This window comes from Cydia fagiglandana, chromosome Z, assembly GCF_963556715.1.
Source record: "Cydia fagiglandana chromosome Z, ilCydFagi1.1, whole genome shotgun sequence".
Classification (NCBI taxonomy): Eukaryota; Metazoa; Arthropoda; class Insecta; order Lepidoptera; family Tortricidae; genus Cydia; species Cydia fagiglandana.
In genome coordinates, this window is record NC_085959.1 from 31,773,820 (window position 1) to 31,834,767 (window position 60,948).

A 60,948-nucleotide genomic window follows, 5' to 3' on the forward strand; every position below is an offset into this window, starting at 1 on the left:
ATGAGTACCTATACAAGTCGTACATGCTAAACATTTGCATGTACTAGTCATTTTAAACAAAGCACATTAATTAGTCACATAGTTAACTGAAATTTTGCCTTCATTGAACAGCGCAAATATTGTGGAGTATAAAGTTCAGTGAAATTAATAAAAGATCACGCACATGCGACATTTGTGTTGTTTTATTTACTCGATGACGACGAGTACACGACCCAAATACCTATTACCTATAATATGTTTTACCTACAGTACTTGTGGTGCTATACAGCTTTACCGCTTACCGCCCTAGGGCGGGATTAAGGACAATATGGCAAAAATTTAAAGGTACTGTAAAACGTTGTACAATACACGGGCAAAAAGGTAATTCGCAACTTGTGTCGATTTAAAACTCTCCCTTCGGTATACTAAATTTACGGTGGGGAACAATAAATACATAAATATATGAGATTGTGACAAAGACAAACAATAATAGCGGTTTCGCTACTACTCCTACTGAAAGATACATAAGACCTTCGAGCAACACCGGGTTCCGACAAAGCATAAGATAAGACTATCCCGTTCGGTCATTGCCCCCCACCCCTCATGCCAGATCCAGTTATATCCTAAGCCCCCTCCAGACTATGCGCGTGAATCGCGGGCGAAGCCGCGAACGCGAGTGTGGAGTCGATTTCGCTGTCTGCGAAAATCGACGCCACACTCGCTTCCGCGGCTTCGCGCCGCGATTCGCGCACGAGTGTGGAGGGGGCTCTAGATTCGTCCCTGAATCGCTGTGAAACTTCGGTAGGAAGTCTCCTTTCTAAAAAATACAAATATAAAAAATGTTAGCGCGTAGGGTTATCGTCCCAAGGTCCCATACATAATTTTAATTTCGCGCCTTTTTCTACTGACGAGACCCACACCCACTTTATTTATTCTGTGGCATTAACCAGTTTGGATCTAAAGGCCCCAGTACACAATGGGCCATCGCCGGCCACTCCAAGGGACGCAGCCTTGCGGTAGAATGAGTTAGCAATATAACTTGCTCCCTCTAACGCATAAATGCGTCCCTTGGAGTGGCCGGCGATGGCCCATTGGGTACTGGGGCCTTTATAGCCATAACACACTACCGCACCGCACCGTTACTTTGGTGCGGTGCGGTGTGGAAGTGTGTCATGGCCCTGATGGCCGGACTGAGCATTCCGTTTCACGTAATACCAGAACACCGTGTTGTAAAGGAAAACTTACATTGATCGAACTCTACTAGTTTTTTCTTTCTTTCACTAGTATTTGAGTAAGTAAAAAGTGGTAAAAAGTGACTAGGATGAGCAATTGAGTATAGTTTTTTAATTCCACATTAATATAGCGCCTAAATCCATAGGGACAAAAAATAGTAACGTAACGTCAGTGACATTACGGACCAAGGCCCCTACGTTTATTGTTCTATTTGACGGCGCAGCAATTAGTATCATTTCTCTCTCCTCGCTCTTTTAAAATGCCATTTGTCAAAAAAGGACGACCATACTGTTGACAAGGTGAACTTCAAATCAAGTGTTGCCTTTTTTGATGCATCCAGGCTGTGTATGTGTGCGTAAAAGCGTGTATGTGTGCTCTTTTAGGGATGTGAAAAGTCGATTTTAATCTTGTTATATATCGATAAACGCTACACAGCGGAACGAAATAGCTATTAATTGAAGCTTCAATATCTTCGTTAAACATATACATAATTGAAATGCTAATGAATAATAAATATATTAGAATATAATAAAATATTTTAAGTATTGCGGAACACATATCTTAGTAGGTATTTATGTATTTTAATTAAATATCTGAACTTTCCCTTGGTTCCCTGCTGGGGCGTGACGATAAAATTGTGATCTGATAACCACAATAAAGAATAACAGCGTTTTTGTTCATTTTAGATATCGTCAAACCTTTGAAGTAAAATTAAAATTGTAAGAAATGTCGATAGTTTATCGATATGACTTTATCGACATGGCTTCAGCAAGGTGGTGTTAAATTGTTAATTGTACACTAAACAAAAGTGGCAACAGTGACAGCTCGCTGAGACACCGTCTTTATATATTATAAGTCTATGTTACGGACATTTCATTTCCGTGTGTCATACGTCGTGTGACAAGTATAACCTAAAACTAAACCACAAAAATAATAATAACTTAGTACTGAATACTTCAACCCTAATGTTTTCGTAACAAAAGTGCAACAACAATGAGTAGTCATATTGATATGAAGAACATATCAATAAAATGTCAGAAATGTCGTCATGTCTTATTAGAAGATACAAGAGAAACTAACAACGACTTCGCTTGCAGCATCACAGAATGTAACAGTTACAACGTGCAAAACTTCATATATCTGATGGAAGATAAGCTACCAAACTGGATCAAGCTTAAAGTTGAAAGTGAACAATGGACCAAAGGAAAACTACATTGTGAGAATTGTGGCTATAAAGTGGGGTCTTTTGATTTTATATCTGGACGCAAATGCGAGTGCAAACAGACAGTTCTACCGCCGGTGCATTTCGTAACCAGTCAGATCGATAGACCGATTGAGAGACCAATCATAAATCCTAACTAAATTTTAATTTTAATAAATAAAGACAATAAAACATGTGTTGCAAGTTTATTTGTTAACCACAAATGATCACTACTCAACTAACATTGAAACAGAGGCAGTATTCTCATTAACTTCAATATCTCTGCATTGCGCTGCTTGAAGTTCCCTTCGGATCTGAAACAAAAACAACTTGGTTATATGTGTAAATAAAGTAAAATTCCAATAGACTATTATTTAGTCTGTATGTAAATTTATATATAAAGTATGTGAAAAAATATTATACTAACAGAATTGTTATAGATAGACAGCACCCTTTATTTGAATGTCACTGATATGTCACTTTGGTGCGCAAGCGGTACTTTGTTACTGACATTCAATATCAAACCCTACTTGCCTGCCTTTCAACTCTGTGAATAGGCTACATTCCTACTAGTCGAATCAGCTTCTTTTTTAGAACTGTCAAAACGATTTGCTAATATGGAATTTATATGAAAACGAATGTAGTGACGTCATAGTCAACTCACCTACTTTTTATATTTAAATCCGATATATTAAATAGAAATAATGCTTAAAAATAACTGCTGCCTATGTTTTTCTAATGATTATCTGGTGCTTTATTCCGTGTACGGTGTGAAATAATGTGTTTTAAGTAGAGGAAACATCCCTATTATAGTTGGATCATATGGTTTTTTACTAATTAAATATATATATTTTTTTTCTATTTAAAATAGGTAAAGTAATTATTTTTAGGTTTCTAAAGCTTATTTAAGTTTTCTATCTTAGCCTGAACAATAAATACAAAATGATTGTCCATGGAAAAGTTGCTTTTATTCCTGTTACTAAGAGTTGGGACTAAGCTAACTCCACAGACTTTGCAATGTGTAGAAAGTATGGAAGTGTTAGCATAAACATCAATCATGAAATATATCATGTCACATCTATGAAAATAAATAGTTTATCATTGACTGCACTTTCCTTTAAGTCATTGTTTCATAGGAATTTGTTTGTCATTTTGTCAAATGTTTATTGTGCACTTCCATCAACAATTAACAATTTAATACCTCAACAAAACATTTGATTTTTATCCCTAATGCATTTTTGTTTTACTTGTGACAGCAAAAATGTTTTTAGAGTCGAACCAAGATAGATTGATAGCACACACAGTGTAAATAGAATCATTATCAAAATGATTGCAGACTTGTCTTGGTCTAACTTGACTATCTGCCCTACATTAATCTTACTTCAGAAGTAATGGTGGGATGGGAGTGCTTGCGTAGAAGTTCTAGGAGGGCATCTCTCTGTTCTGTAGAGATATCAGACTTGTAGCGTTGAACAAATGTCAGCAAAGCCTGATGCCACAGGACAGGTAACATGCGATGATCCGTCTGAAACCTAAAAGGGAGGATTCCTGTTTGAATTAAGTGAAGTCATTTGAAAATATTTATTTGTTTTTTGCTCATTCATGTTGTCTAAACTGTAATATTGGTAGATTATTATCTTGAAACATGTTTAACCATTCTTTAATCAACACCTGGCAATTCATTGTGCATATTTGTTGAGTCCAGCTATGACTATACCAAAAGCAACTACAGAACAAAGTTATGCTGTACATGTACAAGCACACTTTTGACATTGACAAAATCATCATAAATAGAATGTAAGTCATTTTGAAAAAAGTACTAGAACCTAAATATGGTAGGGACCGTGCTCGTTGGAGGGTCTGCTATCTTCTGGCGTGAATTGGAAACATATATAAACATGTACATTGCCAAAGCAAGTGCTTCCATCTACCATTCTCATATTTGCTTGAGCATGGTAATTTCTGCCATGTGTGGGCGGGTTGGAAGCAAATGGGTTAATTCATAGCACATATAACAAGGGTTGGTTTAGGATCAAGTACTCTTGCCCTTTACCTACCTGAGGAAGTGAAACACTACTGAGTCTACGACTCTGTATGGGAGCGCATATTTCTTGTCAAACAAAATGCGCAGAAAGATAGAATTAGCACCAGTGTAATCCATTTCAGCAATTTTCAAGAGTGCAGCACTGGAATGAAGAACGGGCACCGAATTCCTTGCTAGCACAGAACCCACAATGATGGCTTCACGCAATGTGCAGTCACCAGCCTGCAACAGGGTACAAAAATATTTCATATCCCTTCTCAAGTCCTGCACAATAAAGGAAAAGGTGCAAAACTAGGATATTTAATAGTTTACCTCTAGAAGGGGAAGTAAAATGCCCTTCATAAATGCTCCTGGCTTAAAGAGTGATTTTCGAAGAGCTTGGTAAAGATGGAAGTTCAGCCGTTTGTATTCTTGCAAGTCGTCGCGTACACGCGGCAGCAGCACAAGATTGTAAAACCGTTGTGCCATTTTCTCCTTCAGATTAGAGGCGAATATTCTAGTTGCCTGATTAATCAAACAAACACATTTTGTTATTTATTTCTCTCTTAGAGTTAACACATTCATTGCTACCTAGCCAATCAAGACATCCGCGCCAGGCCCCAACAATTTCGTCATATAAAGCAGTAGTACCACAATCCTGACTATCGGGTCGTCCGGCCTGGGAAAGAAATCATAAAATACCCAATAGTCGGGCTTTGGGCACTGAATGTGCTAACTGGCAATTAGTAAATGTCGTAGCCAACACATAAACTCCACCAACACTCAGTTAAAAATTTTGCTGTCAGTATCTTACACACATGACATTGAGTCTAAATAATAATTAAAGAATGACCAACACCCTCCATTTAAGAAAAAGAAATAAACAACAACAACATATAAAACAACAACAACAACATAAAGATTGGAGGAGGCCTTTGCCAGTTTTGCCACCTGGCAAACGGACACACAAAAAAAAATGGAATTAGTGAAATATATGAACAAGAAATGTATTGTCCGAGTAAAAAGGCTAAATAAAAATAATCAAAGAATATATTGTATGACCTGATACATGGCCGCAGCAGACCAAGTAGTAGGCTCAGTTAGATATAGTATTTGTTCCCAATTTTGAAGATGTGGTATCATTTTGAAAGCCTTTGGCAGCTTCCCGGAACGATACTTTTTGAGAACATCTCTTACACCCTCATACATAGTCTTGATTCTGGAAATAAGACATAAACAATGATAAAAAAATCTGTGTTATAATAACTACTCTCTTTGGATATAAACACAATAATTTCCTGCACACTTTTGTCCATTTAGTTCCTTTACTAGCTAAAAACATATAAATTTAATCTAGATAGACATCAGTGGGCGAATCTGACTCGCACTTGACCAGTTTTTTAATTAAAAAACACACCTTGGATCTATATTTTGAAGTTTTAATGTCTCTGCATCAGAAAATTGAGTTTGTAGTTCAGTATGCTTGTCTGTAATCTTGTCCTTGATGATATCAGCCAATGTCCGAGTTCTTTCTGGCTTGTCTGACATAAACCTTCGTAGTGCCTCCTCATCTTTTTCATCAATAACAATATTATCGTAATATGTGTCTGGTTCTAAATCATCATGATCTGATTCTGTATCGTCATCTGAGTCTGCATCTATAAATAATGAAAAATTTGTATATTCAATTTCATTATTGCAATATTTTAACTAATTAAGTAACACTTGCAAGGAACTTTCATTTTAACAAAATAGGAATACAAAACATGTAAGCATAGTAAACAATAAAACTTGCATTGTAGATAAGAGGTTGGTTCCATGAGTAATACTGAAACAAGCTATTATATCGACGTTGAAGTACCAGGAACTCCTAACTATGCTTACTAAATTAATGAAAATGTGTATTTATACTAAAAATGTTAGTTAGAAGTTCATGGTACTTTGCCGTCAATATGCTTTGCTAGATTGAACTGATAGACCAATGGCAAATTTATCAAAGTTACAAAAGTAAAATAAGTCGATACTTAAAAATATCTGCAGTGACGTCTTGACAGAAGCAATAACATGAGATGAACCTTCATAAGATCTTAAATTGTAGCTGCCGAAGAAAGATATTAATACCTTTAAGTTTTGTTGGGAGCTGTACTTTATTACCAATGGAGGGCCCACTTTCACCTATATCTAGTTCAGCCTGCTGCCTTCTAGCTACTTCTAAGATTTTCTTCGAAAGCTCAGGGTTAACAAACTGCAAAACATATATAAAAATGAATAACAAATTCAGAATTAATAGACTTTTCTCATGTATATCGCCACTTACATCTTCATCATCATCGTGTCTGTTTCTTTCCTTATTTCTGTTCTTGATTTTAACAGAGGTAACTGCCTCAATTTGGTCGGCAAGAGCTATATTCTTACCCACTTGAGAGGGCTTTAACTTTTTCACTTTTCCCATTGTAAATCCACTTGTTCTATTTTATTTCCTAGGCAGATTAAAATACACTTAATATTGTTATAGAAAAAGACTACTTGAAATAGATTTCCTTAAGTAAAATGATCGTAAGGGACATACCATGTGGTTTTATCTCTATATTTATTAAAAAGGATTATGACTGATGACGTTTCTTTCCTGTATGTTGCCTTATTGTATTTGTACGTCCGAATCAAGGCCCCTACGTTTATTGTTCTATTTGACGCCGCAGCAACTAGTATCATTTCTCTCTCCTCGCTCTTATAAAATGCCATTTGTCAAAAAAGGACAACTATACTGTTGACAAGATGGACTTCAAATCCAAGTGGCCCCTTTTTAGGCGACCCAGGTTGTGCATGTGTGCGTAAAAACGTATATGTGTGCTCTTTTAGGGATGTGAAAAGTCGATTTTAATCATGTTATATATCGATAAACGCTACACAGCGGAACGAAATAGCGATTAATTGAAGCTTCAATATCTTCGTTAAACATAAACATAATTGAAATGCTAATGGATAATGAATATATTAGAATGTAATAAAATAATTCAATTATTGCGGACCACCTATTCTAGTAGGTATTTATGTATTTTAATTAAATATCTGAACTTTCCCTTGGTTCTCTCCTGGGGCGTGACTATAAAATTGTGATCTGTTAACCACAATAAAGAAAAAAAGCGTTTTTGTTCATTTTAGGTATAGTTAAACCTTTGAAGTAAAATTAAAATTGCAAGAAATGTCGGTAGTTTATCGATATGACTTTATCGACATGGCTACAGCAAAGTGGGTCGCTTTGTTAATCTTGTAGCTAACACACTATCGCACCGCACCAAGGTCATTGTGGGACGCACCCATAAGTAAGAGGGAGAAAGAGATATCGCTTTCTCCCTTTTACTTATGGGTGCGTCCCACAATGACCTTGGTGCGGTGCGGTAGTGTGTTAGCTACTTTACACTAAACAAAAAGTGGTCCCACTGACAGCTCGCTTGGAAGGCATCTGTATATATTCTTATATCTATGGTCCGAATACCCGATAATGTAAAAGCTCTATTTGCGACTGGCAACAAAGAGTAAAGTAAGTATATAGACTGGCAATCATTTAACAAAATAGGGCTCTACTCGTCTTGCGACAAGCCCACAAACTACTAAAACTCGCTCCACACTCCACACTCGTGCGCGAACCCGCGAATCGCGTGTCGATTCACGCACGAGTATAGAGTGGCCTTAATAAGTTACTGCGTCAAGCCATTTCAGCGGCAAATTTAAAAAATGTTGGCGCAAAGGGTTGGACTCCCTACTACAAACATATTACCTACTAGTTCTACTTAGGCGGTATCCAGATTAGTCAATCTTTCGCCAATCTGATTCAATTTCCCGATCGAATCAGGAGGTGCGGACGCAAATACCAATTTGGCTCGCCGAATTCAACCGCCGATAATTACCTATATTACCGATAAAATGAGGTGCGGACGCAAGAATACCAATTTGTGAGGCCAGTATTTTCGTTCTGGGGCATTATTTCCATTTAGAGTGCTCTAATATCACCATAAATCTAAAATTGAGGATTGACGCCAATTTAATTTCTGATCAAATCGACTGATTTGATCAGTCGCGTCTGGAAACCACAAACCGTTGTGGAAGTGGATTTGTAGAGCCGCTACAGGAGGTCTTTGGAGGGTTTTATTAATCACTGGAAGGCACTTTAGTTTGTAAACATCTATTTTATTTATTTTATTGTATTCACAAAAACATGACTTGTCGTTACGGATGATTGAAGTAGAGTGATTGACAAGTTCTCAAGTTTGAATTCGAACATACTTCAAACTTGAGCTTTCTATATTCAAAGAGAATGTCTCAAGCCAGTGTCGATTGCTATATACAGCCTCTACAAATCAACACACCCCCTCAATCGACTCTGCTTGAAGCATTAATTTACAGCGGTAAACTTTAGTCAAGACAATATTCCAATAAAAAATTTCAAATACAATAACCAGAAAAACATAACACACCCTGTATATTTCCCATATATTACATCATCCTGTATATTTCCCATATATTACATCATCCTGTATACCCCATTCAACAAATACATTACAGTAAATTCTCATTCAACAAGATAAGTACTCTAGTATTCCTCCACTCGATACTTCACCACTAATCATCTATAATAAACGTTTTATTCTCCCACTTTTTGATTCTATTGCCTCCTCGTAGGTTAACATTGATGCTTCAGTATCATAATCCATTAAATAATCTTTATATCTATCGGGTAGTCGACGTTCTCTGGCAGGTTGAACTCTTCTATTTTCATTATTATTACTATCATTATTTCGATTACGATTACTTTCAACTTGATTTTCAACTAGTTCAGTATCAACAGGTTCTTCATTCCCATCATAGTATTCTTCATTACTTTCTTCTTCTTCTACTTCTTGGTTTGTTGCACTTTCAGCCTGGTGAGTGAACAAATAAAACACACAACTAATACTAAAGCAATAATTGATTCAGGTGCGTCCTCATGGGTCCAGTAAATTAAATATAAATTATCTTTCTAAGTGTTTCAGGAAAACGATTCAGCTTTCGTACAAAAATATTTGCAGTAACAAGCATAGATACCGAGTTGTTGACAAAATAACGATAGCAACCAAACTGACGTTGAAGTAACCGTACGTATTTTTAAATCATGGAGAACCTGGACAGTTTAAATAAATTGAAATCAACCTCAACATATTCGACCTGGCGAAAACTGGCAAAATTATTTCTGGATGCCAAAGGAGTTGGAGAAGACAGTGCAGATAAAGGTAAAGCCGCAAAGGCAAAATATTTTATTTTAAAATCAATTGATGAGAATATGTATTCACAAAAACATGACTTGTCGTTACGGATGATTGAAGTAGAGTGATTGACAAGTTCTCAAGTTTGAATTCGAACATACTTCAAACTTGAGCTTTCTATATTCAAAGAGAATGTCTCAAGCCAGTGTCGATTGCTATATACAGCCTCTACAAATCAACACACCCCCTCAATCGACTCTGCTTGAAGCATTAATTTACAGCGGTAAACTTTAGTCAAGACAATATTCCAATAAAAAATTTCAAATACAATAACCAGAAAAACATAACACACCCTGTATATTTCCCATATATTACATCATCCTGTATACCCCATTCAACAAATACATTACAGTAAATTCTCATTCAACAAGATAAGTACTCTAGTATTCCTCCACTCGATACTTCACCACTAATCATCTATAATAAACGTTTTATTCTCCCACTCGACTCATCAACATTAATCACATATCTATAATCAAAGCTCTATTCTGCCACTCGACTCTTCAACACTAATTGTATATATAATAAATCCTCTATCCTTCCACTCAACTCTTCACCACAAAACATATATACAGGGTGATTCAGGAGACGTGAGCAGGACTAAGACTGCGCCTTTTGTAAATTATAAGCAACTGTTTCGTATCAGTATTAGTGAGATTAACGTTAATTTTCTACTCGTGTTGAAAAAAAAAATTATTAAATTTATTTACGACATGCATGGTCACCCTAAAATTAGAATACTAAACTACTAATATTCTGTGTCAAATTGATTGTCATCACTGTCATCACGGTCTGGTTACTTTTGAAAACTCGTATCTCACTCAAGTTTGACAGTTTATTTCTTCGTAATCAAATGCTGTCATTACGGTTAAAGAGGTTTTATGGTTATTAATTGGGTCTTGTAGGGTAACCATGATTGTAGAGAATTAAATTTGCCCTCACCAAAAAGTTAAAAAATAGGAAAAATTGTGGTTGTTTCACCTAAATACGACGGTGATCGGTCAATTATCAGTTACTGAGTGTGCAGGATTAGTCCTGCTCACGTCTCATGAATCACCCTGTATATATATTAAATCTTTTATCCACTGACTCAACTCTTCAACATCACTAAATATAATAAATATTTTTATTCACCGACTCAACTCTTCAACATCACTAATAATCTATAATAACAATTCTAATATAAATTATAAAATATTAAAATACAGACTTAGAAACAAAAACTCAAGGATATTTTTCAGAAACCATGTAAAATGTACCTATTAAATTGAGTAAACTCTTCTTCGATGATGATGATGGATGAGGTTAAATAATGATTCAGTTACTCTTACTACACTTACACCCCCTTAAATGAATCATTATTAAGCACCCCCTCAATTTTGACTACACTATGTTTCTAGTATCCTTGATCCTCAAGTTTTCTTTCAATAAGTACATATTTCTGTATTATAATATAAAAGTTTACACACCCTATAAAAACTTACATACTACGATATACTATAAAAGAAAAACCCCGACATTTATTCGAAATAATTATTAACGTTCACTTTAGCCCGCACTTATACTACATTGTCTACACTCAACACCTCACATTATCACTAAAACACTCGGAGTAATTAACAATGGAGCCGCCATTAACAGGCGTTCCCCTCTGTCGAAAATAGGCGGCCAATGGTCAACCATATGTATGGACTGACGTTTATCTAACATGACGTACCTATACATTTGATGTGCCCCTCCCCCGCAAAAAACGTCAGACTATTTTGTACCGAAAATTTTAGACATGGCGTCTCCATTGGTTATATCCTCCAAGCTAAAACACTAATCTTCGTTGACATTTTTCAAATTTTACAGCTGGTAAACTTTTCGTTAGTATATCAGCCAGCTGTGATCCAGTTGGACAGTATTTTACTGTAATCTGATTCTCGTCGATTTTCTCCTTTAGATAATAGTATTTTACGTCTATATGTTTGCTTCTTTTTCCCATGATTCCTTTCTTCATCAGCCAAATCGCAGATTGATTGTCCACTCTCATCTCAACTTCGAGTTTTTCTATGGTTATCTCATAGATCAGATCCCTTACGAACAGTAGTTCCTTACAACATTCTGCTGCTGCTATAAATTCTGCTTCTGTACTGCTTAATGCGACTACTGATTGTTTTCTTGAGCTCCATGCCACTGGTCCACCATTCAGCCAAATCACAAAACCAGAAGTGCTGCGTCTAGTGTCTGGATCTCCCGCAAAATCCGAATCACAATAACCCCTGAGAACTTTATCATCCTTACTAAAGTGAATCCCCTTTTCAGCTGAACCTTTAAGAAATCGCAAAATTGTTTTAGCATTGTTCAAATCATTTAAATTTGGAGAATTTTGATGCCTCGAACAATAACCTACTTGAAAGCTAATGTCTGGTCGCGTTTTATTCGAGAGATATAACAATGACCCTATCATCTCGCGGTAAAGCTCATGAGACTTTGTATCAACTTTAACGGATGGATGTTCTTCTATCATAATCGTTGGACATCTACACTCTTTTGCATTTTCAAGATTGAATTTTTTAATGATTTTCTCACTATATGTCTTCTGAAAAATTTTAATCCCATTTTTATCTTGCTTTATATCCAAACCTATATAATTAGTTACTTCATCTAAAATTCTCAGTTCGAATGACTTTTGAATTGTATCTATTATATGCAATAGATCTTCTTCTCTTTCTCCGAGTACTAATCCGTCATCGACATATACTGCAAGGATAATTTTCCTTTCACCTTCCATGACAAAGATGCATTGATCAAGTTTCATTTGTTTAAACCCCATCTTTGTTAAGAACTCTGTAAACTTGATATTCCACATTAGTGGAGCTTGTTTTAAGCCATACAAGCTCTTGTTTAGTTTGCATACTTTGCCTTCTTTGTCATTGTAGCCTTTAGGTATCTTCATGTATATAGATTCCTTCAAGTCTCCGTGTAAAAAGGCCGTTTTCACATCAAACTGCTTCATTTTTAGACCTTTCGCCGCCGCAATCGATAATAGGATTCTTAAAGAAGTAGTATTGACTACAGGACTATATGTCTCATCATAATCTATTTTGTACTTTTGTTGAAAGCCCCTTGCAACTAGTCTGGCTTTATACCTACCATCAGACTTGACAGTAAAAATCCACTTGCTAGTAACTAATTTCCTTCCTTTTGCTTCTTGTTCATCCACAAATGACCACGTCTTATTTTCTTCAAGTGATTTAATTTCTTCTTCTATAGCTTGTTTCCATTTGTCCTTTTCTTTTGATTCTATTGCCTCCTCGTAGGTTAACATTGATGCTTCAGTATCATAATCCATTAAATAATCTTTATATCTATCGGGTAGTCGACGTTCTCTGGCAGGTTGAACTCTTCTATTTTCATTATTATTACTATCATTATTTCGATTACGATTACTTTCAACTTGATTTTCAACTAGTTCAGTATCAACAGGTTCTTCATTCCCATCATAGTATTCTTCATTACTTTCTTCTTCTTCTACTTCTTGGTTTGTTGCACTTTCAGCCTGGTGAGTGAACAAATAAAACACACAACTAATACTAAAGCAATAATTGATTCAGGTGCGTCCTCATGGGTCCAGTAAATTAAATATAAATTATCTTTCTAAGTGTTTCAGGAAAACGATTCAGCTTTCGTACAAAAATATTTGCAGTAACAAGCATAGATACCGAGTTGTTGACAAAATAACGATAGCAACCAAACTGACGTTGAAGTAACCGTACGTATTTTTAAATCATGGAGAACCTGGACAGTTTAAATAAATTGAAATCAACCTCAACATATTCGACCTGGCGAAAACTGGCAAAATTATTTCTGGATGCCAAAGGAGTTGGAGAAGACAGTGCAGATAAAGGTAAAGCCGCAAAGGCAAAATATTTTATTTTAAAATCAATTGATGAGAATATCTGACATTATGTTATTAATTGCTCAACTACAAAGGATATTTTTGATAAGTTAGATGTTGTCTTCAATTACAAAGTGAAAAAAGACAGCCATCTTAAGGTAATTGAATTCTATAACTATAAATTCAGCGGAGATATACTTCAGGATATTAGCAAACTTCAAAATATGTGTTTTGAACTACAGTCTACCACAAATAAAATAAATGATGACATGCTTATACAAAAGATTTTAACAATTTTACCAGCCAATTTAAATTACTTTAGAACTGTATGGGAGGTAACTCCAAAATCTGACCAAACCATACTCACTCTCATTGAACGTATCCAAAGAGAACTTAAGCTATTTGAAAATAGTGCTTCAGAAATACACCCACAAATAGGAGAAGCCATGAAAAGTAATGAAAAGAAGTGCTTCAACTGTAACCAACCAGGTCATATTGCGAGATTCTGCGTTGATAAAAAGTGCACCATTTGCAACAAAAGTGGACACACTTCCAGTGAATGTTTTTCTACGAAAATATGTAGGAAATGTAATAGGAAGGGACACATTGAAAGATTTTGTCGCACTTTCAGCCTGGTGAGTGAACAAATAAAACACACAACTAATACTAAAGCAATAATTGATTCAGGTGCGTCCTCACACATGTTTTACAATAATAACATTATAAATTTTACAGAAAATATAAATGTAGATATAAGATGTGCCAATGCAGAGAACCTCGTCGCTCAAGCCATAGGTACAGTTAACACAAATGGCTTTGAACTGGAAGATGTACTATATGTTCCTGCAATTTCTAGAAACCTGATATCTGTAAGTTCAATCACTGATCACGGAGCATCTGTACTCTTCGCTGGAAATAAGGTATCTGTAAAGAAACATAATAATATTATTCTTACTGGTTATAAAACTAGAAACGGTCTCTATGAAACAGAATTTTCTGCTAATAACGTTCGTGAGGTATTGTTTTCCGAGAATGTCGATATCTGGCATCGCCGGCTCGGTCACGTATCGGATGTGCCGCGTCTAGCTAAATTGGTAAACGGTATTCAAATTGGGGGGGCAAATCAAGAACATTTTTGCGAAATATGTGTTAAAGCGAAAATGACTAGAAAACCTTTTAAAAATAACAGAATTAAAGCTAAATTCCCTTTGGAAATTATTCATACGGATATTTGCGGTCCAATAGAAACTCCCACTTGGGATAACAAAAAATATTTTATTACTTTCCTAGATGACTTTACACATTTTTGTGTCGTTTATTTAATTACTTTTAAAAGTGAAGCCTTTGATAAAATAAAACAGTTCGTGACTTTAGCGGAAAATCATTTCAATACAAAAGTGAGAAAAATAAGATGCGATAATGGACGCGAATACTCGAACAATAATCTAATGTCTTGGTGCAACTCTAAAGGGATAATTCTAGATTTAACAATACCCTATACGCCGCAACTGAATGGAAAAGCCGAGAGACTGAACAGAACCCTGTTAGAAAGAACTAGAGCATTAATATTCGACGGACGTGTTCCAAACTACCTATGGGGCGAAGCACTCATAACTGCCAGCTTCCTAATAAATAGAAGCCCCACCGAAGGTAAAGACAAAACTCCAGCTGAGATGTGGTTCGGCGTCAAACCAAACGTATCGCATATACGAAGATTTGGTTCAACAGCCTTTTATAAAATAAACTCTGGTGTACGAAAGTTAGACGTTAGATGTAGTAAAGGAATTCTGATTGGCTATATCAGAAATGGTTACAAAATATGGGTGGATGAAACGAGAACAATTGTAAGAGCAAGAGATGTAAGAATAAATGAAGACGAGCAAGGAATATATCAAAATGAAGAAAATGATGAAAGCATTAGAGGTCTTTGGAAGATAGATGAAGAGGTTCAAGAGACGGTTAGGGAAGGCACAACACAAAATAAAGAAGTTAATAGACAGGAAGAAAATCAAGGTGGTAGAGTCAACAATAACGAAGATCGAGAAGGTGAAATGTTAAGAAATAGAATGAGAAGTAGAAACATGGAGAGTGTTCGAGAAGGCGATATTCATTTGAGAAGGTTGAGTAGTGAAACAAGTGAAGACGAAACAAATGAAGACGAAACAAATGAAGACGAAACAAATGAAGATGAAACAAATGAAGGTGAAACAAATGAAGATGAAACAAATGAAGTTGAAAGAAATGAATTCGAAACAAATGACAATTCTCAAGTTTGAATTCGAACATACTTCAAACTTGAGCTTTCTATATTCAAAGAGAATGTCTCAAGCCAGTGTCGATTGCTATATACAGCCTCTACAAATCAACAGGATTTAATATAGGTCCCGTTCATGAACTATTAGGGGGCAGCATAGGAGCCGTCAGATTTTTGGGACGAGGCGTAAATGTGTCGTTTATGCTACCGATGTAGCCCACAAAATGGCAGAACCTACTATGCACAAGGAAACGTACCGAGGAGAACGGTAGATATAGTAGCAGTTGCTTTGGCCGCTATTATTAAATTCTATTCAGTTTTTGTATAACTTTCAAAATGCGGAAATTGACATAAACTTAGAGCCCCCTGCTCTAAGTTTATGAACTTTTATTGAAAATAAAAGAAAGTTCCGGAAAGGACTTACGAAGGACAGTCGGCTTCCGACCGATGTCACCTACGCATTGAGACCCCCTGTCTCCAAACTTTTTTATCTGAGGGCCATATTGCGCCTCAGAAACATTCGCGCGGGCCACCGTCGGAGCGGGAGGGGATGTGACTGGGCGTTGCTGCTGTTATAATTATGTTATGTTATAGGATGTCTGTCATAGAAACGCCTGTTAATGGCTACTCAGTTTGCTTATATAATCCAAGAGCATAAATTACTTAAGCACCAATAGGGTCTATGGCGCTTACGACCATTGTGACCTTATCATTATCACTTTTAGACTGTTGATAAAGTGAACATTTTAGGAAATAATAGCTTCGAAACAAAAAAAAAGTGACCTGAAGGCCTACCGCGAACCACGATCTATAAGTTGCCTCTCTGTCGCATTTGTGAATTCGTACGTACGTGTGACAGGGAGGCAACACGTCGAACGTGGTTCGCGGTAGGCCTCCTGTAACTTTTGAACCTAACAAGGTGACATCGGTCGGAAGCCGACTGTCCTTCGTAAGTCCTTTCCGGAACTTTCTTTTATTTTCAATAAAAGTTCATAACTGAAACACATTTAATTTGTACTTGTAAAAGAGGGCCTACCGCGAACTACTTTCGAAGTGTTGCCTTTCTATCGCACTTTCAAATTCGTACGCAAGTGTGACACGGAGGCAACACGTCAAACGTGGTTCGCGGTAAGCCCTCAGTACGCGGGGACTTACGACACCAGGATAACAGGCGCTTTATAAACTGATTTAGCCTATGTAACTAAGCAATGATAAAATCATGGGGACGTAGGCATAAAATAAAATAGCGTTATTATATTTTCTGAACATAAGATTTATTTAAATCATAAGCATAACATAGCATCACATCAGAATCCACGCCTTATGATGAAGTTATGAATTCAGTAGGTACTTACCTCTTAGGAGGCAAAACAAGCCGGTTCATGGGGATAATACAGAGGCACCCAAATTGTATTTAAATAGCATGTATTCAATGTTTGAAGTAAATTGGAATAACAATATTGATAAGGTTAGGAACCACTAATCAATTTGTTTTAATCTAATTCAAATGGTCTAGTTGAAGGACTCAAGCAAATCGATGACAGCCTTAAGGTTGGAGTTGACGAAGCCGACGCCGACGTGGATGGCGTTGCGGATGTTCACTTCCACGACCTTCATAATGATGGTGTCGAATATTCGCACGAACACGGCGATGGTGGGGTTCAACAACCAGTCGGTTAGGATGTTGCCGGTGAGCCGGACGCGCAGACGACTGAAAAGGAATTTTTTGTCAGAACTAGCAATGCACCGAGGAGAAGTTTCTTAAGTTGCGAAACTTCTATGAAAAATATTCTCTGGAACTTAAATTTAATAAACAATCTAATCGTGTCAAGACCGACGTAGACACGTTACATGCCATTTTAAATATTTCGCCTGCCCGCTTTACTGTTAGGTGGCGTGTAATATTATATATTACACAAAACGTTAAAGTTCTCATGGGAACATTCTCACAGAGAACTTAGTAAGTTTCTTTCATGTAATTTCTCTGAAATTTCCGAGAACATTTCTGCAATTTCTGCAATTTGTACATTGCTAGTCAGAAGTACGATAATTTACATATTTAATTAAGTGAATGCGCGATACAACTGCAGAAAGTAATCGTTACAAACGAATGTCGAGATCGCAATAGGTAACACGAAGGCGAGTGTTAAACAACATGAGTTGGGAATTGTCTTAGTGCACGTACTTATATCTCAAAACATTTAACAACGCATTAAATATGCATATGCAAGTAAATTGATACGTTAGTTCGTACGCAATACGTAGCAGAGGGGCTAGCGCGAAAACCGAAATTAGCAAATTGGGGGGATCTTTCTCTTTTACTTCAATGAAGGCGTAATTAGAGTGACGGAGAAAAATGCCCGCAATTTGCGAACTTCGATTTTCGCGGTTATTATAGCCCCTGCATAGGGCCCGCACCACCAACCACCACCCCCCAACACACCCCGCGCTTAGTTACGCGCGTGCGATAGTGATAGGAACAGGCGAGGCGGGTCAGTATACAAAATTCCTCGTGGTAAGCGTCCTTTCTTTTTATACTGAAGAAGCTGGCAGAGTCTAAAGCCTTGTGCTTGGTACTTATTTATTAATTCAGTTTAAGCTAACATGTAAAATGTAAAGTAAAAGATAAAATATTGGATGCAAAAAAAAAAGATTTAAAGATATTAGTAGCAATTTTGATGGCATTATGTGTTATTTTAAACATTAGTCTAGGTAACTAACTACCTACTTAATGTAATTATACTAACCCAATATCAGTCAAAGAAAATTGTTGGAGATGGATTTCATCGTTGTTGAAATCGATCAAAATGTCAGTGACGACCTTGAAACTATCGAGTGACCCGCGGATACCGCCGGTAGGGCCGATCCTCATCACCTTCAAGAGGTAGTTGTAGTAGAACTGAAATAAAACAAGTCCATTTAACACCGTTGATGTCGTTCGCATAACCAAGTCCAGGGAAGGCCTCATTCACGAGCGTTTTTACCATGCGCGTTAAAAAAGCGCTTGAATCTGTCCGCACGCTAAATTCGCGACGAAATATCGATTTGACGACCAAGGCTTAAAGTCGAAAATCCAACAACGCTTCATAAAAAGCGCTACCGTAATCGTGTGAATAAATTCACATGTATCCATTTGTATTATTCAAACACTTTTAACGTGCGTTGGAAAAGGTCTCGTGAGAATGGGGCCGAAGCTTTCAGGCCAATTCGAACGCGCAGCGCGCACTAATATCAAACCGATATCAGAATTATATTAGAATCATATCAGTTAGAGGAATTATTTATTAATATAAATTACTAAAAGACATTCACAGGAATATAAAACTAAAAATAAGTACAATTAAAATAACTAAAACTAAAAATTAAAAAGCTAAAAGTTAGCTGTCGCGTTTTATTATATACTTCCCTAAATAAGAGATATCTCCATACTCCATACGTGGCGGACGCATCATTTTCGTTAGGGCCTAATTTAGAGTAATGCAAAATTATAATAAGATGTGATGAGATGGGATTATTACTTCAAGGTCGGAGAACTGCAGCTCGACGCGCACGCGCAGCATCTTGGCGAAGTAGTTGACGGTCTGGTCGCCGGAGCGCTGCACGTTCACCAGCCCCGACATGTACCCGTCGTGGATCTTCAACCACGCGCTGTATGTTATCAGCAGATATCTCTGAAACCACAAGGAAACGCTCACTAACAAAATTATGTTTTCACACCACCTAATCGGAAATGAGCTTTTTGTTCCCTGCTAGGAGGAATCAAAGTGGCACTTTTCTTCCCTGCTAGGAGGGATCAAAGTAACACTTTTCTGTTCTAGCACAGTATGTTTACATATTTTTGCATTTTTTTAGCTTATAGATAATCTGTTTAAGGCATATATATATACATATATGTTGTTGTGTTGTTTAGTTGTCAAGCAGACCCCAGGCTCCCATGAGCCGTGGCAAAAATGCTGGGATAATGCGAAGAAGAAGAAGAATCTGTTTAAGCATCATAATTCCCTCATAGTAGATGTGAAAAGCGGTATGTGTCGACGGTGTCAAAATTATTTCATCTTTTGCGTTACACTTGAATCCGTGTTAACGCAAAAGATGAAATAATATTCGTTTTTTACAAGCAAAAGTCACTAAGTACTATCAATAAATTAAAGTAACAATGCACTTTATTACACTTGTAACACGGTTTATTGGAGGTTTATTGTCCAATAATTTCAATGGTGTTAGTTAGTGACTTTTGCTTGTCACCCGACGATATATCATTTTGATCCTTTGTAACACAAACTACTATATATTTGCACCGAAGGTTCGATTTCTGAGGGGCTACCGTGAAAACCGAAATTCGCAAATTGCGGGGATTTTTCTCTACCACTCTAATTACACCGTCGTTGGAGTAAAAGAGAAAGATCCCCGCAATTTGCGAACTTCGATTTTCGCGGTTATAGCCCTGTAGCCACTAGGCCAAGACGGTCGCCAAAATCATAAAAAAAACGAACCACTTCAAAGCCCTCCTCGACGTCGGGCAGCTGCATGGGGTCGAGGCCGAAGTTCTGGATGTGCGGCACCAGCATACTGATCGTCTCGTCGACATAGTCGTTCACGGTCGCCGTTATGCCGAGGTCGGTGAATTTCTCCCTAGTACGAACAACGTATCATTAATTTATAACTTTAAAAATGTAAGACTTTTGCAGCGTGCGAGTACCGTAGAACGGGGTGAGTAGGTTTCGAGGGGAGAGGTGGGTTATGAATGGGAGAGAAGGTTTGAGAGGGGGGTGAGAAGGGTTTTTAAGGCTACTGCTAGAAAAATAATGTATTCCAATTTAAAATGGGGCTATAGTAATAAGTACGCATAATAAAAAAAATCGATCCAACAATCTTCCAAAATCACCTTTGTATGAAAGACCCTCTCACCCTAAATACGAGTCACTACGGGGTGAGGTGGGTTTTCCTCTTTATCGTCAAAGTTATGAAATGGAACTACCCAAAATAAAATACTAACTAAAATACAAACGTCCGAACGACTTATTACATACACCATTCAGTTTTCACATGTAAAAATAAAATTTTATCGAGGTTTGAAAGTCAAATTTCACCCAACTCACCCCATTTTACGGTACATAAGTACCTAGGTACAACCAATTTTCATCAAGCCAGAAAAGGCACAACAAAAAATAAGAAAAAAAAAGAAAGAAAGAGGGAAAGGTACAAGAGTTCAAAGTAATTTTATACAAAATTAGAGTTTCGTCATATATTTATGAAGAATCGTAAGATGAATTTTAAGTATACAATGTGTAAATCCAATATGAGCTATAAATCGAACCGGACATATTAATTGTCCCGTGTAATCATGAATTAAGAATCTTAGTAGAAGTAGAGTTTTTTTTAAGTTATCTACACTTGTCGCATCTAGTCGCCACGTCTCAGAGAGCTGGCGGCGCGGCAGCAGCGGCTGAAACCCTAAAACGCCGCAAATATGCTGGTCTTACAAACAACCACATATTTGCGGCGTTCGCGGTAGAGACCCTGGGGCCGTGGTGTCGTGACGCCCACAACCTTTTTAAAGACCTTAAAAAAAGACTGTTGGAAACGACGGGTGACCCTAGGGCTGGCTCATTCCTAGGCCAAAGAATAGGCATAGCTATTCAGCGTGGGAATGTAGCCAGCCTTATGGGCACACTTCCGCAGGGGACAGATCTGGGGGATCTAAGGTAGGTGGGTAAGTTTTATTTATTTATTTATTTTATTAGTTTTAGTTTTAATTTATTTAGTCTATACTTAATTTTAATAATAGTTTGTATAAGTTTTGTTATTGAATAAATCTACACTTAATTATGATCCAGTAAATAATTGTTGAATATTTACCGAGCCTGGACCCCTATTCGACAAGCGACGTTTGACGTATCGTGTTGATCTCCCGTTGATGTGGGAAAAATCATAAGTTCTCGAATACGTACTTACAATGTCAACATTTGACATTAACAATCCACAGTTAGGGTGACAAGCAAACCAAACCAAACCACCCTTAGTTTAGAGTGGAGTTTTGGTTGTACCAAATGATATTATACACCGTTGATGGAATCAACACTCAGGACCCCTATTCGACAAGCGACGTTTGACGTATCGTGTTGATCTCCCGTTGATGTGGGAAAAATCATAAGTTCTCGAATACGTACAATGTCAACATTTGACATTAACAATCCACAGTTAGGGTGACAAGCAAACCAAACCAAACCACCCTTAGTTTAGAGTGGAGTTTTGGTTGTACCAAATGATATGACCCACCGTTGATGGAATCAACACTCAGTATGCAATAAAATCAACTGTTGATTTGACGTGGATGCGAAATTTGACAGTTGTACGTGTCGAATTTGGCCCCTGTACTACATCATTACGTTACGAGACATAACATGACATGACATAGGTACATACCATACATAACGCATAAAATGCTCGTATCTCGTAACTTGTGTGTTATTTGCTATACATTGCGGGCGAATTATTTGTAAGCAAAAGTTATCTCAATATACTTTTTAGATCCTAAGCTAACTACCGCTTGGCTTGCCCTTGAATTTACACGTTGTACGTGTATACCTATATTATAAATGATAAATGTTTAATGCACTAATTGTTTCCTCTAGCTGCCGTGGCTTAAAACCCTCGCAACGCTTAAATTCCGCTTTTTGAGTGTAAAATGTCCCTTTTATCAGAGATGACAATAAGTGGGTCAAGAGAGAGGTACCTTACCTTCGATGTCTAGAATTATATTCAGTTTCTCTTTAGTCTCTCTAGCAATTAATTTCGTAAGTATAATAGGTACCTACCTACTCGTACTTAATTAAGCGAATTGTGTGTAAATAATGGCTAGGTATAGGTAGGTAAGGTAATTAAGTACTTAGAAGAGTTTAGCTTATTGCTTAAGTTTGATAATTATTTCGTTATCGAAACTATTTATCTTTCGTACCTAATCGTATTCTATAATTTTGTATTCGATACCCTTAGTAGCATTAAAAAACATTATAAACAGATTCTTATCAAGTTTTACTTTTAGGTAGCCACTTATCTACGCCCGTTTGCAATAGGTATTATCATAGATCTAATCTGTGATCTATGAGAATATTGTCGCAGTAGTGTACCTATCATAAGTACCGTAAAATGGGGTGAGTTGGGTGAAATTTGACTTTCAAACCTCGTAAATAAAATTTTATTTTTACATGTGAAAACTGAATGGTGTATATAATAAGTGGTTCGGACGTTTGTATTTTAGTTTGTATTTTATTTTGAATAAGAATAAGAATAGTTTATTGCTCACATATTGATCTTACTCTATTTATATTATTTTGTGTCGTTCCATTTTCGTATTTTGGGTAGTTCCATTCCATAACTTTGACGATAAAGAGGAAAACCCACCTCACTCCGTAGTGCCTCGTATTTGGGGTGAGAGGGTTTTTCATACAAAGGTGATTTTGGAAGATTGTTGGATCGATTTTTTTTATTACTTATGCGTATTACTATAGCCCCATTTTAAATTGGAATACATTATTTTTGTAGCAGTAGCCTTAAAATCCCTTTTTACCCCCTCTCAAACCTTCTCTCCCCATTCATAACCCAACTCTCTCCGCGAAACCTACTCACCCCGTTTTACGGTACCTTTACTACTCATAAGACGTGATTTAATAAATAGGTATAATGGAATAACTATTTTCTTGTCACGCACATACAAGAAAAAAAACAAAGGCATCGATAATTAAGGCACAAGAGCAGCAACAATTACGAGCACATTTTACAATAGATTACTACTATTAAATCTAAAGACATAACAATATAGTGTGACAAAGGGGAGGGGCTCAGCATTTGCTGTGATGCAGCTAGGAAATGACAAGGCGCTACTAATTAAATAATAATGTTAAATATGAATTAATACACTTACAATTTAATTGCTATGAAGAACAATCATAAATGTACAATTTTTTTGTGTTTTTGTAAACGGTCTTTCTGTTTATTTAATATAATCATAGATAATACTAACTATGAATTAATTTGTAAACTGTACAGTACACATGCAATATGGACCCCTATTCGACAAGCGACGTGTGACGTATCGTGATCTCCCGTTGATGCGGGAAAAATCATAAGTTCTCGAATACGTACTATGTCAAAATTTGACATTAACAAACCACAGTTAGGGTGACAAGCAAACCAAACCGAACCACCCTGTTCAGAGTGGAGTTTTGGTTGTACCAAATGATATTATCCACCGTAGAATCAACACTCAGTATGCTATAAAATCAACTGTTGATTTGACGTGGATGCGAAATCTGACAGTTGTACTTGTCGAATTTGGCCCATGCATTCCTATAATGGAATGGAATATACTGTAATTTATTTATAAAGATATTAAATTAAATAACAGTGAGTTCAGTATTATAGGTACATGGGCACTGATACTTGAACTGCTATAGTCGGACCAAGAAAAGTCTGCAGCGGATTTGATAGCCCACGCAGTGTAGGTGTTATTTATACGTCATAATTTCATAGAAGTTTAACGCGTGCACTGCGTGGGCTATCAAATCCGCTGCAGACTTTTCTTGGTCTGACTCTAACAGGTTACGCTTTATTTTTTTAATACCAGTTGTTCGTAACCTTTTATCTATGAATTTATTATCAGTCAGGCATTTCGAGCCCGCCTGCACTTTTCGCCTGTGTCCTGCTTTGAAACAGAAAGTTTGGACTTACTGTTGGGCTTGCAGCAGCAGGGGCGCCAACAGCTGCTTCGGGGCGGTGGTAGCCTCCGCCGCCAGGACCACCAGCGCTAGCACCAACGCGGTATACTTCTTGTACATCATTACTTACGCTAATGACAACTGCGACACTTATCTTCGATTTTTTTCATTTATACGAACCCTTGTAGCGATACTAAAGGTTTTATCATAGTTTTAAGTATTAAAAATCAATGCCGATCGTGATTTAGATCTCAACAAATCATAATTAATCAGCTTAATTACCTACCTATGTAATATATCTGTTTACTCGTTGTGGTTTATCTATAAATCCACTACGACTGAAGTTAATCTGATAAAAAAACCGAATGAAGTAAGATCTGGGCTCGAACCCTGGGTACCATGAGTTTTTCGGAATGTACGCAAAGGTGTCTGTGAAGCCCTCATTGAGCTAGCGAGGGGGCGATAAGAGAAGCATGTGGAACAGCCGGGACGTAGATACTCGTACCTATCCTTCAGGCAGGTGATGACGACGAAGGTAGTAGGGTAGGTACCTATTACAATTCGCGCCCTACAAATAATTATAGGAAACTACCTTTGGAAGCGGGAGTATATTCACTGCGCCGTGCATCTATCGAGGAGGGTGTACCTCGGTGGCGAGCGGGACTCCCCCGATAGGAATACCGAAATTCTTATGCCTTGGCCGCAAGTATTTTTCGTTCTCGATTATTGATAGCGTTATCTACCATGCTAAATAGGTCACTCTCCGAGAATATATACTTAACTCTAATAGCCACGACTCTGTAAATACATTTTGTATAGGTCTTGGCAATTAGACCGCAGACATATTTATTTTCTGAGGTTGACTCAAATAACATTTTGCTATTGGATTTTTAAATCTGACAGCATTGATTTAAATACAAGAAAGGTAAATTGCCAATTAATTAACCTTATAACTAACTTCCGGGTTACGGGTAACTTAGAAACAGGGTAATTTTGAAAATTGCAAATAAATATTTACCTACTAAATTAAAAGGACTTCCTTCTGAAGCAGCAGTAAACGAGATGCCTTGTAAAATATTGCGAGAGCGTATGTGTTATAAAAAAGTAGGACAAGAGTTTGATTAATTAGCTTTGTGGTTCTGGTGTTTCTAAATTACCCCGCTTTATGTTACCCGTGCATTGGGGTAATAGGCTATAAAGGAAAAGAAAACCTGATTGGTTTTAATGGATGCTTTTACCGTAGACGAAACTTCATGTACCTACCCGAATGATGACCTAAAAGCTTGTCAAAGTCCACGGTTAAAGTATTCGTATTTAGTGTGGACTGCGGCGAGTCACGGGATCCATGCAAACCGCCTGTCAAGATGTAGGCAGGCAACAGGTCTTGCAGCTTTCAGTACCAAACCAACTGCAAAAGAAAGTCCTTATAGCTGCAAACCAGTTTGGCCCCAGCGCTCACTCATATCACAGAATAAATAATAGTACCTACTACCGTACAGAAAGGACACTTTCTACCAACTTCCTACAAAACCGAAGTTTGACAGCGATTTAGGGACGAATCATGCTTTTTTTATTTATGGCACTATCCCTTTCGGCTACTTAGGGTTGTGGTCGTGCACGCAAAGGAACCTTAAGTCGTGTCGACCCTAATAATTGCTCGGAACAATACTGAGCCGAACGGAGCCGAGTTTGTCCGAAGCCAGGATCAAGTGTCTTCTCACTGCCCAATAATTGCCCATACTTAGTTCCTTGTCGGGGATTTCTTTCTCATATATATAGTCCATATAAGTATTATAATCTATTTAAAGAGCGGTTTTAGAAGGAATTAAGTAGGTACGTACCTGAGCAAATAATGTACTTGCCTACTTAGAACATAATACATCTGAAGGGGGTATAAAAATCAAAACAATTCTTAATAAATTATTAATATACTTACATATATTTATTCCGTAAGACAAAATTTTTGGCCAAATAAAATGTAAATAAGATAACTTACTTTATATCCCAGTTTTACATACAGTAATAGCACAATGTTTTAGTTATTCATGAATTCATTAACATACGTTATTCGCTACTATTCGTTAATTGTTTAACGGCATTAATGTTTAGGTAATTAACTTAATCTAGCACACCTTAAGGTTTTAATTACAATACGCAACTTCACTATACATTGTTATGTTGGTATAGGTATACTGGTGTCGCTTTCAATCTAGAAAATACTAAAGAAACATTTCGATAGCTTAAGGGGACTATTTAATTATGTTTAGATACTGCTTAATACCATTTTTAAAATTACGATCCCATCCGGCGAAAAGCATGTTTCTAAAGTATTACTTATACTTCGCGCAAAAGCGAAGTGTGTTTTTCTGTCGTACTAATCACATATAGTACGAGGATTATTACTCATATTATGAGCGAATCGAGGTAAGATAATTTTGTGAAATATACGACATTAAATTAAGCAGTTATCGACTTCATTCACCCCGAGTTGCAACCAAAACGCTGATATCTGTTTATTGTGGATACATTGGATGGATTGCCATACCATGATGGCTCCTCTACACGATGGGCCAACGTCAGCCACTCCAAGGGACGCAGCCATGCGGTAGAATGAGGTAGCAATATCACTTGCTCCCTCTAACGCATAAATGCGTCCCTTGGAGTGGCCGGCGTTGGCCTAATATCGCGTAGAGGAGCCACGATGGATGCCCTATGGTAGCGCAAAGGTGCCTGTAACATATTAACTATTGTTTGTCAATCATATGTCATCTTATAATTTACAAAGCGTAGGTACTTCTATAATTATCGCATGCCCTTGAAATATGTATATGCAACCTCTGTGGTGCAGTGGTGCAATGAACTTGCAGCTAATTTAAATAAAGGTAAACAAGATGAGTTCGGTTTCTTTTTAATTTTAGGTAGGTAATAAGTACTTTTAGTTCGCATGGGTTTTTCCCTGGTTGATATAATTGGTGTTGTACAAACTGAACATTTTACGGATTATTCTGACCAATATAAAAGTGCTCTTGATTCTTATTAAATAATCTACAAACGACGTTTTAGGTCATTTTTCTGTTGAAAAATACATGTGGCCCCTTTAATACGAGTACAGTAATTTTATACATTTGGCGTTTACGTCAAATCCGATACTTCTGATTTTTTGCAGACTTGTTTATAATGTTGGGACAATGAATAATCCAAGTATGAGACCTCGAGCGCCGAACGCAACTTTGTCAAAAATCGAAAAAAACCGCGAAAATTTTGGTTTTCTTTTAGATTTGGGCGATTATAAGCCTAAAAAACTAGGTTTTGATAGTACATTCTCAAGGACATTTTAAAGTAGACTAAATTTGCTACAGTACGACACTAGAATTGTCTCTGTACATCTAATAGTTTCCGAGATAAAGCCTTTCAAAATTTGTAATTATTTCGAACTTGTATTCGTAGGCTAAGTGCAGTGAGTATGCACTTGTCTCAGGCGATACCGCTTGGCACAATCGGAACTACCGGATTTGACGCAAATGAGCCAAATTACAAAATTCGACAAAGTACTGGATTACTTCCGAAGTCCAGACATATAATGCGAACAGCCAATCAAACAAAACGTATCTTAGACATAAATTGCTTAAATAATATTATTGGTTCGGAAGTACATGTTAATTACGTTGCTTTACAAACAATCCACAAAAAACACGGAACCCATCAGTCTTGCGTCAACTTGGTTAAATATTAGTTTTTTAGGTGCTTTTTTATGTAAAACGTAGGTGAGTAGGTACGTTATAGCCGTTATAGGTATAGGTATTCATATACTTAGAGTCTGTGCGGAAAGAGAAGAGTCGTGGAATGTATGGGGCCCAATACATTCCACGACTCTTCTCTTTCCGCACAGACTCTAATGTAGACCAAGGTAACACACAGATGAAAAACATGATTGTTTTTCAATCGCAAATAAACTAGATGCCCTTTATACCTCTACAAATATATTTTCTCGAAAACTGAGTAGATGAACGCTTCGTGTCTTGGTTTTCGTTTATGAACTGAATACCAATAGTGCCGAATCATTAAATGAAAGCTGTACCAGGAACGCAATATGTATTTGAACGTGCTGTTTGCTTAATACTCAATAGGTACTTATAGCGGTTACGCCAACAACTCTGCCGCCGGACTGACGTCGATCCACTCGAGATGAGCTCTTACGGGAGTAAATAGACAACTCGGAACGTGACGTAACCTCTTAGTACCGTTGCCGGCAATTGCAACAAGTCAGTCCGTCGTAAGTGCGCGCTACGCTCTACCTACTTTCCAGGTGAATGTTTGCGGCGCGGCCCGCGTAAGTACTACTACTACAAAGCGGTACCTACATAATCTATCACTGCGCAAGCGCTCTCTTTCACGACTCCGCCATAGTAATTTCACCGTCACGAGTCTACTTGCACACTAAATTGGTACTAGGGTAGAAGGCATATCAACGAGCCATATCTTAATAAGTTAATGTAGGAATAGCACATTAACAACGATTTCTAATTACAAAACTGCATATTTATATAATGATCAAAAGCAAATGTAATAAAGTAGATACATATTATGAAACACATTAATGACATTAACTTAATGATTATACTTAATTACAATTCCACAAATGTCGCAGCCTGAAAAATGTTAATTAAGGCATTGTTCGCAGTAATGTAATGAATGAATATTCGCTCATCAGTATTCTAGAATAATTTGACCTCTAATCGGACTCGAATGATAAGTACCCAGATACCCCGGGCCGCAACTAGAATAGCTCACGATAATGCATTAACTTAACCGACCACCCGATACCAAACATAACAACATCGATAGCGAAGTGCAAGTTAATACAAAACCTTTTAATTAAAAGAACATACATTTAAGTAGCAGTAATAAATTATTATAATGTATAAAACTTTGGTTAAGCTTTTGTTTATGACCATTTTATAGTTAGTAATCACGACTAGATAATTCCCGTGATCTAGTTATAGATTAGTTACATACAAGATAAGATGTATATAGGTACATGAGGAATTTCTCTGGAAGGTATTCTTGCATTTCACAAAAGCGACTAGTAATAGATAACGTAAGACTGCAACGAGCCTAATTATATGTATAATTGCCTTTGTTAAATACAAGAACTAACTTTTGCGCAGGCTGCATATATATCCCCGAAGAGAGTTGTATAAATATGCTTTGAACAAGTGAAAGTATAAACCGCCGTACATACTTTACTAGATAGCTCGGGTATCTTTAGAGACATCATCCACATTGCAAACTACAACTGCGCTGTAAGCTAAGCAAATATGCTTTAAGTATCAGTGCACCCGCAAACTAAGTGCTCGTTGTTTAAACGCAAAGAATCAAAACACTACGCACTTTAAGACGTAATATTAATTTTGCTTCTACTTCGTTAACGTTGCAAATATGTGCGTGTAAAGTGTCGCAGCCATATATTTGCCGATAGCACAGCGAAGAGTATTGCGTACATTAGGAATTGGTGGCCAAATAAAATGATCCGAAGTAAAGTCTTGAATCTTCTAACGTTTGTCTCTAGTGGCGTTAAAGCGCATTAATATTTTTAATCTGATTTTGTCACACAGTAACTACACAATCCTCACATAGAATGGTCACTAACTTGTTAGTAAAATAATACATATCGCAAACGCTTTCTTACAATTAAGGTTAAAAATAATAAATAGGAATTTGCATTTAGTGCTTGCCAAATAAGGTAACCACTAAGTAATCGCCTCAAGAATTTCCACAAAAAAACAACTACTTATGTAATAAACCCGTATTATTCAATCAGTGGGTTTTCTTCGGGTCTTTTCCCAACATTTTTCTTCTTTGGCTCATCATGTGACCGAAAAGTACGGGGAACAGAGGAACATACAGGAACATGTAGAATACTAGGAAGTGGTAGTAGCTGAAGACGAAGTTGTAAGGGTTGGGCATGGCCACGGACCAGAGCTGCCTCTCGGCGATCTCGTCGAGCGCGTGGTACATGCACAGCAGTTCACCCGTCACGCCCAGCGGGTACAGCGCCAGGAACGTGGAGTACCTGCAACACGGCGTACACTCAGACCGGGTACGAACCTACACTAACCTACCGCCCGCCCGCTCGCCTCAACGGGCCGCGAAGATCGTCACGATAACAATGAAAAATAAAGAGTTAGGGTAGACGATGTTAAAGTGAGTTACACTGACTCAAATATAACAATATATTTACCGCCTCCGGGTTTCTAGCCTAGTCGGGAGTGAGCCTACATGTGTCCGACTTACAATTTTGTATAGGTATTCATATAAGTATTTATACATAGCTATATATCGGCGTACAAAACACGTAATATAAGCATTTATTAACGACCGTATTAAGCAAAAAAAAATCATCAAGAGTTTAAGACGATGTCGGTTGCGTTGTTTTATCACAGTATTAAAAGCACATTCTGTCTTTATCTTCCGATCAGCTCAAGAGTTCGCTTACGATTTGGGACGAAAAAACGTATGTTATATTACCTGGTGACTAGCAGGAAATGCGGCACCAACTTGACGAGGTTGAGAGCGTAGTACGCGTATCGGATGGTCTCTGTGATGGACCAGGCGAGCACGCAGAGCGGCAGGCCGGGGCTGAGCGTGGCGCCGGTGGTGGCGAGCAGCGCGCCGCACACGAGGAACACGCGCGAGTACACCTGCGCCAGCGTCGTCACCACGCCCGACGGCACCAGGCCGGTGGCCGCGTGCACCACCTGCAACACCATGCCATGCTGCTGCTTCAGCTATTCACAGACCGAACAACGACACACCGCCAATCACAGAATATCATGTGGTTAAACCAAAAGAGACAGTCCAAATAATAGGTAGTACCTACATTACGGGATGAAAGTTACTTAGGTATATATCTGCCGAGTTCAGATGAGTTCGAGCGCTATTACTTCAAATCACACTCTACTTTTCATTTCGTATAGGAGGAGGAGTATAATATATTGAGACGGAATTAAGGGTAACTACGGAACCCTAGTGAGTATGGCCCGACTTGCTCTTGGCCGGTTTTTAGTTATTATAACTTGTTTTGGTAAATGCATTTTTGCAGAATCAAGGTAATGCGGCCAAGTTAATAAATTAACAATGAATTACATAAAAACGCTGAGCGAGCGAATAACATAAAATATACCTTCCTTAATAGGTACCTAAAACTGGTTGTTTATCTTTTAAAAACTTTTGATTGTGTTGTTTTTAAATTCATAGCATGACATTGTATAAGTGCAAACGGCCATTGACATTGCTGGCAGGTTCGAAACAATTGAATCAAAGAAGAGATATCATAATATTGTACACGTCTAAATCTTACATTCCAGAGTTACCGTTATCATACATACATAATAAGGTACTTTTGGTAATGTATTGAAAAAGAAAGGTTATGTATAGATTAGCCTACTTAGGTTATCACATCATTGAAACAAAAAGGAAACAGGTTTTCTTTAATTTTGTTTTCGTTATAATAATTTTATACACTACCAAAACATAACGGCAATAATTCGTTACCTATATATATTTTTATAATATACCAAATTTCAATCCTTTAAAAGCTTACCTACTTAATTTCTTCACTTCTTCGAGCACAAATGGTACAGAACAATTGGTTACTTGTATGAAATGCAAGTCATGCTAAACGATCGGTAAAAAAAAATAAAGCGTGAGCCGGTATAAATAATTAAAAAAAACAGTGACGGACTCGAGCCTGACTCACAGCCGCTTGAAATTCGGCCCGAAAAGGGATTATAAAATATCAAATTATAATTCATACACTAGTTCCGAAGGTTCACTGTACTGGCACGAGTCGGGGTTCGAACCCGCGACCTACGGATTGCAAGCCTTACCGTTAAGCTGCCAATGCTAACATAATCTACGTATTTTTGATACAAGCTTTTATCGCTGACTGTACTTTACTTTCCACAGACAAGTAAAATCATCGAGACAATTCTAACAACACCAAACACAATTAGGTTGCGTTGTTTTATCACAGAGTTCCTATGGCCACCTCCTGTTTCCATCATCAGATCAGCTCGATGGTACCTACCACAATATAGCATTGCTACCCGACATACGTATGTAGGTATGAATATTTTCAGCTTTATCGAGTTCATCGGAAACCGAGAAGTATTCAAATTTAACTTGCAAGATTTGACCCGTACAAACATAGCTACGTACCTTGCAATTTAAATATATTGCAAGTTAAATAAAAGCTTGTAAAATAGGAAATGACAACTCAATTTCCGCCAATTCATCGTTGAAAGCGAGACTTTTGACCCTCACCTTCGGGCCAAGGTTCAAGCCGATGACAAACTCATTATTGTTACATTCTATTTTAACATGTTAATTTATTCCGGATTCGGCATTTTCAATAAAATGGTTTAAAATGAAACAATGATGTTCCGAACATGCGTGCCCCGAGTCGAAGGCAACACACAGAGGCCCTTTCGAAAATTTCATGAAGTACATATAAGGCGTATACCGAGATGATGTTGCCCGTGTCATGGGACGCACGAGGAGGAAGTACTGAAATGAAATCTGAATGGAACCTAAAATGTACTGAAGTATACTTTAACTATAAATTCAATAAGTCTAAATAAACAATATGACACGGCAGCTTTTTCCGCCATTTGGTTGTAGGCTGTTTCGTGGACTGTAGAAATGTACGACATTGACTCTCATTTCTGCTGGCCTAGCCAAGGTTACAATCGCTATCGCTTCGACAACGAAACGCTTTCTGTCTTTCTCTCTTCCATATTAGTGCGACAGTAACGGTTGCGTTTCGAAGAAATAGGATAGATTAGCACCTTGAGAAATCTAGACAGCATATATACCTATTGTCGGAAAGTTTGCATGCGTGTAAATGGGTCTGGGGTCGTTACATCCCGTAAATGGGTTCGGAAATGTGTTCGCGAATGCCTTTTAATTGTTATTGTATGGTCGCACGAATATCCGAACTACATATGTGAAGGATCGTGGTTGCCAAAATGTACGTCAAAAACAGACACGACATGGAAAATCCCAAATGCCACCACGTATTGGCATTACCTTTCGAAAAGTAGTCCTCCGCATGCGGTTTCGCGTATTCGTATACTTGGTTTTCCCCTTAAGGAAGCTAGCCTATATTGTCCACTGTCCGCATTTAGTCCGTTGCCAGAGCATCGCAGACGCCTTACAACCGGTTTGATAATTATCACATTGCTGTTTACGGAAACGAGGGAAAATTACTGACTACCCGGATACATATCCATATCCGTGGATCAGATTAAGCTTACCTTAGGTACCTAAGCTCTAAGCAACTTCGTTTATTATCTGAAGAAAACATTTTTTGTATATGTGCTCAAAGACAACAATTTTTGATGCAATGTGCAGTATAGTTCCTACCTACGTTATTACATTACGAGCCGGCCGAGTGTGATACAAGGGCCGAGCGAGCCTAGGACATTTCATGAACACAAGGCCGTTAATTCCTATCCTGGCCGAGGTATGTACGCATATATATTGCTTTTCTAATAAACGTTGAAATGCAATCTAAGCTGTCCTATGAAAAACATCCAAGCGCAGATAATTATTATGCGCGTTATTTATACGTACTTGCCTTGTTATAATTAAAACCTTAATACTGTATTAGGAGTGTATAGGGTGTGTGTTGTTTTATGAACAAAATTAATAATGTTAATGTTTTGTTAACAAAGTTTTTTTAAAAATTCTTACTGCAACCATCCATCCTCACCTCACAGCGCTTATGATGTATGATATAACTAGCTGTTGCCCGCGACTTCGTCCGCGTGGAATCTTATCTTCAACATTTTACATCTTTAGTACCTATAATTTTCATATCCAAGCAATGTTGAAATTAAAGTACTTTTCTTTTTTAGCAAGTTGTATGAAGTTTTAAGTCAAGTGGAATTTGATGTTGGTTGCTGAAATTACTTTTCTTGTATTCTCATAATAGGTACCTATGCCCTTACACAAAGATTCAAGTTCCGCATTCCGCACTCACAAAATATCTGATCTCCATACAAACTTTCAACCCCTTTCTCACCACCTTGGGGGATGATTTTCAAAAATGCTTGAATTAGTTTTCATGTTTATTAATTTATTACCTTTTTTTTCTAAAAAGTTAAAGTTCCTAGCTTAAAATTAAATTTACACCCCAAGACGAATTTTCATCCCCTATTGCAACGTTTTTGGAAATTCAATCCCTAAGGGGGCTATTAGGGATTGAATTTCCAAAAACGTTGCAATTACTTTTTTTTGTAATCGGCTATTATGTCTTTCTAAGAAGTTTCAAAGCATTTGTAATGGATTCAAACTTTGAACCCCATTTTAACCCTGTTAGGGGATGAATTTCACAAATCGCTGAAATCACTTTTATTGTCTTCTAATAATATCCCCAAATACAAAGATTCAAATCCCGCGCTCGAAAAAAATGCATGATATCCATACAAACTTTCAACCCCGTTTTCACCACCATAGGGATGAATTTTCAAAAACGCTGAAATTAGTTTTCTTGTATTTTAATATAATACCTTTTTACAAAGTTTCAAGTTCCTAGCTTCAAATAAAATTTGCACCTGAAGACGAACTTTCATCCCCTTTTTAACCCCCTTAGGGGTTGAATTTCCAAGAACGTTACAATTACTTTTTTTTTGTAATCGGCTATTATGCCTTTCTAAGAATTTTCAAAGCATTTGTAATGGATTTAAACTTTGAAACCCATTTTAACCCATATTGTCTTCTAATCGTATCCCCAAATACAAAGATTCAAGTCCCGCGCTCGAACAAATGTTTGATATCCATACAAACTTTCAACCCCTTTTTCACCACCTTAGGGGATGAATTTTCAAAAACGCTGAAATGAGTTTTCTTGTATTTTAATTTAAAACGTTTTTACAAAGTTTCAAGTCCCTTGCTTAAAATAAAATTTGCACCCGCAGACGAACTTCCATCCCCTTTTTAACCCCCTTAGGGGTTGAAATTCCAAAAACGTTGCAATCACTTTTTTTTACAATCGGCTATTATGCCTTTCTAAGATGTTTCAAAACCATTTGTAATGGATTCAAACTTTCAATCCCTTTTTAACCCTGTTAGGGGATAAATTTTACAAAACGCTGAAATTACTTTTCCTGTCTTCTAATAATATCCCTAAATACAAAGATTCAAGTCCCACACTCGAAAAAATGTTTGATATCCATACAAACTTTCAACCCATTTTTCACCACCTTAGGGGTTGAATTTTCAAAAACGCTGAAATTGGTTTTCTTGTATTTTAATAATACATCTTTTAACGAAGTTTCAAATTCGTAGCTCAAAAGAAAACTATAACCCCATACAAACTTTCATCCCCTTTTTAACCCTGTTAGGGGATGAATTTTACAAAACGCTGAAATTACTTTTATTGTCTTCTAATAATATCCCCAAATGCAAAGATTCAAGTCCCGCGCTCGAAAAATTTTTTGATATCCATACAAACTTTCAACCCCTTTTTCACCACCTTGGGGGATGAATTTTCTAAAACGCTGAAATTAGTTTTCTTGTATTTGAATTGGATACGTATTTACAAAGTTTCAAGTTCCTAGCTTAAAATAAAATTTGCACCCGAAGACGAACTTTCATCCCCTTTTTAACCCCCTTAGGGGTTGAATTTCCAAAAACGTTGCAATCAATTTTTTTTGTAATCGGCTATTATGCCTTTCTACGAAGTTTCAAAGCATTTGTAATGGATTAAAATTTTCAACCCCTTTTTAACCCTGTTAGGGGATGAATTTTACAAAACGCTGAAATTACTTTTCCTGTCTTCTAATAATATCCCTAAATACAAAGATTCAAGTCCACCACTTGAATTTTTTTTTGATATCCATACAAACTTTCAACCCCTTTTTCACCACCTTAGGGGATGAATTTACAAAAACGCTGAAATTAGTTTTCTTGTATTTTCATAATATATCTTTTTACGAAATTTCAAATTCCTAGCTTAAAAAAAAACTTTAACCCCATACAAACTTTCATCCCCTTTTTAACCCCCTTAGGGGTTGAATTTCTCAAAATCGCTTCTTATCTCTTGTACACTTTATAAATGCAATCTGGTGTGCAAATTTCAACTTTCTGGCTTTTGTAGTTTCGGCTCTGCGTTGATGAATCATCAGTCAGTCAGTCAGTCAGTCAGTCAGGACACTTGCATTTATATATATAGATTAAGTAGGTTCGTATGCTTTTAAATTAGATGCGTTTAACTAATTAACCTATCCATAATTTATTATTATGCAGCGGCAGTTATTACGATATTAGCAACTCGGCCCATTACTTACATTGTGCGCACAATGTAAGTACCTATTTACGAGTACAATTACCTACCTATATCATATTAAAGTAAATACGCAAGGTAAATGCGCATTTTACATACGAGCACGAACACAAATGCTGAGAAAATATCATTTGCACGTTGCAGATCCAATAAGTATTTATGGTTTGTGCCCAAACTGAGGACTTAAATTAGGAACTAGTAAATCTAGTAATACTTAAACCGTGAAGTTTTGGCCCATAGTTTTCTGTCTGTCTGTCGGAGGCTTTGCCTCGGTATCGTTAGTGCTAGAGGGCTGCAATTTAGCATGGATAATATAAATCAATCAATGCGACAAAGTGATAAAATAAAATCTAAAAATTGATCGATTCAATCATGATTGTTTGTACCAAATGTTGGATAATTTTTTTTCTTAATGGAGCTAACAATAAAAAACTATATTTACCTATATAGGTGTAGGCTGTGCGATGTACCTACGTGGGTCAACCGACAGGTAGTATTTAGCAGTTCCAATAGTTAGATGCCAACAAACAACGCGCAATCGTTTCGATTAAACGTTACTTTATTTATTTATTTACAAATGTTTAGTTTTTAAATGTTTTCCTATGCTTGTAGTGTATGACGATATTACTTGCTAAATTTCATAGTTGGGTCATTCCACCGTTTCGGGTGTTGCACTTGAACTCATAAAATAAGGTTTTATTCGATATTGTAACAGGAACTAGGAGGTTATAACTATTGATTCATCTACTACTTTGATAATATTTTCCTTTCCTGTACGCACATTATTAAAGTATAAGAGAAATAACGAGAGAATCACTAAAAAGTAGCTGTTTCGGGCGTTACGCGAATTGGCCTATACCTTCTGACCATCAGTACCAAAATGCATAATTAAGCGAATTTTATCAAGTAAGCTCCAGTTTTATTTATGTCAAGTAATAATAGTTAGTATAGTCTACTGAAACACTGAAGTAACACTTAGTATCACTTCTTATTTAATTTTAGTAAAATAAATTACCTGTTTCGGGTGTTACTCATGGTTCGTTTCGGGTGTTACGAGTACGAAATTAAGACAGATTTATACGAAATTATGGCTCATTTTATTGAAATTATTGTCTTTTTAATAAATTCGATTAAAAATATAAGTAATAAATGCTGAATTATTTTAAAATACATTATCTTAACAATAAAAACTGTTTCTCGAAGATATCATAATTATTTTTCTTTCGATGCGAATATTTCCGAAAATATTCACTTAATCAAAAACTTGTTGATGGTGACACCTATTTTGAAAGATCTATCCAACGACACCCCACATCACAGGATTAAATGCAAAAAAAAATTAAAAAAAATTTTTTTTTCGGATTTTTTTTGTGACATGAAGGTTCGGTACGTTTTCTATGGAAATAGGTTAGTTTTGACTTCTTAAACCAGTTTTCATTTTTCAACCCTTTGGTAGCGTTTCTTATGGAATGACCCAGTTTTGTAGATCAACGGGAATAGGTACCCTATAAATTTTGATTCCCTTGAGAGTGTCCAAATAAACGTTTTGTGCGGCATAAACGGCCGTATCTTTTTTGCGTTAACTTAGAAGTTTGATTTTTTCTCAGCTTCAAGGGACCATAGACCTGAGGATATGGTCTTAGTTTCATCTCGATATCTCCACGCGTTCAGACAGACGGACGGACGGATTGACGGCGGACAGACTGACAACAAAGATGCTATGTGATCCTATAAGATTTCCGTTTGTTCCTTTTGAGGTACGGAACCCTAGAAAAGACCGCGAAAATTAAAACACGTATTCTTCAAAATCTGTATAGTACCTAAGAAAGGATTATTTAAAATTTTATCAAAGGTGTGACAGAGGGGTCGAAATATTAGCTCGTATATTAGGCGATACATTAGTTCATGAGCGGAGGTTAAATTACCACAACATCGTTCAAACAGCGGGAATTTTGCGTTCTGGACAAAAACTATTTTGTACATATTTATTGGTTTTCTGATGACGCACTTACACTGACGTATAAGAAATTAACGTCCTTTATTCTACCTATGTATTATTATACACACTTAGCACCTTATACACGATAGCGCGATGCAAAGGAGGGTAATGCGTTTATTAGTGTATCTATGTATGTGTTTGTTCGTTTGTGGAACTCCAGAGACCAGACGCGTGGGCCGATTTTGATAATTCTTACGTCAATCGATTTGTCTTAACCGTCCGAGACCGTCACTAATAACTTGTCAGTAAAAACATTTTAAGTATGAATGGTAGCAACCATTAAATAATTTATTGCGCTGTCGCCCTTTCTTTATTTTTTTAAATTAGCTTGTTAGTTACTTTCTCAGTATTGTGTTAATAAGATTCGTTAATAAACTTATTACCGTAAAACACTATTACAGTGCCGTTTCAACTTTGCCCACCGCGTCGCAGTTCAGTAAAAGCGAAATAAGTTAAAAGTAATTACAGATACACTTTCTGATCTATGACTACCTGTAACTACTTTTAAGTTATTTCGCTTTTACTGAACTGTGACGCGGTGGGGAAAGTTATGTTGAAAGGGCAATGTTATAGAGTATTATGGTACTATTTCTAATTAGTATATACTAAGGTATTATGAACTGAAGAAATATAGCCAAAAATATTATAGAAGGCAATTCCACTAGAAAAACTTTGTTAGGTTAATTTTTATTCAACTAAGTACAGTCACCTGCAATAATATGTTACACAACGTAGGCCGCAAAAATATCTGACACGATCTTATTTGTAGAGCCATAATAAGAGCGTGTCACATATTTTTGCGGCCTTCGAAGAGTAACATACTATTGCAGGTGACTGTACACTACGGCATTGGTCGGTAGAGTCTGAGTGGAAAGCAAAGAGTCGTGCAATGTATGCTCGCGTGGCCCATTCGGCATTTTGGACTTGCGGCTTTTTATAAGACACACAAAAAATACTTTTATAGTTTTTTTACTCGAATCTACTTTTATGGCTTTTAACATTTCTAAAACCGGTGTTATTTAGTATGCTAGTAATTATTTTAAAGTTTTTTTTGTCCCTTGAACTTCAGGAAGGGTTATGATTTTAGAAGTTTATAGTGTTTATACTCGTATGTAGGGATTGCAATTGCTGGATCCAGCTTCCAGCAATCCAGCTGGATCCAGCGCTATTTTCCATCTGCTGGATCCAGCAGGCAGCGCTGGATCCAGCGCTGCGCATCCGCATTAAAAAAAATCATCAAAAAACTACACACGCAACTTTGCAAAAACTTATAAAAACTGTTGGTTCAAGCGTTCCAGCGCTCAGCCCATCCCAAATCTACTAGTGTAGGTAAATTTGCATATAGCTATACTCGCCCGAATATAGATGTTTTCTTAAAGTTTACTGTTGCGCGCCATCTGCACGTTTGTATTATTGACAATACCGTCGTATTATTATGCAATATGTTAATAACCTGCGACGGTGGCAGCACTGACGAAATACGCCGTAGAGCTGGTATGGCTAAGAGTGCTATGGCTAACCTTGACAAGATCTGGAGGAACAGAGGTATTCGACGTACGACTAAGGTGCGATTGGTTCGAGCTCTTGTCTTCTCGATATTTATGTACGGTGCCGAAACTTGGAGCCTGAAAAGCTGTGATGTGGCTAGGATTGACGCTTTTGAAATGTGGTGTTGGCGAAGACTGCTGCGTATACCTTGGACAGCTAGAAGAACTAACATCTCTATTTTGGAAGAACTCAGTATTACCACACGGCTCTCCGAAGCATGCCATGAACGAACCCTTAGATTTTTCGGACACATTTATGAGATCATCAATGCATGATATGGAGAAGTGTATCATCTTGGGGCGAATGAATGGTAAACGCGCTCAGGGTGGGGCTCGTAAGAGATGGTCTGACGCCATGAAGAAGGCGAGTGGCGGCAGCCTGCACCGTGCAGTTCACTTGGCTTATGACCGCAATCAGTGGGGACATGTTGCATGTGGTCGCGATCCTCAGCATTGAGGGAACGAGGAAGAAGAAGAAGATGCAATATGCCGCTAGCCAACATTTTTTAATGTATTAGTTGGTTTTTGTTTTGTGTAATATATATTTATATATTTTGTCGGGTCCTTATCGGCGTGAGATTACGACGCCATCTGCTTGACCGTTTTATTTTGCAGTAAGTTACTCCACGACTTTCTAGCTCCTATCGTTAGTGCACTCGTTTAAAATTTAAGTTTTGTGTAGGTATACAAAAATCATTTAATATGAATGTCAAAATGGACGAGGATGTGATAAAAAAACTATGGTATTACTTTAAAAACAATATGAGGGCCGGAGTGCTAAGTGTCTGCTATGCTCAAAGATTCTAATGACATGTAACCGTTCAACCACAGGCTTAAAAGGTTATTTACAGAAGATTCACTGTGTCAATTTTACGTCCGCCAGCACCAGCAACAGTTACAAATAAATTACGAGTACTCACTTTCAGAGATCTCAAAAGAAATAAACTTTCGAAAGAAATGATCTCAAGAAAAAAGTTTTCAAGTCTAAATTACGCCCTATTATCCTCCCTTTGTTTGGTTTATTTCATTTTAATAAAAAAAAAACATGTAGAATTGCACCATGTGTCTTTTGTTGCCAAATCGGTAAACTGCTGGATCCGCGCTGGATCCAGCTGGATTGATACCGATCCAGCAAAAATCCAGCTGGATTGAAAACGCTGCTGGATTGCAATCCCTATATACTCGTATGCCTACGTTTTACATATGTATATTATGTATGGTGTAGGTATGTATGCAAGTTAGTTCGTGTCGTGGGTTTCAGCATAGCGTCGAAACTACAAAGCCGACTTTAGTGAATGAGGTGTTATTATATTCGGTTTTATCATAGAGGCTAGATTTTAATTTTAACCAAATTGTAAGCAGGATGGTTTTTACGACAAATAACATACTGTCAGGTTACAATATTTCAATTTAACAAAATATTCAAGTATTATATTTAACATTTTAATTTAATTATTAAATGATCATTTCTTAATTCATACTGAGAGTGGAAACGAAATTTAAGCAAGACAGTGTCATAGAAATTTATTATCAACTCATAGGTACCTATTCATTACTTGTGGTAATATGATTAATTAAATAAAATCATAGGGGAGCAAAATGCACAACTGAATATTACTATAATATCATATTTGTTGTTCTAGCATTAAAACAATAAACATTTTTTCATGATTCATACTGAAATTTTGTGCCACTGAATTCTGTTATTAAATGAAGCAGAAACTATTGTTTAAACATGAATGATTGAACAAGATTCAGTGGTACATAAATCAAGTGTTTACCTCAAGTATTGCAGCATTCTGGAAGATTACTACAGTCCACTTGATTTCGTTCCAATAGTTGTCCAGAGTGCCTCGGTTCAGGAAATATACTAATGTTTGTAACAACAGGTATCCCCATCTGGAAACAACATGACCGTGAGATACCTTCAATCACCAATAATAATATACAATTTAAGAATTATGAAGAAGTAGCGGGAAAGAGGGGAGGCCTTTGTCCAGCAGTGGGACACACTATTAGGCTAAGACAAAAAAAAGATCACACCTAAATATGTTTATACATATAAATTAGTCTCTTAGAAGCTTTTGATGTTGGTTTAAAAAAGAATTCATTAGCTATTACCAAAAAATTTTCTGGCAACAATTTTATTGCTGATTGTTCACTATTTCCAAAATATGTAAGTGTCAATTTGTTTACTAGAAAGTTAGTAGAAGTCTTTAAAGAGCATTTAGCATGTAGCATCACGGGATCTGGTAGTATCACTCAGTGCCCTATAAAATAAGTGTTCCGTAAACAAAGTTTTGTACGGAACACTAAAAATTCTAACCTGCATTTTTTGCTTACTTATCACTTGCTATTTGCACTATAATTAAAACATCAGCCGCCATCATACAGCAGTACACACAATACAAATGTTAGATTATGCGTTATAATTCTGGATATTCATTTACAAAATTGTTTTCGCAAATATGTACACTAAAGTATAGGAACAAGTAAAATTTCTCCATTTGTTTTTTTTTTATTAACAAGATATTATAACATATAATATTATATACAAATGTTTACTTACCCTAAAGTTTGTACAGTATTATATGCTATGAGATATAATTTTCCGATCGAAGAAACATCGGTTTTTTTTGCACTCGCACTTTTGGGACTCATTATATATTTTTATAAAGCACAATGTACAAAATGATGCAGTTAAAATATATAAAAAAAACTTCGGAAACTTAAATTTGAAAACGAACTAATTTATTTACAGAGTTATCCAATGTTTGTAAATTTTGATAAAACTTTGGCTTTAGATAAGCTTATGTCAGTAATTATTTAAATCACACAAAAATAAATTAAATATTGTTTTAGTTTGGTAAGTAAATACTAACAAGTTAATAACATTAGAACTATAGTTTAATATTTTGAGATTATCTAATATAATATAACAAGGTGCGCGCACGGCACACGCAACGCTCAGTGCCCTGTTAAGTGTGCTTCTATTCTCACTTCTATCAGTCAAGTGAAGTAATTAATTCTGATTTCTGACATGACGATAGGTGACTTTATAAGGTGCGTACATACCGGGCAACGAATACTACCAACGGACATTTAGGCTCGGTATGCACGAGCAACTGGTCGCACACGTTCGGAATTTTCCGTATGGAACGACATGTGCAAGCGAGACTGCGCTACGCAGTTGTTTAACGACGTCCCGTTCCCACCTGTCATTCCGCAGGGAAACATGAGGGAAACAATGTAGTGGTTATATATTCTCTTTGAGGGAGACCGAAAAATTCCGTCCGTGTGTGGCGTGTCAAACAAAATATACGTAGAGTCAGATCAAGTAAAGTCTGCAGCGGATTTGAAAGCCCACGCAGTGCAATGAGTGCAAGTATTTTAAACGTCAAACTTTTATGAAAACGTTTAAATGCGCTTCGGAACGATCGTCAGGTATTTTTCCCATTCAGAATAATAGTAGTAACACACTATCGTACCGCACCACGATCTTGGCGCGTCGCTCCCATAAATGAAAGCGAGAAAGAGATATCTATTTAATACCGTTTGAGTCCGCACGGCCTGATTTGATCGGACAACTTAATCAGAATGGCGAAAAATTGTCCTCGTCTGGAGAGGCCGTAACGAATTGAACGACTAGATTGAATGATTGAACGGTTTGTGATACCGGCGCGGCTGTGTTTCATTCATCATTACCGTTCTGTGTTCTGTCTTTCATTCTTTCTTTGGCTGACTGAGCGCTCGTCTAGGCGTATGTTCTATCATTTTCCTCATTTTGAGAAATTTATTCTGTAAGGGTTTCAACGAGTGTTATAACTATATTTGTAATTATTTCAGCGTTCGTTGTTATCCATCAACACAATGGTTGCTGCTAAGAAACAGGTAAGTTAAACACGTGTTCCCTTTTTTCATAGGACTTACCTTGGTTATCTAGATTTCTATCTTGAATAACGTCTTTTTAAGTCCTAAATTAATAACGTAACATGATAGGCTCGCTTATTTAGTAATTGGCGACGCTGAGATGTTGCGTACATTTTAATTATCCACGTAGTGTGTTTTGAGGTTAAGTCACACCATTTACATGGCCAGTAAGCAGCCAGCAAGTTGTAACATTCACTTTATAATAAATCTCACTACATTTATTGGTTTTATCTGACGCTAGTACTGGTATATGGTAATATTTATACATTAAAAACCTTAACCTAAACGTATGTGTTACAGAAAAAGACCATCGAGTCTATCAACTCGCGCTTGGCGCTTGTTATGAAATCTGGCAAATACTGCCTTGGCTACAAGCAGACCCTGAAGACTCTTCGACAGGGAAAGGCAAAGCTGGTCATCATTGCGAAGAATGCCCCTCCCCTAAGGTGAGACTACTGAGAAGTAGAGTTTCCCACATGACTAGTTACAGGGAACTGTGTTGTCTCAAGTTTTTACACAGGATTACATTGAAATCAATCATAACAAATTCATTTGCACTACAACCTGTGTTTGAGCTTACTTGACAACCATATGGAGTCTTTCAAAGACAAAGAAGTATGGATTCCCTAATAGTGAATAGGTAAAATATTCCTAATACATTCGATGTTACTTAATATAGACATATAAATGTTGTTTTTAGGGTTCCGTACCCAAAGGGTAAATCGGGACCCTATTACTAAGACTTCGCTGTCCGTCCGTCTGTCACCAGGCTGTATCTCACGAACCGTGATAGAATTTTCACAGATTATGTATTTCTGTTGCCGCTATAACAACAAATACTAAAAACAGAATAAAATAAAGATTTAAGTGGGGCTCCCATACAGCAAATGTGATTTTTGATCAAAGTTAAGCAACGTCGGGCGTGGTCAGTACTTGGATGGGTGACAGTTTTCTTTTTGCATTTTTTTCCGTTTTGCTTTATGGTACGGAACCCTTCGTGCGCGAGTCCGACTCGCACTTGTCCGGTTTTTTTAAAACATAATTACTTTGTGTAAGTAATTGACACAATGGAATATTTTACAAATTCATGAGTTGTAAGGGAAACCTATGGAGTAGTCTTTGTAAAGTTGCAGCTCCATGTTAAGAGGTAAGACATAAGATAGTATTTTTGTCCGTATATGTGGGATGGATAAGTATTCAACTTTATACTTAAACATACATACTTATCTATTTCATTGATAATATTCTGTTTAACCCCTTGACTTCCACCGATTTGATATTGGATCGGCACAATAATATTCTAAATTTAAACTAGTCTTTGCCATCCAAGGGAGTTGAGGGATTAAGTGTAAATTAGTATAGTGTGGTGTGGTACTAAGTATAGTGTGGAGATGACAACAAATTTTTTTAACAGCTCATGGTTTTGCTGCTATGTATTAATATGGTTATCACACTGATGTGAATTCGAATTTCACTCCAGTCTATGAGTGTCCCAGTGATATCGTGCATATTGGAGCGATGTGTGAATTCACACCCGATGTGAAGACCACTTAACCCGTGGAACACCTCAGCATCACAGTAGTATGGAACTCCCTATACTAATTACTATCACCTGTGTAATAGTAGGGCGCTCCACGGGTTAAGTGCATATTCATAGTAAAATATCAGAATGTGCTTATGACCTTTCCAGAAATTAGTTTAACCCATCCCAAGAACATGTTCATCTTGTACTAGAAATGGGGCGCGCGGCACTAAAAGAGTTACTATAGTTTTTTTTTAGCATTAGAAATTAGGTAAACAATCTTGATGTGTCTTTTAATTGAAAAACACATTTTAAAAATAATTTATGGCAAATATGTAACAATTGTGAATGTAATACGATCATTTATATTCTTCTGCTTTCAAAAGTAATAGTTTATGACTTTTAAAAAGCGTTTTTCAATTAAAAGACATGTCAAGATCGCTTACCTTCTTGCAAGTTCTTTCTAATGCTAAAAACGAATGCTATAGTCCTCATTATACTTCTTTTTTTTCATACCTAAATAACTTGGTGGTAAAAAATATTGATATTTTTATAAATTGCCATTCAGGTGGATAATTTGTGCAAGTGCCAGGAACAGTCTTGTGACTTTCTGTCCGGCAGTGTTAGAAAAAAATGTTAACACATACACTGCCAATTTGATTGTATGGCCAAAATCACCTTTGCTGTCTGCACCATTACTCATTACCAGTCGGCTCATAGTAGGTATTTTATTTTCAGAAAATCGGAGATCGAGTACTATGCGTACTTAGCGAAAACCGGCGTCCACCACTACAGTGGTAACAATATTGAGCTGGGCACCGCCTGCGGCAAGTACTACCGTGTGTGCACGCTGGCCATCACCGATCCTGGTGACTCGGACATCATCACCACTCTGCCGGAAGCCACTGCGTAGTTTTAAAATAAATTTATAAGCTAAATATTGTTTTTTATTATAATTCACAACCCCACGAGAAGTGACAGATGACATTTACGGCGAGGGCGTACATTGAATCCTGAATGAAGCGAAGGTTTCCATAATTAAATCCCGAGCACAGCAAGCGATTCTCAAATGTTAATGCCCAAGGTGGAAATAGTTTCACAATAGTATGCAAAAAAGAAACTTCCTAGAACAGAAAAATGCACTTTGACCCCTCTTAGGGAAAAGTGCCACTTTGCTTCCATCTTAGCAGGGAAGAAAATAAATAGCCCGAATAGGTGATGTAATAGTACATTGTGCAACAAGGGGCGTAAGGGCCCCCCCACATTAGCGTCTTTCGAGCGTCGGCGTCTACAACTCTATGGCCGCTGCTCGACGCAACTGCGCAGCGACGTCATTTTCCATAGCGCTGACCAGACGCCGACGCTCGAAAGACTAGATGTGGGGAGGCCCCCCCCAAGTTGAATATTGCAAACGAGAGTAAGTCGTCAAGCCGTCGCGATTTAAAGACTCGAGTTTGCAATATTCTTACGCCCAGAGTTACAGACAATGTTTTTCATCACACTTACGATACAAAAATTAAGTATAAAGACAAATAACTATTAATTATGGCATTAGAAACTTAATAACTCCCTGAGGAGAACGTTTTTTTCTATAACTCCCGCTAAACCTGCGTGCAATTCCACATTTACTGAGCGAGTGTGATGAAAACTGTTATACGTTTCCAGTACAAGATTTTTCATTTATTTTTGCATTGTTTTTTTTTTCAACTGATAAGTTTTGTCTTTTCATTTATCTTCCCCTATGCCAGCACAGTGGACAAGATAGAACAGTGACGTAAAGGAATGTTGATGAATTGGAACAGTAAAAAAAAAAATCACTTTATTTTAGACATGTCCATATAAAAATTATGCTAAACTTAAACTAAAAACTTAAACTAAGAGTTGCTTCAGTCGCCACATGACTAGTCTTAAAGGCTTGCTACACGGTCGCCGACAAGCCTTCTAACCGTCTGACCTTGGTCTGTCCTTGGACAGTTTTGGTCAAATTTTGTTGGTAACAACTGTCTACACGGTCCGGGACCGGCCAAGGCCACGCGGTCTGGGGGCTTGTCGGCGACCGTGTAGCAAGCCTTTTATATTACTTTTATATTAATTTACAATATATGTACTCTAGGTACTGTCACTTTTTGTTCTCGCAGTGGTGAACGGATGACCAGTATCGGAAAATGGGGCTGTACAGGCTCTCGGAGACGGATCGGACGGAGATTAGATTGTCTGAGTTTCTCAATCTCTCCCAGAAACCTGCTATCCTACTTCTGATGATGGCGAAGAAGTCGGGCACCCCTGCCTCTGCGAACATGCTCGATGCACTACAAAACCTGGGTAACCCCAGTAGAATGCGGAAAGCGTCATTGTATTGAACCCGCAGAGTTGAAAATGCTTTTCTACTGAAGTTAACCCAAAGTTGACAGGTATACAAACACTGACAAAATGCTCTGAACAGAGTCACTTTGACATCATTTGTACACCTCGCAAATTTGCGCGCGAGCATGTTACACCTGATGGACAGAGCTCGTCTTTCTCGTTCCATGTCAAGGTCATCTTTTAAGTCACTGCACAAGACGTGTCCAAGGTATTTAAACTTATTAGTAAAGGAATATCAAGACTGATGATTTGATAAATGGTTTTATAAATTATTTTTTCCAATTTTTGGGTATACGCGATACGCAGAATCGTAAGCGCCTGCCAAAAGAATAGAAGAAATTCTGCATTTATGTAACTTACACGGATGTTTTGTCAGACGCACTTACGATTCCGCATATACCCAGCAAATGAAATAAGTTCATACAATCACCTGCAATAGTATATTTGGTACTCATACTACTCATCGAAGGCCGTGTGGGTTGTGTAACATGTTATTGCAGGTGATTGTACATAGTATATGATAAATAATTAATAGGACCATATTATTTTAAATAAAAAAGCGATTTATTCAGAGGCACATTCATCTGTTATTTAAATTACTTAGTCACGAATATCAGCGGGTCCAGGCGGTAGTCCGATCCGGCTGCAGATTTGACTGCATGACCAGCCGGACCTCTTTCAAACACATTAATATTCTGCTAAACTCCGTAGGTATAGGTACGTTCGATTTCCGACGTGGAAGTGGTACATTTCACCATTGTAACCTGACCACTATCAGGCGAGGTGGTCCGGCTGTGGAGGAGCACGCGTAATAAAGTATTCATGGGGATTCTCAGGAAAAAGTGGACCATTTATTTTTTCTGGAAAAACTAATAACTTTTTATTTGCGGTACTCGGAATTACGAGGACTACTGATTAAACAAAGAAAAAAGTGTCACATAAGTACTTTGGGTGTCAGTTTTGTGACGACGTAGTTTTTTCCTGGTTAAATCGATAGTCCGTGATTCTGAGTAGCAATAAACCAAAATGTTGATTTTTCGAATCCCCGAAGAGCGTTTCGGATCTTATAACTTATGTAGGTATAAGGTAAACTAGTGCTCGACATGCTAATGCCCAATAGATGACACCTTGCTGTCATGCACCTTCTATTAACTATGACCTGCTATGACTTAAGTTTCAAGATGACGTGTACTGGGACTGCGTCGAGCACCACGTTTATATAATTTGATATTTGTGTCGCTATTCGGTGAAGGAAAACATCATGAAGTAAACGGAATAATCCCAACAAGGCCTAATTACCCCTTTGGGTCAGATGGCAGTATTGGAAGTCGCTTTCGGAAAAAGTGCCTACGCCAGTTCCTGGGATTAGTTGTAAGCGGACCCCAGGCTCCCATGAGCCGTAGCAATAAGCCGGGACAAACGGTAGGATGATTTTGCGAATCCCCCTAATGAAACATTTCCTTATCTAGATTCTAGGTTATGTCAGGCGTGGCTCACTCCGCGATTTCGTCGCTTTGCTACAGGTAGCTAAAAGTCCATCCGTTCGACCCCAATTTTGGGGTTTGCCATAAGCCGCGCGTGGCGCTCTCGCCACCTAGCGGCCATATCTGTGCTGATCGTGACAGACGCGTTTTGTTAGAGAGTGAGTCTTCTACCTACCTAATAATATTATTTATTGTGGTTATGTTAGGTACATATAAATAAAAGTTGACAATCAATACTATCAATACATATATTAACAATTTAACATTCGGCAAAATTCGAAGCTCCGCGATTTGTTGCAGGTAGTACCTGAAAAAAAAATACAGGCTTTTCAGTAGGTCCCTACGAATTATATAATATGATTGACGATGTAAGGCCCTGGAAGTTTTAGAGGCCGCATTCGGGTGGGATATTACGCCTATTCCAAAATTAACCACGACTACCAAGAGCATACCGATAGTGGTTCGAAAAGTGAAATCTTGAGTGTTGTTAGGCTTTCAAGGCACGAGGGCTAAACAAACTTTGCTAATGAGTGAAACACAAAATTTTTCATCACACCAGCGCGAGGTAAAGACTAACTGTAAAACATTACATCGTTAAAAATCATCAATTCTACCAAAATTTACTTCAACTTACTTCGCCTGTTGTGGATAAAATACAACTCTCGCATCAGTTTTTGAAGAAAAGGCTGGTGTAGTGAAAATAACTAGGTTTTACACTGTCTCTAATAAGCCCTCTATTTATTTGACTAGATATTGTTATAAAATTAAATGAGTCCTCATCGCTATTCAGAAATCAGTAAACGAACTATAGGACAAAAATTGTGCATATTTACCTCCGGTCACTCGTCTTCCAGCTTGACAAGGAAATCATCAAAGAACAGTTTGTCATCAAGACATACAGGACAAGTCCCCATTTATTGAGTATTACCATACTTTTTCATCATCGTATACCTGCAAGAAACAATAACGTTAATTTTTTAAGGGCAAGTAAATGAGTAAGGCTTGATAAAAAAAAGATTCAGTCTGACCACGCTAAGTATTCATGCCAAGTGCGACGACAAGAATAGGATAATATGTATGCATTGTAACTGCCTAGTCAGTGCTAACTTAGCGTGGTTAGAGTCTAAGGGTCATTGCACCAAACAGTGATCAGCGTTTGTAAACAAAAATTGTAAGGAAAGTTTCATAAGTAGTTCACTGCTGAATGACATTGATCAGTCCACTTTGGTTGGTTCAACTGCCCCTAATATGTGCATATAGGGGACCGGACTAGCGTATGTCATTAGTTTATTTTTCGAGTTGCCCAAAGGATCCGACAGTATGAAGTTTGTTTGAACGAGTAACGTATGACGCCACATGACGTCATTAATTTATTACGCAAGACGATTTTTGCCATTTTTTAACTCTCCCACCCACATAAGAATAGATCGACCCCCTTCCCCCTGTATTACGAATCTGAAGCTTTATTGTACCTACAAAGGTACTGGAGCCTGTCTAATTAAACTTTGCACCGCATTTGATAGCATAGTGTGGAATTTCATAGAAATATGGCGCCATAAGTCACCCTACTATAGTTTAAATATACGTAGGTAGGTACATACATATACTACATGCCTAATTGTTTTATTCTGTGTACCTATTTCTAAAGGTTTTTTTAAGTTATAAATATTTGTTTATAATAGTCCGATCCTCTATTTATTACATACTAACCTACTAATTAATCGACAGTTGTCACCATGCTGAGTGACGTGTGTAATGCTTATATTTGTTCTACAGTAAGTAAAAACCAAATATTATTAATTAACTTAAATAGCCAACCGTACTAATCACTAATACTTGGAGTTGTGTACTCAATAATAGCGGCATAATATATAGGAATACCTATAGGTATGTCTCCCTAAAAATGTTCCAATGTTCCAGTTCATTGCTGCCTCCATTAGTTGTTATAAACAATTTTTTTTAAAATATGGTTGGCAGGGCAAGTGCCGGTAATCACGGGGCGTGTTCATATAGGAGCAGGGTTTCATATAGGGTGAAGTCACCTATATCGTCGGATGACAAGCAAAAGTCACTAACTAACATCATTGAAATTATTGGAGATAAACCGTGTTACAAGTGCATTGTTACTTTAATTTTTTGATGGTACTTAGTGAGTTTTGCTTGTCACCCGACGATATGAAAACGCCCCGTGATTACCTGACAGTAATTCTGGAGTTTAGTATAAACTAATGTAGAGTATTCCAGTATGCATATACGACTGCTATAAGGATATAACTTCTAGTTATCCTTTTCCACAATCGAATGGCCATAGATTATGTCTCGCTATTGGTTCGAGATCAGGATATGCCATCGCCTAATTTTATTAATTTTTTATTACGTTTTGCTTCTTGCGGAGATATTGATCAGTCATTCTGGTTTTACGTTATAGTTCAAGTATGTACATAATGTAACTATTGCCTAAAACCATAATTCTGGTTCAGTTAACTTTACTGATCTCAAGGCTATGTCACGGACTTGTTCATAAATGACTCCTAGTTTGACTAACATATAAACCAAGTACATACTTGAAGGAGCATTGTCTCGTAAAACTTAGTACCTGTTCTCCAAAATATATTAATTCAAAGTGTAATGCTGAACGGTATGTAGGTATCACAAGTTGACTCTCAAGTGTTGGAGTAAAACCTATTAATAATTGACTGATTTAATTAGTATATTGTATGGCATGAATATGCATCAACGTTTGAGCGAGCGACTTATTTAAACAAATAAATACTCTTAGTTTCTACTTAGTTCAAATGCATGTAATGCTATTTCTGTTTTTTTACTTATGAACTAAATCCATTATCTTAACCTAAAAAACTCGAAATGGTTACCTGTTTGTCAATCGGTATTTCAATAGTGTGGTTATTTAATTCTTCAAAATGTTTGCAGAGCTTATGAATGTGCCTTGTCCTTTCATATATATACATCATGAAAAATCTTGTTGCGCCTATATGAAACAATCTTTTTACCAAATAAGTAAGTACAAAGAAGATCCTATTAAATTTCTGTAAAAAGAGAACTCGGGGTGGACATCATGATTGTACATTGATTGCATTGGAATTACTTAAACGCGCTAGTTAAGATGAAACTGCACGTAATGTTATGAACATAATATATGATAGTTATTAGTTACTCTTTACCAGTTAATATCCACCGATTGCTTCTGCAGTTTTCGTCACATTGCTTCTTAAAGTACTTACCGCTCTTTTCGTTTTATTAATACATACTCTGGTACTTAAATATTGTTTACAGTACATCTAGTGCTACATTACCAGCATTACGACACCAGGTGCTATAATAAGCACATTACGTAATAAATACGTCGAAAATTTAAAGACGAAAACTGTAAAATGTACGTCGTACGATACAAGTGCGAATAGGTCATTCGCAACTCGTTACATATTTCCTATTTTTCGCACTTGTATCGTAAATAACCATAACACTGCTTAGTTATATATTCCTTGGATTATTTTACCTGAGAAACATTCCGTGAATACATTGTTAGTGGCCATTTCTTGTTCTTCTCCGCTCAAATGATAAGCCCACCTACATTACCGTCGCCAATACTCTTTAGGTCCATTATTCCACAATGTATAATAATGCAGATAAATGCATAAGAATGGAATGAAACATTTGAGCATGATGATAGAATATTTAGCATTAAAATATTACCTCACTTTTTAATAGTCCATTGGCTACCTACTGAGGACGATTAAATAATTTTTTTTTAATTAGGATCGATTCGATAGAAGTCTAGTATAGTCAGATAGTCTGTCAAGAGGAAATGTTCAACATCTTTATATGGTTTGTAATTTATCCCTACAATGAGTAGGGCTTGATCAGCTACATTGGCGTTACGTAGAAAGGTACAAAGCTAAAATAGGAAAAGTAGTTCAACAATCCCTCTTTTTTGAAATTACCGTCGAGAATGAAACATGTGATATCGTTTGGAATATCATTACAAAGATCTCACTGTGGAATAAATAAACGGAAATCAATTAATCTAACCCTGATCGTGAGGTAGCGAAAGTGCATTGTCATAGGCTTTGTAAGCGTATTTCCAGCAAGTTTCTCCTTTATTGTTATCATTAGTCATACCGTGGTATGTACGTTTGATAAGTTCAGTAATAACTACCCCTATATTTGTGAATTAATTTCAACAAATTCAAAATACTCGACCTTTTAGTACCTATGCTTTGGTTAAGTCTGATAATTTACTTGCAACACTGTGGTCTTGACTGTCTTATAACAAAACAGTTCTATTTTTAATGGATTATAATAGCATTAGTAGTCTATGAATATTCACAGTCAAATTTTGTCACACATTGCCGTACTTATTGTTAAAGAGGCCTTATCGAACTCACAATATCACTAATTCCATAAGTTCCAGGTTTTAGCTCTCTCTGCTTTATTTAGTTCCCAGGCTTGTTACGGTCAATCAATTAAATTTAGCCTGTCCTAAACATTCCAGGGTGTATCAACATTTAAGAAGTTGAAATCAGCAAGTTCAGCAACTATACGCAATAGCTAATTTTGGTCTTAGGAACAACTAAGCCGATTTTAACGATAAGAAAATTCTGAAACACATGGAACAGACGTTGATTATAAGGCTAGGCTGGTAGGGTCCACTATATCTGCCAATCAATGGAAACTGACGAAATGCGTCATCTTTATACCTCGTGTTTCTTAAGAACTAATGTAGGTATCTCCTATCTTAACTCTGGACCCTCATTACTATTTGGATGAAACAAGCTGTATCATCATAGTCTTATCATCTTAATCTAACTTACATGATAACTTTTAATATGCCAATAGTACCCTCAGTGGTGGACTTGCAGTCTTTGCCGCCCTAAGGCCCCAGGCCTTGTAGCCTCCTCTTTCTGAGCACCCATCATATTGACTACATTTTGAGTGATTTATTGCTATCATCAGCGAATTTTTGTCACAATTTGCCGCCAATTGGCCTACTTGGCCTTGGGCAAATCCGCCACTAAATACCCTTAGTTCAATATTTTTCATTCCATGCCATCAAAGTTTCAGTCAGACCAATCCATTTTTAATAAAAATAAAGTTGGAAACAGTATAATGGTCCTTAAACGTAGCATGACTGATAGGAGAGATAATGTCAATAAGAAATTCACTTACTTCGTTATACTTTATTTGGTCTATGAAAGTTACTTATTATTGTTTATTGAACTAAGTGGCCTTACGAGGTTAATGGAAATCCAATTTTATTATTATAATTATGTACATGACCATAATATATCATAAATGATGACCAATATAATTTTGGAATTACCCTTCTTTTTTATTTTTTGATATCATTATTCGCACTTTACTACATTTTTTTCTACTGAGTCTAGTCTATGTTAGACATGCAGAAGTTCCTAACAGTGCTGAACCTGTCTAACCGTTATTAACGTGTTTAAAGCGATACTATTTCTGTCCAGTAATAAATTATTAAATAAAGTATACACAATATATGGTTCAAAATTTCATTTTATTTCGACTCAGTTTCTTAATTTCTAAAACAATGACACCTACTCACCATGGTCACAAAAATAAAATAAACATCACACATCACAATATTGTTTCTCTTTACATCTCCGCAAGAATATGAATTAATTAATTTGTTTCAAGAGTGCTTATTTCAGACCAGTATCAATTGTTTGCATTAATACTATCCTTAAATTAGTTTTTTTACCTTAAAATATGTATAAAATGTATCTCCGGTACGTTAAAAATGATACAGCTACTTTTAAAAGTATTATGCTTATTGACCAACTAAGCAGTTTGATATTCAAAGAGTTCACCAACTTCCTGTAATGCAAACAATTAAATAGAAGCTTTAGACATGAATAAAACATTTGTCCTGTGAGATATAACGTTATCTGGAAACTATACTTTTTATAACAGCCCTTCCTCAAGATTTAAGGCAATTTTTTAAATATTACATTTCATTTTGAACCTATAATTTGAATACAGATAGTTAAAGTTCATGTATATGTCGATAACTTAAAAAAAATGTGCTACTGCACAATTACTGACAGGCTCGTCTAATTACAGATTTCATATTAGAATACACATCAATTATGGTCAGTTAATTGTAAAAGTCTCTCACGCTATTTGTGTACAACTAGCTAACTTAATGTGTATGTATTTTTTAAAGTTAGATCAATAATTTGTCTTATTCACGACCCTATGTTTCATATAACAAGAGAGCTTATTATTATTGTTGTTACTTCATTAGATTGCCTAATAATGCGTATTTTTACTTGTTCAGAATGGCTGATTCTTATCTTTAATAGATTCATAAAATATAAGACCACTTTACCTATTTATACAATATGTAAATAAATAATAAGTTAAATCACCTATGTATTGTTTTCAGCACAGTAAAATTAGCTATTCCACTCGCCAACTAAATTTTCTTTCATATCATTAATTTGAGAACAGAAAACTTTTTTCTTTAACTAATTGGTTCGAAAGCCAATTATAAAGTGGAAAAGTATGAACTATTATATTATAATACTGCTTATCCGATCGTATATTTGCCTTTCTGTTTATAGTAACAGTTTCCGAAGCGAGCATTTTAGTACTTACCATAGTTGTTGTCATAATGTGGCTGTGGCTGCTGGTAAGAGTTGTAAGAGGGTTGGGAGTACGAGTCGTACGCTGGGGCGGGGCCTCCGCCGTAAGCGGGCTCGGCGGCGCCATAGCCCGCGTCGCCCGCGCCTCCGGCATTACCGCCCCTGCACAAACATTTTAATTATAGACTGTGCCTATACTACAATAATACTTTCTATCTGAAAAATAAAATAAATAAGTCAATAAGGACTTTCTTTGTCACAACATGCAATGCATCATGGACAAACAGCAGATGAATGTAGTGTGCAAAGTAAACAATTAGAAGTGAAAACAGACATTACATTTTGATTATTTTGAAGGCGTAACGTTAATACAATACATTAACTGTTCAGATTAGTTGAACATTAGTTTTGATTTCCTATACTGTTTCAAGAGTCAGCGCCTCGCGCGTATGCTCGCTGTGTGGACCCGGCTATTAAATAATTTTTGAAATGTAAACAGCAAGAACACTTTTTTTTTAAAGACCGTTAATTTCAAGGGGTGTATCCCAGAGCTTAAATTAAGAAACTTTTTCAAAGAAACCGGTATTCTTAATTAACTCTAATTTAGAGATAATCAATGATTTATTTTTTGACTGTTAAGGCGCTTATGAGGGTGTACACCTGCTTGTTTACATATTGATTAGTGTTTAGTAGGAGTTTATACATTTGCTACATAGTAAAACGCAAGTATTATCTCAGACTGACTCAATCCCTATTCGAAATGTCATAGGCATAGTTTTCATAAAAAATAAAATTAACTATGCCATTGAGTTTCCATAAATGTACTTCAACCATACACAAATTAAAAAAAATAACACCATTTAAAACTTACCCATAGCCATCATCATAGCCTCCTTGGCCTGTGGTATACCCATAGTTTGTCCCATAACTGCCCGAACTATACCCTGTGTTGGGCTGCGCTGCTGCTGGTGAAGAGTAGCTGTTGCTCTGATATGAACTGGGAAAGAATAAAAACATATTTAATAAAGAAGTCATAGAACACAATTATAAAATATAACACATAACAATTTCAGAACAGTGGTTATCTGCATTTATGTATAAGACGGCACATTCCTATCAAGAATTCTGGATCATCATTTTAACAGTCTACTTCTCGGGCAGATAATTGAAAAAAAAATATTGAATATTTCGTCAGGTGACAAGTTATTAAGTACCACCACAAGTTCATAGCCATAGTGAACCATATTAGTACTAAAAGAAGGTCGATTATTGTTTAATTTTTTTTTGTAATTAGAAATTTTTGCTTGTCACCTGACGATTTTTAAGTTGAATCAGGAGTAACTAATGAGAGTTCTTTGTTTTCGACTATTAACGTATTTACCTGGGTGGATTGTAGGATTGTTGAGCGTAAGGGTCTGCAGGAGGCTGTTCGTAAGGTTGGTACCCTGTATGCCTGTAAACATGGCAGCCTGGTTACAAAATGTTGTGAAATATGAATTGTATCAACAGTGACAATCATGCGTCAGTTATAAAAGAAGCGTCATGTATGTATCAGACGGCACATTCCTATCAAGAATTACTGGATCATCATATCAATTATTACTAGAGATGCCACAAATATTCGTCCACTTTGCACCTACCTAAAACGAAAAATTACTCAATTGTGACTTGCGATTCAAAATGTTCACATGCCAAGCTGAACATTCAGCGCGGCGCCCGAGAGAGGGGCTGAAAACCACTATTCGTGGTATCTCTAATTATTAATACTTAGAAAATTTAATTGATATACTTTACATAATAAAATAAATACGTACGACGGTGGTCCATATCCATTGGAAGGTGGAGGATTATGAGATGAGGGTGCTTGTTGATAACCACCTTGTGGAGCGGGGCGGCCACCGCCTCCACGAGGCCCGTCAAATCTAGAAATACACAACACTATATAATATTGATATCATATTAATTGAATTGGAGATGTCTTATAAAAAAAGGAAAACAATTCCATGACAATATTGAATCCCAAATTTTATTACAAAAATATCATATATCATTTATTTCATCTAAGCGCGAAATTTTACCTTACCGCTGTTTTGTGTTGATGGATAATTTATGGAGCACATTAACACTTCACTGCGGCCAGTAATTAACCATACTAACCATGCAAAATTAATTAATTTATCAGGTCCTAACCTTCCACGTTTTGGGGGTCCGCCCGGGCCTCCATGTGGTGGGCCTGCGCCCCTTTTGAAAGGTGCACCTCCCTGTGGTTGGCCTTGTGGTGGGCCTCCAGGTGCCTGATGTGGTGCTGGGGCAGAGCGCTGCTGCATGGGGGGGCCTCCAGGAGCTGCGCCGGGTCCGTGAGGTCCTGGACCTCCAGGCCCACTTGGTGGGCCACCTGGACCATGGCCTCTACCTCCACGTCCTCCTTTATAAATTAACACCATAATATTTTAACATTGACCATGAAACAAAATGTTAATCTTAGAACTAAGGATCTACCTTTCAGTTTTAGATGCATGGTTTAAATGAGTATTTTATATAAAGACCAGGTCATTTTCGAAATTAGAATAATCAAGGGGTGGAAATTTCATAACAAAGTTCAAGAAAGAACAACATGATACATGATATTAACAACTATCAATAAATGATAATCATGGACACGGAGCATGACACCTTTTATGTAATAGAATTAGATGTTAATAATTTTATCAAAACCTCTGTTAATACTGAATTGACTATGTGAGTTGCAAACAACATTATACATTTGGCTGCTTAACTTTACACAATGAGATGAGACCCATATTTATTGTCCCAGAGAGTAAATTAAATAAACGGAAAAGTATTGCTACCAATATGTATTAAGTAACTAAAAGTTTAACTGGTATTTTTAGACAAGAAATCGAATTACAAGTAATCAATCAATGAAACAAATACCATAAAACCAGGGTTATATGAGTGATCTAGGAGACCGTAAACATGGCAACTAGGGACAAAAAAGGGTGGATTAAGCCATAACATTTACCTCTCATGCCCATTCCTCCTCTGCCACCGCCACGGTCATTGCGCGGGCCAAAATCACCACGGCCTCTGCCACCTCTTCCTCGCATGCCACCGGGTCCACCTCTGTTAAATCCTCCTCCTACATGGAGAACATGAAAATATCAGTACTTAACACTATAAAGTGCAAGTCAACTCATTTAAATGTATAATTGCTTTAGAAATGGGCCTAATATTTGGTATTCACCAAGTTTTCCAATGTTCGTATTCAGCCGAATTATTGTTCGGTTATATTCAGCCCATCTCTAAATTGCTTGGTGCAAAGCTGTCACTCTCAGGTACACAAATACATATATAAACTTCTTGGATAAAGCCAGTATCATATTCATCACACAAAGAATTAGTTACTGCTAACCTAACACATAGAACTAGTCATTGTTCCTACGATTAATGAAAAGATTAGGATAAAAATACGTACTTTGTGGAGGAGCTCCTCTGGTCTCAATAGTAGGCACAGGATGAGGGCCTGGCCCCTGGGGTCCAGAAGAGAAATTGCGGCCTCCTCTATCACCGCCGCCGCCGCGCATCGGACCGCCGCGGAAACCACGCGGTCCTCCGCGCATAGCCGGACCGCCCCGATGCGGTCCGCCCATAGGCCCGCCGCGTCCTCTCATTCCGCCACCGCTACAGAAAATTATACTCTTCATTATTAATAAGTATGTACTAATTGGTAAAATAAGGCATACCAATTCCACTAAATTAAACACCATTTTAGTACTGATAAATATTTACCGTCCTCGCATGTCGAAGCCACCCCGACCGCGTTGATTAGGGCCTCCTGGCGGACCACCACGTCCTCCGCCACGAAATCCACGCCCAGGCCCATCCATGTTTAGATTTCACGAGAAATGTTATAAAATATTTATTGGTGGTAATATTTGGTATTAACTAGTGTTAAAAAGGTGCAAGAAATTGACTAATAAAATATTTTGACTAAATTAATCGGCTTGCAGAACGCGCCGCTGTAGAGAAGGAATGAATGGACGCGACGCTTTGTCGTTCACCATTTTATTAATCATTCACTCTTCTATCCGTTTCCGTTCTCTAGACACGTCATCGGTTTATCGCGTCAGGTTGGTAATAGAAAAAAAACTCTATGGTTAATGGTAACTTCTAAAGGCCTCTCCAGACGGAACGATCAAATTGACAATTCGATAAAAAGATCTCATCTAGCGTCTACCCGTAAACTGAGGGGCTACCACGAAAACCGAAATTCGCAAATTGCGGGGATTTTTCTCTGTCACTCTAATTACGCCGTCATTGGAGTAAAAGAGAAAGATCCCCGCAATTTGCGAATTCATCAATGACCTTCAATTTCATTTATGAGATTCATTTAGACACAGGGGATTTTTCAGCACTACGTTTTTTTATCGAGCTCTGTTGTATTTCCGATGATTTGTGTAATTTAAACGTTTTGTTTAAGAGTGCTCGTGCTAATGACACCTTAATCTACTTATAAGAGCGTTTTTCACAC

At 37.0% G+C, this 60,948-nt stretch overlaps 5 protein-coding genes across 6 annotated transcripts; 1 reads left to right on the forward strand and 4 right to left on the reverse strand.

Moving 5' to 3' along the window:
• Positions 1 to 2,603: 2,603 nt before the first annotated feature.
• Positions 2,604 to 7,100, reverse strand: LOC134679204 (bystin). Its single transcript, XM_063538081.1, has 9 exons — positions 7,006 to 7,100; positions 6,754 to 6,916; positions 6,558 to 6,681; positions 5,854 to 6,094; positions 5,499 to 5,655; positions 4,770 to 4,961; positions 4,471 to 4,679; positions 3,795 to 3,945; positions 2,604 to 2,727 (listed from the first exon to the last, which is right to left on the reverse strand). Exons 2-9 carry the CDS (start codon positions 6,886 to 6,888, stop codon positions 2,644 to 2,646), a joined length of 1,293 nt encoding a protein of 430 aa, XP_063394151.1. The 5' UTR covers positions 6,889 to 6,916; positions 7,006 to 7,100; the 3' UTR covers positions 2,604 to 2,643.
• A 10,241-nt stretch (positions 7,101 to 17,341) lies between these two features.
• On the reverse strand, positions 17,342 to 24,741 carry LOC134678453 (uncharacterized). Its single transcript, XM_063537027.1, has 5 exons — positions 24,604 to 24,741; positions 20,367 to 20,505; positions 19,392 to 19,544; positions 18,621 to 18,772; positions 17,342 to 17,584 (listed from the first exon to the last, which is right to left on the reverse strand). Exons 1-5 carry the CDS (start codon positions 24,711 to 24,713, stop codon positions 17,386 to 17,388), a joined length of 753 nt encoding a protein of 250 aa, XP_063393097.1. The 5' UTR covers positions 24,714 to 24,741; the 3' UTR covers positions 17,342 to 17,385.
• A 3,730-nt stretch (positions 24,742 to 28,471) lies between these two features.
• On the reverse strand, positions 28,472 to 43,442 carry LOC134679083 (very-long-chain (3R)-3-hydroxyacyl-CoA dehydratase hpo-8). The gene is made up of 4 exons (XM_063537929.1): positions 43,055 to 43,442; positions 42,267 to 42,384; positions 31,119 to 31,348; positions 28,472 to 30,663 (listed from the first exon to the last, which is right to left on the reverse strand). The coding sequence occupies exons 1-4, from the start codon at positions 43,144 to 43,146 to the stop codon at positions 30,408 to 30,410; spliced, it is 696 nt and encodes a 231-aa protein (XP_063393999.1). The 5' UTR covers positions 43,147 to 43,442; the 3' UTR covers positions 28,472 to 30,407.
• Positions 43,443 to 44,160: 718 nt separating this feature from the next.
• On the forward strand, positions 44,161 to 46,875 carry LOC134679510 (large ribosomal subunit protein eL30). Its single transcript, XM_063538469.1, has 4 exons — positions 44,161 to 44,245; positions 44,332 to 44,376; positions 44,716 to 44,861; positions 46,676 to 46,875. Exons 2-4 carry the CDS (start codon positions 44,356 to 44,358, stop codon positions 46,848 to 46,850), a joined length of 342 nt encoding a protein of 113 aa, XP_063394539.1. The 5' UTR covers positions 44,161 to 44,245; positions 44,332 to 44,355; the 3' UTR covers positions 46,851 to 46,875.
• Positions 46,876 to 55,308: 8,433 nt separating this feature from the next.
• Positions 55,309 to 60,422, reverse strand: LOC134679165 (collagen alpha-1(III) chain-like). Of its 2 annotated transcripts, XM_063538038.1 has the most exons (9): positions 60,207 to 60,422; positions 59,893 to 60,098; positions 59,440 to 59,556; positions 58,608 to 58,842; positions 58,232 to 58,339; positions 57,799 to 57,870; positions 57,289 to 57,414; positions 56,431 to 56,579; positions 55,309 to 55,647 (listed from the first exon to the last, which is right to left on the reverse strand). In XM_063538038.1, exons 1-9 carry the CDS (start codon positions 60,302 to 60,304, stop codon positions 55,637 to 55,639), a joined length of 1,122 nt encoding a protein of 373 aa, XP_063394108.1. In that variant the 5' UTR covers positions 60,305 to 60,422; the 3' UTR covers positions 55,309 to 55,636. The 2 variants fall into 2 exon arrangements, with proteins under 2 accessions (XP_063394108.1, XP_063394107.1); XM_063538037.1 differs by lacking the exon at positions 55,309 to 55,647 and having other exon boundaries at positions 56,318 to 56,579; positions 60,207 to 60,421.
• Positions 60,423 to 60,948: the final 526 nt, after the last annotated feature.

What these genes read in the sequence shown, in the direction of transcription:
- LOC134679204 (XM_063538081.1), bottom strand. Translation starts at nt 6,888, where the DNA reads ATGGGAAAAGTGAAAAAGTTAAAGCCCTCTCAAGTGGGTAAGAATATA. An exon ending in GCTCCCAACAAAACTTAAAG is followed by an intron (nt 6,095 to 6,557) that starts GTATTAATATCT and finishes CATTATTTATAG; the next exon opens with ATGCAGACTCAGATGACGAT. An exon ending in TTTTACTTCCCCTTCTAGAG is followed by an intron (nt 4,680 to 4,769) that starts GTAAACTATTAA and finishes ACCCTGTTGCAG; the next exon opens with GCTGGTGACTGCACATTGCG.
- LOC134678453 (XM_063537027.1), bottom strand. Translation starts at nt 24,713, where the DNA reads ATGATGTACAAGAAGTATACCGCGTTGGTGCTAGCGCTGGTGGTCCTG. An exon ending in CTGCTGCTGCAAGCCCAACA is followed by an intron (nt 20,506 to 24,603) that starts GTAAGTCCAAAC and finishes TGTTCGTACTAG; the next exon opens with GGAGAAATTCACCGACCTCG. An exon ending in TCGAGGAGGGCTTTGAAGTG is followed by an intron (nt 19,545 to 20,366) that starts GTTCGTTTTTTT and finishes TTGTGGTTTCAG; the next exon opens with AGATATCTGCTGATAACATA.
- LOC134679083 (XM_063537929.1), bottom strand. Translation starts at nt 43,146, where the DNA reads ATGAGTCCCAAAAGTGCGAGTGCAAAAAAAACCGATGTTTCTTCGATC. An exon ending in AGAATGCTGCAATACTTGAG is followed by an intron (nt 31,349 to 42,266) that starts GTAAACACTTGA and finishes ATGGTGTTGCAG; the next exon opens with GTGGTGCACGCGGCCACCGG. An exon ending in CATTTCCTGCTAGTCACCAG is followed by an intron (nt 30,664 to 31,118) that starts GTAATATAACAT and finishes GCCGTGTTGCAG; the next exon opens with GTACTCCACGTTCCTGGCGC.
- LOC134679510 (XM_063538469.1), top strand. Translation starts at nt 44,356, where the DNA reads ATGGTTGCTGCTAAGAAACAG. An exon ending in TGGTTGCTGCTAAGAAACAG is followed by an intron (nt 44,377 to 44,715) that starts GTAAGTTAAACA and finishes TATGTGTTACAG; the next exon opens with AAAAAGACCATCGAGTCTAT. An exon ending in AAGAATGCCCCTCCCCTAAG is followed by an intron (nt 44,862 to 46,675) that starts GTGAGACTACTG and finishes TTTTATTTTCAG; the next exon opens with AAAATCGGAGATCGAGTACT.
- LOC134679165 (XM_063538038.1), bottom strand. Translation starts at nt 60,304, where the DNA reads ATGGATGGGCCTGGGCGTGGATTTCGTGGCGGAGGACGTGGTGGTCCG. An exon ending in AATGGATATGGACCACCGTC is followed by an intron (nt 57,871 to 58,231) that starts GTACGTATTTAT and finishes CCATGTTTACAG; the next exon opens with GCATACAGGGTACCAACCTT. An exon ending in GGCTATGATGATGGCTATGG is followed by an intron (nt 56,580 to 57,288) that starts GTAAGTTTTAAA and finishes ATGTTTGTGCAG; the next exon opens with GGGCGGTAATGCCGGAGGCG.